General features: G+C 35.6%; 2 protein-coding genes and 1 long non-coding RNA gene across 8 annotated transcripts; 2 read left to right on the top strand and 1 right to left on the bottom strand.

The window, feature by feature from the left end:
• The first annotated feature begins 15,156 nt into the window (after window positions 1-15,156).
• Window positions 15,157-18,106, top strand: LOC114323218 (uncharacterized). The gene is made up of 2 exons (XR_014334492.1): window positions 15,157-15,546; window positions 15,738-18,106. It is a non-coding gene; the product is annotated as an uncharacterized LOC114323218 (long non-coding RNA).
• An 8,052-nt stretch (window positions 18,107-26,158) lies between these two features.
• Window positions 26,159-43,493, top strand: LOC114323384 (putative sugar phosphate/phosphate translocator At1g48230). Of its 5 annotated transcripts, XM_082877279.1 has the most exons (12): window positions 26,207-26,568; window positions 26,974-27,033; window positions 27,313-27,378; window positions 28,960-29,121; window positions 39,523-39,630; window positions 40,643-40,674; window positions 40,776-40,826; window positions 41,476-41,537; window positions 41,633-41,894; window positions 42,421-42,686; window positions 42,782-42,876; window positions 42,963-43,493. In XM_082877279.1, the coding sequence occupies exons 4-12, from the start codon at window positions 29,029-29,031 to the stop codon at window positions 43,149-43,151; spliced, it is 1,158 nt and encodes a 385-aa protein (XP_082733405.1). In that variant the 5' UTR covers window positions 26,207-26,568; window positions 26,974-27,033; window positions 27,313-27,378; window positions 28,960-29,028; the 3' UTR covers window positions 43,152-43,493. The 5 variants fall into 5 exon arrangements, with proteins under 5 accessions (XP_028126790.1, XP_082733404.1, XP_028126773.1 ...); XM_082877278.1 differs by lacking the exon at window positions 27,313-27,378 and having other exon boundaries at window positions 26,167-26,568; XM_028270979.2 differs by lacking the exon at window positions 26,974-27,033 and having other exon boundaries at window positions 26,204-26,568.
• A 220-nt stretch (window positions 43,494-43,713) lies between these two features.
• On the bottom strand, window positions 43,714-56,582 carry LOC114323397 (putative plant SNARE 13). Of its 2 annotated transcripts, none has more exons than XR_014334888.1 (10): window positions 56,027-56,565; window positions 52,500-52,592; window positions 51,653-51,746; window positions 50,237-50,274; window positions 49,594-49,691; window positions 48,692-48,771; window positions 48,560-48,616; window positions 48,382-48,474; window positions 47,957-48,298; window positions 43,714-44,549 (listed from the first exon to the last, which is right to left on the bottom strand). XR_014334888.1 is itself a non-coding variant. In XM_028271003.2 (10 exons), exons 1-10 carry the CDS (start codon window positions 56,104-56,106, stop codon window positions 44,043-44,045), a joined length of 816 nt encoding a protein of 271 aa, XP_028126804.1. In that variant the 5' UTR covers window positions 56,107-56,582; the 3' UTR covers window positions 43,714-44,042. The 2 variants fall into 2 exon arrangements, 1 of the variants encoding a protein (XP_028126804.1); XM_028271003.2 differs by having other exon boundaries at window positions 43,714-44,150; window positions 48,224-48,298; window positions 56,027-56,582.
• Window positions 56,583-72,089: the final 15,507 nt, after the last annotated feature.

The raw sequence follows: 72,089 nt of genomic DNA, 5'->3' as shown, positions 1-72,089 counted from the left end.
AGCTTAACGAGCCGAGCTTATGCGAGCTCGAGCTCAGCTCGTTTACTAAACGAGCCGAGCAGAGCCCTTAACGAGCCGAGCCGAACCGAACCGAGCCGAGCTTGTTCATGAACAGCTCGGTTCATTTGCAGCCCTACTCGCTGGCCTCGGCAACTGTTGGCTCCTCTATCTCAGCTATAGATGAAAGCACAGGTGGAACCTCGGGAGGAGCTCCGTTATGAGGAATCTGATCTGCCATCTGGAAAAAGGATGAAAAGTAGGTGAAAAGTGAAAAAAAATGGAGAAAAAAGGGTAAACTTAGAAAAAGTCAACCCTAGGAAAGAGAAAATGGGAGAAAAAGTCAAAACTCGGGAAAGTTTACGATACCTGAGAGAAACTCGAGGGGAACAAGCCTAAAGTGGTGAAAATCCAAGAAAAAGTGACGAAATCAAAATCTGATCGGTTCAAAATGTAGCGAATCAAGAGGGTTTTATGAAAAACGTTTGCGTGGGGTGTTGGAAAATGTGTACAAAGCGCAAATCTAGAGAGGGAAAGTACCTAGAGAGAGAGGGAGAGCTATTTCGGGCTTGGAGAAGTGAGAAAATGAAGTGTGTTGATCGATACTTAAAGACCCGAGCCAAAAAGATTGTTTTGCTCTGAAACTACCATGGGTGGCCGGCAGGCCACATCCGTGGACGGCAGGCCAAGATGAAGGCAGACAGGTGGCCGGCAGCTTCTCCTGGTGGCTTGCGAGTAGCCGGTGACCCTCCTCTGTGTCCTGATGCTGTTCTATGTTTCTGCTTCCTAGGTAGTGTATAGAAGGTTCTGTTTTAGGAGCCTGAAACCGCGTTCCACTGCGTGAGTGTGCCCTACTTGTCAATACGAACGAGGTGTATCCTTTTTGAGCATGTTGCAATGCCTCCGAGAGGTAAATTGGAAATTGCCACCGAATATCGTTTTTGTTTTGTCAAATTACAATTGTTACATAGAACGTGCATTTTCGTATACACTTATATCACATCCATGCCTTACATTTTTCATGATTCATATATAGAATGTGTAGTCGTATATGCTTTCAATTTTGCACAGAATATGCTTTTGTTTCTTGCATAGAACATGCCTTCAATCAACATCATACGTCGGTTGTCTATCTTGCATAGAACATGCGTTGTCACTGTATTAATTTGTAATCACGTTCACTTTGTGCATCAATCGCACACGTTCATTCCTCTTTGCATCATTTGTTATTTATCTCAGGACGCGTGAAGCGCGAGCTCGAGCGGTTTTTCTTGTATCTCAGGACTCATGAAGCGTGACCCTAGGCATGTTTTATCTCAGGACGTGTGAATCGCAAGCCCCAGCGGTTTCTCTTGTTTCTCAGGACATATGAAGTGCGACTCTGGACGTGTTTTATCTTGGGATGCATGAAGCGCAAGCCCAAGCTATTTCACTTATTTCTCAGGACGCATGAAGCGCGATTTTGGGCGTGTTTTATCTCGAGACGCATGAAACGCGACTCTGGACGTGTTTTATCTCAAGATGCATAAAGCGCGAGCTCGAGCGATTTTTTTTGTATCTCAGGACACGTGAAGCGCGGCCCTGGGTGTGTTTTATCTCGGGATGTGTGAAGCGCGAGCCCAATCAGTTTCTCTTATTTCTCAAAACGTATAAAGCGCGGCTCAGGGGGTGTTTTATCTCGGGACGCGTGAAGCGCGAGCCCGAGCAATTTCTCTTGTTTCTCAAGATGCGTGAAGCACGGCTCTAGGCGTGTTTTATCTTGAGACGCGTGAAGCGCAAGCCCGAGGGTTTTTCTTGTATCTCAAGATACGTGAAGTGCGGCCCTGGGCATGTTTTATCTCGGGATGCCTGAAGCCCGAGCTCGAGTGGTTTCTCTTATATCTCAGGACGCGTGAAGCGCGACCCTAGGCGTGTTTTATGTCAGGGTGTATGAAGCGCGAGCCCGAGTGGTTTCTCTTGTTTCTGAGGACGCGTGAAGCGCAGCTTTGGACATGTTTTATCTCAACACTCGTGAAGCGCTAGCCCAAGCGGTTTCTCTTATTTCTCAAGAAGTGTGAAGCGCAACTCTGGGTGTGTTTTATCTTAAGACACATGAAGCGCGAGCCCGAGCGATTTCTCTTATATCTCAAGACGCATGAAACGCGGTCCTGGGCATGTTTTATCTTGGGACGCATAAAACACGAGCACAAACGGTTTTTCTTGTTTCTCAAGGTGCGTGAAGCGCAGCTCTAGGCGTATTTTATCTCGGGACGCGTGAAGCGCGAGCCTGAGCGGTTTCTCTTATTTCTCAAGATGCGTAAAGCACGGCTTGGGCGTGTTTTATCACGGGACACGTGAAACGTGAGCCCAAGTGGTTTCTCTTGTTTCTCAGGACACGTGAAGCGCGGATCTGGGAGTGTTTTATCTCGGGACGCGTCCATGTGTTTTTTTTTGTTTTTCAGGACTCGTGAAGCGCGGCTCTGGGCGTGTTTTATCTCGGGATAGGTGAAACGCGAGCCCGAGCGATTTCTTTTGTATCTCAGGACGCTTAAAGCACGGCCCTGGTTGTGTTTTATCTCAAGACGCGTGAAGTACGAGCCCGAGCGATTTCTCTTGTTTCTTAGGATGCGTGAAGCATAGCTCTGGACGTGTTTTATCTCGGGGTGCATGAAGTGCTAGCCTGAGCGGTTTCTCTTGTTTCTCAGGACGCATAAAGCACAGCTCTGGGCATGTTTTATTTCGGGACGCGTGAAGCGTGAGCCCAAGCAGTTTCTTTTGTATCTCAAAATGCGTGAAGCGCGGCTCTAGGCATGTTTTTATCTCGGGACACGTGAAGTGCGAGCTCGAGAATTTCTCTTGTATCTTGGGACGCGTGAAGCGCAACCCCGAGCGATTTTTCTCTCGGGACGCGTGAAACACAACCTCGAGCAATTTTTGTGTCTTAGTTTCTCAGGATGCGTGAGACGCAACCCTGAGCTGTGTTTTCTTTCCTTGTCTTGCATTTTGGCGTGGTGAGAGTGTGTTTTAGATCTTTTTGCACGGAACCTATGTTGGTTTTAAGCTTAAAGTTGCTCATTCATATGTTGTTATCTTGTTATTGCTTATTGCATCATCTTGCATGATCATGAGTTTTCAAAAATAGCCAGCTTCGCAAAGCGTGTGAGTCCAGCTTTCAAAGTTTTTGTGCATATCATTTGCATCTTGCCCCAAAACTACATTGGTTTGATTCCTTGCAAAAGGATACGTAGGCAGCCTGCAGGCGCTGTGGACTCGCCTTTTTCCGCTCCCCTGCCTTTCAAAAAGGGTTTGAAAAGAAAGGCCTTCACAGTTCGGGCTCTATCTGTGGTTCTGAATTTAGTCTCACAAGTGCAATGTGAAACTGATAAACACCAAAAAGTCCAATTCGGCAAATCATTTTGAAAAATTGATTTTAGATCAAATAATGCCAAAACTGGACTGTCTTGCCAGATTACAAAGTCGCCACCTAAATATTTTATTTTTGAAAAATTTAGAAAACCCTGACTTGTGCCAAAGGCCACGTGTCTGTCATCACCAAAGTTGCCTCGGCTCGGGAACTTGGGTACGAAAGGGAAAGGTCATGAATTGAGCACCCCTGCTCACCCGATCAAAGGATCGGCCTCTACTAATCATGATATGTTGTTTTATAAACCTCATGTGTTCTTATTCCGGTTATTTAGCTAACTTTACTATGTGACGCACACAGGCAAGTATAGACTAAAATCGCAAGAATTGGAACGAATTCAACTCATGTTTGCTTTCGAAAATGGTTTGAATTTGTCACCCTCAAGTGGGCTTAGAAATGTGGATTTGCCATCAAACATGATGGGCTTAAAACATGATTTGCCACTTCGCAAAGTGGGCTTAAAACTTACATTCATTGAATTGTTCCAATTCAAACAACCAAGCCTTCATCCACAAGCATTCAAACAGTTTAGCAGGTAAGCACATAGCCTCATGGAAAGCATGCGAAACATGACAATATGGTAATCACACTCATGCAAGTATGCTAAAGCGTAAAACTTACCGAGTACTCCAAGCCAAAACAAAAACTAGTTAGAAATATGCATGATCCTAACTATGTTAAATGACTAATACAACACATGCAATGATGTGGCTGAATAGGCTCGGCTACTTAATCATGGCATTTGCAACAATTTGATAACATGCTTTGAAACACATATTCAAAGAAATATTAAATTGACAATGCAGTTTGAATGATGCGCCGAGCCTCGATGCATGCAAGACAAATGAATGGATACAAACATGCGAGCATAAGGTATGCTAATTGAAAAATGTCCCTAATCTAACCATCAAAAGCGATTAAATAAAAAGGAGAAAGACGTGGGGTTGGAAGACATGCACACACGCACGCACGCACACTTATTACAACATTGCACTCTGGAAAATGAGGGTCCGAATGAATAAGAGCTAAGGTAATCTAAGCTAAGCTAGGCAAACTAATCTAATTAAACTAATTAGACTAATTATTACAAATCAAATGAAATAACTAGCAAACTAATTACTAATTATTACAACACTTAACTAATTAGAAAATTAGTTAATTAAAACGAATGCGCATTAACTAATCATGCGAAGCACTAAACAGCTCCGCCTCAGGAAGTGGAAGATGCATGCGCTCGTTTTTCACCCCGAAAAGCCCTTTGGTTTGCTCTTGAGAGGCTCTATTTGCAGGGTTGACCACATTCCAGGATTTTTCTACTCTACGTTGCCAAAAACTTTCTGAGGATTGCACCAGTGGCCTGCCGGCCATAATAGGTTGCTGCCGGCCATCTGCCGACCAAAAATGTGCCTTGCCGGCCAAGAGTGAGCCACTGCCGGCCATCAGTGAGCCACTGTCGGCCACTGGTGTTCTGAGTTACCACACTACAACAGAGCATAAACAGAGAAAAATGAAGGGTTTTCCAGGGGTTTATTTGTACTGTGCCCCTCCTTATCATCTCAAAACCTCAAAGGAGTGGCACACTTGGATCCAAAACCACCAATCAAGTAATTTCATTGCATGATGGCCAAAGATCCAAGTTTGTACAATTTCAATAAATGCTCAAATATGACTCAAATGACCACCACCCTATCATGCATGATCAAGGGTGATGGAGACCAAAGAGATTGGCTTATTTCATCACTTTGAGTATGAAATGCTCCAATCTTTGTTATGTTCAATATGACGTCCGATTGAACACATGCAATGCAACAAAACATGCTTATCTTGCTCAAGTTTTATTTATCGCTTTTGTTTACTCATTTTAGTTACCGATCCATTTTTTAGTCAATTTGTCCAAGGTGAGTGTCCTCTAATGAGAGAGGTGTCAACCAAGGGATGATTTAAGGCATGAGAGAGATCATGTCGTTGGTTAGTAGAAACCCTCAAAAGAGGATTAAAACCATTAAGCACAAGTCTCGATCTCAAGCTTAAACACAACCCTTAGGCTAACCAACCCTCAAAGCAAATGAAAAAAGTGATGAAATGGGGGAGGTTGCAGATATTATATGTGCTGAAATTGCATACAAAATGATACTACAACATGTAAGCAACTCATGCAAATCATGTTTAAAAGCTAAAAACACCAAACTAGTGAAGATCATTACACCATAGGCATGCAATACAAAGCTCACAAGGTACAAACACTTAAAAATAATCCTAAAACAGCCTAAAAAGAGTCCTAAAACATGTTTGAATTAAGCTAAAAATAGCTAGAATAAGAGGCCAACACATAGTACAAACTAAACTATTAAGCACAATTGCACTACAAGCATGCAAAGCAAGCCTCAAGTGCTCCAAGCAGCCCAAAATAGAGTTGAAACATGCCAAAATAGTAGCAAAAACATTCTAAGATCAAGTCACAAAATGCTAGAAAAACATGGTCACATGTTAAGCTATCTACACATTCAAACAAGACATAAGGATGGGAGGCTAACCCCTCCCATTTTGGACCTCAAAACATGGTTTTTTTCCACTGAAATAACTTTGATTTTTAGTGGTTAAAAAGGCCAAAAAGTTTGATTTAAAAGCTTTGAAAGATGGCACAACAACTTAATAATCAAGCAACAAGAAGGGTGAACTACCCCTAACTCCAATCAAACCTCAAACCACCATTTTAGACCATGAAAATAGAGATTCTCAGAGGTCAAAACCAACCTCAAAACGGTATGTAAAGATGGAAAAACAAGTATATAAAATAAGCTTAAAACACAAGTGTTCTAGACAAGATGCAATTTAGGCACCAAAATCAAGTCAAACCAAACCAATATCCTCTCCTAAAGCTCAAAGATGGCCTCAAGTAGCCTCAACTCAATGATGATCAAGTTTGATCAAGGGTTCATATGCAAGAGTGTAGAGAATTTGGGCTTTGAGGCACAAAATATCAAGAGAGAGAGAATTCTAGAGAGAGAGAGATTTTTTTTGTTTTCAAAATTTTCTAACCCCCTCACATGCAAAAGAGGGTTTCTATATATAGAGAATATAAAATTCCCTCAAAGAGATCCAGCCATACACGTGCAAGAAGATGGCTCAATCTGTGCAAATAGCGGATACAAAATATTAAAAAATATCTACTGATGCCCTGGTGGCCGGCCAGCCATCAGTGGTGGCCGGCAGGGGCTCATTGATGGCCGGCAGGGCACATCAATGGCTGGCAGGCCAAGATCCATGGCCGACAGTGCCCAAATATGATCGGGCAGGCCACCAACAACATCATGTTGAAAGGACCTAAACATGGTCCAAAAATAAGACAGAATTGATACAGGGTTTGGAAAACTCAAACCTGTGGCATTCCGCCGCGGACTTTGAGCGCTCGACGAGCAATCAAACTCATCACTGGATATACCTACAAGAACATCCAAGTCTTGAGAACGGTAAAAAATGGGATGCCTACAGGTGCAACCATTTATTTTTGTCTTGATTGTTTGCCCAAGTCTTACGGCCTTATCAAAATAGGTCGTCTTCGGGCTTTGACATTCACTCACGTCATTTCATGACTCCGAGTTCTATCAAAGAGAGGCAACTGTAGACATCCCATTTTTTACCGCCCTTACGAGTTGGACGTCATCGTTTGCACACCCAATGATGAGTGTATATGCTTGTTAAGTGCTTAGGGTCCTCAGCGAAATGTCACAGCTTTAAGCCTTTCAAACCCTACATACCTTCTGTCTTGTTTTTGGACCAAACCCAAAGATTTTCAAGCTTGCAACCTTTTGTGGCCCGCCAGTCCCTTCTATTGGCTGCCAACCATTGTGTAACAACCCCGACCCATGATTAACATTAATCCATGTTTAATTATACCTAATGAGTAATTAAAGTGAAATTTTGCATCATATGTTACCTTATTTGTGTTTATATCTGTTTAACGTAGAAACATCTATTCATGTTTCTATTTTGGTTTGCGAAATAAAGGCCTTATCGGCATCCGATTTAGAAATTGACTTGATTTATGTGTTATTTGGGATTTATAGAATTTTGTGGTAGGTTTAATTGAAATTCGATTCGAAACAATTAAATTAGAATAAAATAATTCCAAATGATTAGTCCAAGCAAGAATTCATGAAGCTTCACTAATTAGCCTATATAAGGCCACTACCAAGCCCAAGACTCTTTTTTTTCTCACTCTTTTTTAGCTCAAACGTGTGGAAGGAGGAGAAAGAGAGAGAGAGAGAAAGATTGACACCAACATTAAAGGAGGAAGAGAATTAATAAGGAAATAGGGGAGTTTAGCTCCAACACTTCCTAACTCAAGGCTTACGGTAGGAAATTCAACTCCTTAATTATGAATTTGAATTACTTGGTGTAAGAATTCAAGAAAATTAGAAGATTAAGCATGAGAATCAAGCTAAAATTTGAGAATTGTAACTCATACCATGCATGCATGCATAATTCCTTCTATTTTGAGTCTAATGGTTAAGGATTTTCACATGCATGTACTAAGTCTACCATAGTCTTGTAATTTCATCATGTTTTCCATCAAATTACCTTAGTTGATCGTGTTTTGGAAGCTATGAGTTCAAATGAATACATGTATGTCATATTTATAGCATGTTCTTACATTTCAAATTGAATTTTTGCACAATTGACTTACTTTTGGGTCTTGATTTCATGAAATGAGCTTCAAACCATGATGTTTTACAAGTTCTTAGATATTTTTCAAAATTTTGGTCCAAGAAAATGAGTTTTGAGGTGTGGAATTTGAGTTTGGAGCTTGGGAGTGCAATATGAAAATTCTAGATTCTGCACTTCCGCTCGAGCCTGAGATTTTCCGGTCGAGTGTCCACCTTTGCTTTTGCAGCTCCACTCGAGCTACCAGAAGCTCACTCGAGCATAAAATACATGCTCTTAGAAGTTTCATGTTTTTGCTGACCGCTCGAGCATCAGGAGTTGCGCTCGAGCGGGGACATGAGTCTTAAGCTCGAGCGACCATCGAGCGTCCGTCGAGCATGAAGATCACATAACCAGTACTTTTCAAAATTTGCAGAACGCTCGAGCGTAGAAAGTTGCGCTCGAGCATCCCCTCACACATTGTATGTCCGCTCGAATGGGGGAAACTACGCTTGAGCGAGGACCCTATTTTCAGAAATTTGACCAAGTATTTTCCAATGCATTTTTGCATCCTCATTGCACGCTGGGCATTCCTAAGCCAAGATTAAGACATAGTAATGAGGGTAAAATGTAGAAACACACTAAGAACGGAACATAATGAGTTAACTATATTCCAACGTGTGTTTCAAATGTGCATTTGTTATGTGTTGATGTAGGTCACGTATCGTATACCGTTTAATTAGTCTGCTCTGTTTGTCTGCACCCGAAACCATCTGTGAGTAATAACTTAGTAAAGCTATGTTCAACTTTATTTGTTTTCTATATGATAAAATAAGATCTATTTTTTGAAATGCTATGTTTTGTACAATGAATGGTTGTCCAATTTTTGATAATGTATTCGTGGCATCCTTAGCATCATGTGATATCTGTTAGCTGTTACCCGGTATCGGAGGTTCCATTATGAAACTTATTATGTCTGCACATTGTTACCCGTACCGAAGGTTTCATCATGGAGCTTAGCATATCTGTCATCTGTTACCCGGATCTAGAGGTTCCTTTATGGAATTGGTTACTCACAACCACCATATGTTCTGCATCTGTTCCGTATCTGCTCTGTTAATGTTAATAGATGGACCACGTATGAATAAGCATGAACTCTACTTTCTGTATATGATTTGAACAAGAATACAAATCTGTTTATGAATCCGAATTATGATTTCTGAATCTAGTATGGATATCATTCATTAAAATCCCTTACTCTGTTATTATTTACTGAACTTTCGCTCACCATTTATATTATGTATGTAGGTGATCAGAGACGTGACCAGGCTCAGAGTTGAGGACTTGGCATCTTAGTTTTTGTCAGCCAACCTTTGTGCCTCCCGATGGGGTTCTGGATTAAGTCAAGTTTAGTGACTGTTTTTGTGAATGTACTAGACTTTGTTTCTTTTGAATTACGAGCAAGATTTTTGATAATATGTTCATGGAGTGATGTATAAATACTGTATCTTTTGACGTCACTCGCTAGTTTATAAAAGTTTTAAATTATCTGTCCCATGTAGGTCTTCACAACTCAATGGACTACATATATTTTGTATATTTGCTTCCACAACCCCTAACTATATGTTATTCTATTCAGAGGCCTTTGGTAATCCAAGGATTACTGGCCGGTTACGATGCTAAACCTATAGGGGCGGGTTTTGGGTCGTGACACATTACTTTTGGTTACTGGCCACCAATGTGTTTTACAAATATTTTTCTGCCAATTGTGCCAGCTGTTGGCATAGATGCATGCACCTTCCTACACATGTACGTATTGATATTTCTGAGGGAGTTACTTGGTTTTCTATATATAGGAGGCCTCCCCTACTATTTTTAAGGTTGGAATTTTTAGAGCAAAAATTATCTCTCTTTCTTTCACAATTTCTTAGCTTTTTGCAAGCTTTTGCCTATACACTCTTAACCAAACCTCTCCATCTTTGAGTTGAGGTACCTTTGAGCCTTGTTTGAGCTCTTAAGGGTGTGTTTGCCTTGTGTTATTGCCTAGAATTGGTTCTTCTCTTCAAGAAATATAAAGCTTTGCTTCTCTACTTGCTTTATTTACCTTTTTTCTTATTGTTTTCCAACTGTTTTTGGGTTGTATAAACTCTGTATTTTTGGGCTGAAACTTGTGGTTCAAAGCCAATAAGGGTTGAGGGGTGGTTCACCTTTCTTTACACCTTACTTTCAAGGCCTTTACCCTTGTGTTTCCCACCTTTACACTATCTTTTTTTTTTAGTTTTTAAACACTGATTTTTAGAGTTATTTCAGTGGCTAAAATGTTATTTTGAAGTCCAAAATTGGAAGGGTTAGCCTCCCCTCCTTATGTTTTGCTTACTAGCCTAGCATGATCTATGTTTTAGCTTGTTGTTTTAGCTATTTTTATCTTAATTCCAGCATATTTTAGGACTTATTTAGCACTGTATTAGGGCTTTTTTTAAGTGTTCATTGCATTTGAGCCTTATATTGCATGCTTGTAGTATAATTGTCCTCATAAGTTTAGTGTTTTAGGCCTTAGCCATTACCTTATTTGAGTTGATTGCATTTATTTAAGTGTTTTTCTTACTTGTTCTCACCTTAATTACCTCTGCAACCTCCATCCTTTCTTGGATTTTTCTTTACTTTGAAAGTGGTTTCAAATTATTTATTTGTTTAAACATGAGATTGAGGTGTTATGCTTAATGGTTTAATCCCTTTGGGGATTCATTACCAACGGTATGATGTCTTTTTCATACCCAAAGCAACACTTGGTTTGAGCTCTCTTTCTATTAAAGGACTTAAAATTCACTCGTGGACTTAATTGATTAAAGAATTGAAAGGTAACTAAAATGGAGTAATAAAATTGGTGAATAGAAAAGAAGGAAGATATTAATTTGGTTTGAGTTCAATCGGACATTAATTGAACTCTTGAGTCTTGAGTCGTTTCATACTCATTAGTGATGAAAACGATTCAAGATTTATTGTCAACTACTTCCCTTGATCATTCATGATAAGGAGGCGGTTTTAAGAGTCTTATTTTGTTGCATTTATTGAACTTGCACACTTTGGTTCATAGGCTATCATGCAATGAAATTGCATAGATTGATGGTTTGTAAATCAAGTTTTACTACTCCTTTAAGCTGTTCAAATGATAAGGAGGGGTAAATTGTACAAACAAACCCTTGAGAATGCCCTGTCCCTGCTTTGTTTTGCTCTTTGTTGCAACAGGACAATCCAGTCATCAGTGGTCGGCAGACCATTATTTATGGTCGGCAGGCTACCTTAAGTGACCAGCAAGCCACCATCAGTGGACGGCAAGCCATCTGCCGGCCACCTGTGCAAAATCTAGCAATGTACTTTTGAAGCAGAACATAATTGGTCTTGAGGTGGAAAATAGTGTGAGTGTTCTACTGTGCAACAGAGGCATCTAGCAGCAGAAACAGTGTCTTTTTTGGGTGGAAAGTCCGTGCATGCATGAGCATTCCTCGTTTCCCGAGGCAGAGTAATTAGAATAGCTAGCTTAGCACTCTTTTCATGTTGTATTCATGTAAATAATTAGTTAATTTATTGTAATAATTAATTAGTTAGAATAGTTAATTAATTTGTTATAATAATTAATTAAGTAGTTTAGCTAAATTATTCATTTGGGTTTGTAATAATTAATTAATTAGCTTAGCTTTAATTAGTTAACTAGTTAGTTCATTCGGACGCTCCTGCATGAGGGCGTGCAAATGTTATAATAACATGTATGTCTTCCAACCCTACATCTTTTTCCCTTTTATTCACTAGTTTGCGATGGTTAGTTTAGGTCATCATGTTCTGTTTAGCATCTTTCATGTTTATATCCACTTGTATTTCATGCACCGAGGCTCGGTTCATCATTCTAACTTGCATTGTTAGTTTAATGTTTCTTTGAATACGTATTTAGACCACATGCTATCAAATTGCTTCATATGCTATATTAGTAGTCGAGCCTAGTAATTGCATATCACGTGCGTTGCATTAGTCATATTGCATTAGTTAGGATCATGCATTGTTCTAACTCTTTTATCTATTTTTGGCTTGGAGTACTAGGTGAGCCTTTACTCGCTTTAGCATAATCGCATGCGTGTGATTGTTTGCCATGTTTAGAATGCTTGCCATAACGCTAATTGCTTAAATGATAAACTGTTTGAATGCCTGTGGATGAAGGCTAATTGTTTGAATTGGAATAATTTGAGTAATGTTCATATACAATCACTTTTTCAAGTGGTACATATTCAAAACAATTTTCCAAACAAACATGAAATCAAATGTCCCAATTTTTGCAAATTAGTCTATACTTGTGTGCGCATCACATAGTAAGTTAGCCTAATAATCGGAACAAGAGCATATAATATAAATAAGATTCACATCATGATTAGTAGAGGTCGATCTTTGATTGAGCGAGCGAGGGTGCTTAATTCATGACCTTCCCTTCTCATACCTAAGTTCCCGAGCCGAGACAATCTTGGTGATAACAGACATGTGGCCTTTGGCACGAGTCATGGATTTTCTAAATTTCTCAAAAATATTTAGGTGGCGACTTTGTATTTGGCAAAGCAGTCAATTTTTAGCAATTTGATTGAAAATTGATTTTCTAAAAGATTTACCGAATTTGGATTCTTTGGTGATTATCTATTTCACATTGCACTTGTGAGATTAGATTCAAAACCACATGAGTCATATACTGTAGGGCTTATTCGTCTTCCGAAATGGGACACGAATAGCAGAGCTACAGTGAGGTCCATGAAGGCCGTTGGAGCATTTGTGACGCCAAATAGCATAACGAGAAACTCTTGGTGCCCGTAACGGGTTCTGAAGGTAGTCTTTTCGATGCTTTCCATTTTGACTTTTAGTTGATGGTAACCAGAACACAAGTTGATTTTTGAGAATACTTGGGGGCCTTGAAGTTGATCGAACAAGTCATCGATTCATGGAAGAGGGTACCGATTCTTGATGGTGACCTTGTTCAGCTCCCAGTAATCGATACATAATCTTATCGTGCCATCATTTTTCTTCACGAACAATACTGGAGCTCCCCAGGGCGAGGTACTAGGTCGAATGAAGCCTTTGTCCAGTAGTTCCTAGAATTGAGTCTTCAATTATTTCAATGTCGTCATTGACATGTAGTAAAGGGCTTTTGATATTGGTTAGGTACCAGGTTGAGTTTCAATGGTGAATTCGATTTTTCGGTCAGCTGGGGTACCAGGTAGGTCTTTGGAAAAGACATCTGGGAATTCTCGAACCATGGGAATTGCATCAATAGTGGGGGCTTCTTTTTGTGTATCGATCACATAACAAATATAACCACAATAACCCTTTCTTAGAAGTCGTTGGGCTATCATGGAGGATATAAGACAGGGAGGGTTGGAAACTCCAGTCCCATCAAAGACAAGCTCGAGTTGGTTTGGTAACCTGAGGGAGACCCTTTTTGCCTTTACAATCAATAGAGGCATGGTTGGCAGCCAGCCAATCCATCCCTAAGATCACATCAAAGTTCCCAATGCGAAGGGAAATCAAGTCTACGTATAAGATTTTTCCTTTTAAGGATATAGTACATGATCTGTACACATCAGTACTACAAGCATAATTACTAGAAGGAAAAGACATAGACAATATATATCCTAAGGATTCGGGTGTTGATACCAGCTTGGTAGCAAAGTGTGGTGCAACAAAAGAATGAGTTGACCTAGAGTCAATGAGAACATGAGCTAAATGACCATAGACAGAAAGTATACCTGACACAACATTTTCGGTAACTTATGGTTTTCCAGGTACTAAGGCAAAAACCCTTCCTTGGCATTTTTGGTCCTTCCTCTCTCCTTCAAGTCCTGCTGGTTTCCTGATTGGACCAGAAGGCCTGACTATAAGATTGATAAGCTTTAGACAATCCCTCAGCAAGTGACCAACTTGACTGTATTTAAAACATGCTCCCGTATCTCGATGGCATTGTCCCCAATGAGCCCTTCCACACGTAGGGCAAGTTGGAATGGTGCCACCTTTGGGGTTAGTAGAACCTTGATTATCTGAGCTGGTTGTGCCCGTATTCACCCTCTTAGGAGGTGCAACACCGGATCTTCTGTTGTCTCTTTCCCAGAATCGCTTCTTTTGGCTTGGTTCCCTAGAACGGGAGGCTTTAATTCCTTTTTCTGTAATGTATGCTCAGTCTACCACTTCTACATACGTTGGTAGTTTCAAAACCTCAAGCTTATCTTTGATTTCAGCATCCAATCCTGCTTCGAATTTCCTTGTTTTTCAAGCTGCGGTGGGGATGACATATGTCTCAAATCGAGCGAGTTGTGTGAACTTGCTCTCGTATTCGGCCACCGTCATGGTTCCTTACTTTAGATGTATGAATTCCGACGCTTTTTCACTACAAGAAAATTAGTTTATAACCACGCTTTTGTTATGGCGTTTTTTCAAAAAACATCGTTTTAAAGGTTTTCAAAATATTTTTGTAAATAACTCATTTTAAAAAACACGCGTGTTTTGGTGTACGAACATATTTTCCCTTTTAAGACCCACGCGTTTTTCATTCTTCTATTCTATTTCACGCAGCAATTGATAGATCTAGGTTTTCTATCTCTTCATCACTCCTCTTTCTTATGTTGAAAGGTCACTAGATCGAGCTTCGTAGGCTCCGATTCACAATCTAGTTCTCTCCATCTTGGCTCAAAGCTCTCGATTAGTCCGATTTGAAGATTAATTTTGTGAGTCCTCTGATTTTTTGATTTTGTTTATATACAAACTCAGATCTACGATCTCAAATCTGTTTGATATATATATACTAATTTATGTCTATTGATCGCGATTGATTTTTATTCTATTAATCAAAAATCAATCAATCTCGATTGATTGATTTTTAATTTATTGATCACGATCGAACACTCTTCTCTGGATTTGATCGATTGATTGCTTTCGTTCAGATCTGTAAGTTTGAGTCCCTATGTGCATATTAACATCCTCAAACCGACTCTATTTCTGACTCGTTCGTGGTGATCTTTGTGTTTATGCTTTGTATGCAATTCTAGGGTTAGTCTATTGAGGCTAATCTCTATTGCGTTTGTATACAGAGTCACAGAACCACCATCACAACTATACTGTGTCAATCTTTGCAGCGATGTCAATCTTTGCGTTTGTGCTTGAACAGGTTTGGCTAGAACAGGTTTGTCATTGATTTATTGATTGAAAAGGAATTACATAATAAAATAGTTGATCTAGAACCTTGTTTGTCATTGTTCTTTTTCTTTAATTTAATTTATGGATAAATTATGCATACCACCTGTTTGCTAATATGCCTCTGAAAAATAGGAAACATAAAATCTGTCAGTTTCTGGTTGAATGTGAATTGTACATGTGTTAATTTCAGAACTGTGTTGCGTATAGTCACAATTGAGGCAAGGTTTTGGAGGCAGTTTCAATTTCAAGACTGCTATGTAGTTCCAAATCCCCCTCTCCTTTAGGTAAAATTCTCCTTGTTCAAACACATGTCTTTCTTTTATGTCATTTTTGTTACTAAATTCAACTCTGTTAATAGATAGTTTCAGTATTTCAAAGACAAGGTAAATGGTGATTGTCTGACTTATTTTTTATACTGAAGTAAATATTTTATCTGCAAACAAAAATGTGTTATAACTCGAAGTGTCTGTTTCAGTTTCTTGGAGGAAATCATCCTTGGGAGTGGTCAAAACTTTGTATTAGAGGTATTTATTTTAATCGTGTTAGAACTTTGTATGACTTATTGCATGAATGTTTTCAATACACGCGAGTATGATATGTCAAATAAATTATAAGGATGGGTTTTCTTTTGCTGAAGTGATCAAGAATATATATATTTTTCATTATTTGTGCATAAAGCAAATCCAATTATGGTCTTCTCCTAAGCTGAGTTATCAAAAGCTGCATGTTTACCAAATTCTGTTATTGGCTAATGATATTTTTCTTGCAGTGCTAGTTAACAATATTTTTACTTGAACTAGCCACTTGTTCTGTGCTCCTATTTTAGTAAACTAGTAGAATTTAACCATGTACAATCACATAATGACTAGTTTTCATATGGTATCTCCACTGCTTTGGCAATTAAGATTTCATTATAAAGCTGCCTTTAGTCTATACTTACATTTTTTAATGTGTTTTTTTGAACAGGTTAAGAATCATTGATTAGCAGAAACGAAAACCTGTTGAGAAATGTTAACAATCCTTTCTACTTTTGTTTTGATGTTTCAAAGATATGTTGTTGCTGAGGACACTTAAGTTTAACTGAAGTTTAATATCTTCCAATGTAATAGTTTTTATTTATTATTTTTTTATAATACTGGAAACTGGTTATTAGACCATGGTATTTATCATTAATGTGCATATCTTTGCTGGAGCTTTTTCATAATGGTAATTTCTGTAGGGTTGTAACCCTTTAGGCATTCGAGGTTGAAGTTGGTAGTAATGATAAAGTGTTCCTGTTAAAGTTTGTGAATTACTAGATGCTGTTTCTGCGTATGGTATGATCAATTTTATATAAGATCACAACTTATCATTGAATAGGATTGAAGGTTGGTGTAGTTAACAATAAAGTGTTCCTATTAAGGTTTGTGAACAACTAGATGCTGTTTCTGCCTATGGCAGAGCCAAGATTTGAACACTTCATTCTTATATTAGCTGTGACAACAAATATGGAATGGGAGCATGTAGATATCTTTGAAAATGAGGGTGATGGGTGATTCCAGTATTGAAAGCAAAATATTTATTTGCTTAAATAAGGCCCTCGCTCTCTTCGTTTTAAGGTACAAATTGGGTACTTATCTTCCAATGTCGGGAGCTCAACAGAGTTAAAGGTATTTTTGCTTTCACAACTAGTTTATACAAGAGAATTCATGAAGTTTTTTATTTTTTATTTTTGAAGTTAAAGTGATAGAATTTGCAAAAAAAAAAAATTATTACTTATTATGATTTTATTTTGGTTTGTTTTACCCTGGATATCGTATAAACATAGAACATTGGGCACAAAATACATATTTACTGACACACAGTGTATGATGCTGACTTTCTGTTTTTTGTATGCGTACAATGTTTTTCCTAATTCTACTTTTGCCAATTGTCATCAACTTTTATAGAAATGTTTTACATATCTTTTTTATCTGTCTCATTGTTTATGAATCTTTAACCCACATTGCCCACTCAGATTGCATACATGTTTCACCACTATTCTAAAGTGGTTTCAGAAAATGTTGGATATAGAATTTCCATATGATTGATGGTTGCTAGTTTTGGATTGTCCATTTATAATGTTTAAACAATATCCAATTTTGGATGTAATTTTATTGGCAACTTTAAAAACTGTTTCCACTTTCTTATGTAATTACTTAGAATTTAGTAATAAGATTGTAAAAAAAGGTTTTTAATTAATGGGATATTATTTCTTCTGACCTACGACTGGATTTAGTTCATAGAGATAGTGGCATAAGTGGTAATCAGTTAACAAGATTTGCTGTGTAAGTTAGTTTTTGATTCTTCATGAAGTTGTTATAAATGCAACTTAGCATATGAGGTGTATTTAAGTTGAAGAACTTTCAATACTAGTAACTGATATGATTGCTTGCTGGAACACCATTTCTTATTTCAGATGTTGGAAATCTCATGGTTTCATACAACATTAGTTTCCTGTGACCCTCATCAAATTTCTCGAAATTCCTTACAAATGCTAAGTATGATATTATGTAACTGATAGCAGCTTTTGAATAAAAAAAAAGGTGAAGGATGGATGAAACTCTGCTAAAAGTGTGTGAGGGGTTTGTCTTGCACTGTCAATTATAATGGTAGAGATAAAATGGAGTTCAAGGTGGACTTTAGTTTAGAGTTCAGAAATAGTTGTTTAAGAGCAAGTCTTACATAGAATTAGACAATGAGAGGATTGCTTGCTATGAAGATTAGAACCTTTTCTATTGTTAGAAGTTTTGGAGTGTTTTTTATTTTATTTTTATTTTTTATGATGGGGATTTTGGTCAGTGATTTATGAACTGTTGAATTTTACATGATTAGCTCCGACTTTCAATCTTTTGATGGAAAGATACTAAATTTTAAAAATTTGCATTTCATGATGATAAATGGGATTTGACAGTTTGCTATGTTTTTTTGTACATCTGATGAATGGGATTGGGCAGTTTGCTTGTGCAATGAGCCTTTTCTTGATGTATGAGTTTCAAAATTTCTTCATTTCATTGTCTATTCTACCAGGCAAATGTTTGGCTATCTGGGTTCATATGTTGCATTTGCATTGTAATTAATTCATGAACTGTCTAAAAGTGTTATTGTATGTTAACATGAATTATTACTCTATTATCAGTAACCACATTTTGATGGATCCTTTTGATATGCTATCTGTTGGCTTGTAAAGACCTACCATCCACTACACAGCTGCTCTATGTACAAAGCTAGAGAAGTCGGTAGTCTTTATTACCTATTAGTTACTCATTAGTGAACTTTCTTTCGAATTTTTATCCCGTGCTTGCTCCTTATTGTTTTTATCTAACAATTAATTCATCCATATTAAACTGTGATAGAGGACATCACTTATATGTGTTCCTTGAAAATTCGGAATTCGGGTCATTATCTTCTAGCTAATGCTTTCATAGTTTAACCATGTTTTGCAAGTTAGTTGCTGCTCCAGATTATCAATGTGATAATTTGAACCGCTGTTCTAAAAATATTTTTAAAAATAGAATGATTTGTGAATGAAACTTACAGAGGGCTTATGATGCAAGCATATTCATGCATATTTACCTGATTTAATTTAATACAATTTGAACATGTTATGCAGATCGAAACTCATGACTATATGGCAAAATTTTTCCATGCAATTATCCAGTTTAACATCTTAATTGATTTTGATAGGGAAATGTGGGGCTACATATCTTTAGGTTACTTCAAGCAGGTGAACTTTCTGATATATTTGTGAATATGTTGCTACTGGTTTTCCTCTACTAGAACTTATGTTTTTTCAAGTTCAAATGTCAAGCAGATAACTAAGGCTGGTGAGATTGGGTCCTCGACTATGCCTCATAAAGTAAATCCCATTGATTTTGAAAATAGTGAGGGCAATCTTGGGAAGGCTAATGGAGGTCTATCCCATTTAAGCATAAAATTACCTATTTCTCGTTGGCGGGTAGAACTCTCTCTCTGACTTCTTTGCAAAGATATATGAAAGCTCCATTTTTAGTAAACATTGATTGGTAGTTTTTAGGCACCAAAAGTGCAGAATGTAAGATTATGTCACTGGGCAATTATGATTTCCTTACCATATTGCAGATCCAAGTCTATATATGCCAAGCCCAGTAAAAGGAAGGATTTTGCTAGATGTTAATAGTTTTGGTCATCTAATTTTAGTGGTGATAGAGTGAGACATGCTAGAAAGCATACTCAGCCAAATATATTTTTTTTTTTAATATTATATATTTTATAAAATTTAAAAGCATACTCAGCCAAAGGGATTTGTTTGGGCACAAATGAAACTGCTGCCTATAGGCAAATGTTACAGGTACTTTTCTCTGTGGACTAGGTAAATGTTACAGTTACTTTTCATGGGTTGGAATCAGGTGCATGCATGTTATTTTGTAGATAATAAAAGTAAATGGTGATTTTTGCGGGGCTTAATAAAAGTAAATGGTCATTGGCTAATAAAAGAATGCTGATTAAAGTTTGAAGGATATTTTGTGGGGCTTTTTTCACTCCTGTCCAAGCCATAGAAGAGACTACCGTGTTTTTTCACTCCTGTTCATGAACTTCTTTAATTAGCTCATTGCTGAGGTCTTGAAAGTATATAACTCAATGATTTTTTCCTTGTGCTGATTACAGGACAACTTGCTCGGGAAGTTTACAAGAACATTAGGAGAGGCTTCTTGTCTGAGAATTCAGAGAGATTTTTGTATGCATCTTGCTAGGAAAGCTTATAAAGAATTGTGCTCCTCTGCTGTTTCTATTCAGGCTGGCATGCGTGGAATGGTTGCACGTGATGAGCATCGCTTCAGAAGGTAGATTGGTTTTTATGGAAAGTTTTCACTGCTGTATTCTCTTAGACTACTTGACTACATGAATTGTGGATTTGGATGTATTAGTAGGAACTCCAACAATTTCTTTTTACACTAGCTTCTGTTCAACTTAGTTCTTTAAAATTACCATACATAAGCATTTATAATAATGTTTTTCTTTTGCAGAGTAGTTTGAAAACTGTCTCAGAATCTCTGAATACTTCTTGATGGGTTTAAAATTAGCACAATTTCAAAAAAAAAATGAAAAAGGATATCACGGCGTTTTTCAAAACGCCGGTTAAATCCTAAATCTAATGGTCATCTGTTTTTAAAAAGATACGATGGCGTTTTAAAAACGTCGCTAAATATCACAGTGATGTCATGGTACTGTTATTTAGGACATTTGGTGGCGTTTTTAAAAACGCCTAAAAACGCCGCCTATACCAATATCACGACGTTTCTAAAATGCCACAAAGCTATAGCGACGGCCGCGTCCTCGGCGTTTGGTGCTAAACGTTGCAAAAGGAATTTGCGGCGTTTTTGACACTCATAGCGGCGTTTTTTAAACGCCACTAAAATTCTATTTTCCAGCAGCGTTTTTTCCTGCAATGAATCTGGGAAGTGTTTTTCATAAAATACTTCCAAGAATCTTGCCCAAGTCGCAATTTCTTCTTTCTCCAGAGTGAGAAGCCACCATTCTTACGCATTATCTTTAAAAGTGAAAGTGGCAAAAGTAACCTTCTGTCTTTCAGTGCAAGGTAGGGCGCGAAAAATCTTTTCCATGTCTTTAACCCAAGTGTCTGCTATCATTGGGTCTAGACCACTAGTAAATATGATGGGTTTCAGATTTTAGAATTGTTTTATAGTAATCGGCTCTTCTCACCGTTCTGGCATCCCATTGTTGATGTTGGCCTGCAAGGCTTGTAAAAAGCTAGTAACCGCTCTTTTCATGATTCTTTCTATCGATTTAGTGCCACTGACTAATGACTAGCCATTCTACAAAGTAATAAACGAGACATTACATCCATAACGCAGCATATATAGCGCAATATATATAAAATACCAACTTTACTATTTTTGCAAATGTAATAGTACATTCTTGTTTCAAAAATCAAAAATTGCGTTAGTGTCTCATCCCGTGGTACAAAAACAAAAAAGGGATCAGAACCGATCATGGTTAGCTCACAAAAAGAATTATTCTCTACAAGATCTAGATGGGCAGATCAAACAACCACGGAAAGTAGTGCTGCATAAAAAGCTTAAATTCCCACCCTAACTGTACCACCAAAACACATCGACATTGCCTGGACTATGTAAATGGGGACAGACTGTATGTATCCCCAAAACGCTCGATCAACAATCCAGTCGGGTGTCTCGATGTATGATAAATCATTACAAAAATCAACGTTCTGAATTTTAATAATTTCCAAAGGGTTAGAGATATTGGTGAATATGTAGTCTTCGGGTAAACATTTCCCCTTCTTCTAACAAAATCTGGGGGCAAAGGGCCAATTATGTAGTGAAAACGGTCATATTCTGGGACAAGACAGAGTACGTGGGTCCAAGATATTGTCCACGCGTGTAGGCACGGCTCTGTCTCCACAATAAGTATGCTACATCATTAGGATCAGCTTGTACATATATAGGCCAACTCATCAATTAGGCAATACCTGGATGTAGTCGCCTAACTATGTCTTCTGAGTCTCCCCATCCTTCCAGCGAAGCGAGGGTGTGGTGCTCTGCTAAGATGTCCTCCAAATTTATAGCCCCGATCACCTCCCAAAATGCTTCATTATGATTAAACTCGGGCATTCCTACATCACCAGAATAAACGTGAGATTTTATAGAAAATGACTAACGTCACAAGTACATATTTATTTCTTTGTTTATTTTATTTATTATTTCTAACTATTACTCTGTTACCACCTTTGTCACGACCCAACCCCAAGGGCTTAGGGCTGGAATCACAAATTACTAAATAATTCTAATCATAGCAAATTAAATGGCGTAGGCGGAGGCAAAATGGAAGTAAGAAAATAATTAAACAAAAAATTAACTTCATTTGACTATTTTGATAAAAGAAAGTACATCTATAGGGCTTTTATTTATTTTTTTATTCAGTGACCGACCTTCAGTAAAAAAAACAAAAGGAAGAAAAGGAAAGAAAACAAAATAACGGATCAACATCAAATTCTTGTACGGGATCCACTACATGAGGTTACGGGTCTTCCTTATATCTTGTCACTTGAAAGGATAATAGCTATAAGCACATAACAGAGTGAGAAATATTATGCCAAGAGTATAGAGAACACAAAATAACTATGGATAATTAGTTAAGCTAAAATATTTACATAACTTAATTTGAATAAGCAAATTATTCAAAGTGGCAGAAATTGAAATATGGAAATTATGTAAATAAATAACCATAACCACGGTACAGAACAAAACAGAAGAGAGGTCATAAGAGTGACAATCAGAATAGAGGTCAATAGATCCATGACAAACAGAGGACCACAAAGTAGTCAAATAGAGGCCAATGGTTATTTAAATCCCCCAAGGCATGGGACCCCCGTGGTGGTACTTACAAAACATAATTGTTTATAAAACCATTGTCAAATAATTTCTAAAAGTTAAACAAACATATCCATGGGTTTCAATTTAAGCAAATAGAGTTCAGAAAATAATTAATGTAATCAAAATATTAATATAATTTATAAAACATAGATTGCGTAAAATAATTTATGGTAACCCAAAATATATGTAAAATATATTATGATGGCTCAAGATATAATATAACTCACCAAAATATTGACCCTTAACCATTATTTTCCTAATATTGACTTCCTGTTTCTATGTATGTTGCCCTCCCCCGCATAGCACTCCACTAATCCCTCTATTTATAGTTGGTGAAAACCCCTTAATCCCTAATCAAGAGTTAACGCGTGGCAAGCTTACCACTCGACCATCTATCCAATAGGTTTCCACCTGTCCCTCCAGATTAGGTGACTCACCAATTCTTTAAAACCATTCATGCATAGTCATCAATCTACAGGCTAGGTTGGAGAACGCGTAGGGTCCCTTTTTTTTTTAATTATAATTTGGCCCAAAATTTTTGTTTTAATAATCTAATTAAATTACATTCTATCACCTACAACATAGCATTAATTATTTTATTTTACTATTACTACCACTAGTATTATTATTGTTATTATCATTATTATTATTGTGATTGGTAATGGTATTAATTAAATATTTAGGATATCACAACAAGTATTATGAGTTGAATTGAACTATAGACTCAGGTCAGACTCCATTTACTAGACTTGTGCTATGTATCGAGAACATAGGGGTTGTCATGACCACTAGATTGGTGTTTTTGCTATAGGTCCTAATTTTTGCATAGCCCAAATTGGACGCGAAGTTCTAATTCAATCAACAGTATGAGTTTCACCCTCGCACAACTACCACCATTATATAATATTTGACACAGGCACACCGAAGGATTAATGCACCAATAATAATATGTATTTTTTAAGTAAAGATAAGCCTACAAAAATAAGATGCACATAAGTGAAGTATTAGAAAGAGATGAGCCCTTAAGACTCATCCTTTCTATGAGATTTTTGGTACATTTATGCATTTAATTCCTATTGTTGTGCACTTAAAAAGGTTTTAAAAAAATTATGTAATGAGTCTTTACTTTAGCAATGAAATTTTCATTAAATTCTATTATGACTTGAATCTCCTAGTCTCTCAACATAGTCCTAATAGAATTTAATGGAAAAATACATTTAAAACATATGACTTGTGTAAAAAAAATTATGAAATGTTTGAGAAATATTTTTCATTCATTTCAAAATATTGTATAATATATTTGTTGGTATTTATTTGTGTGTGTGTGAGAGGTTTTTTATTTTTTATTTTTTTGATTCAAATGAAAGGACAATAAAGTTAAGAGTTTAATACAAGCAAATAAACAAAAGGGTACTTAGACCCCCCCTAGAGCTAGCAGCTACCATGTCTGCAACTAGGACAGATAGAAGAGCACTGGGTGGTTCATCTAAGAAGACAAAATGCTCAGTTTGGTTAACTCCAATGTTGGCAAGTGCATCGGCACATTGGTTAGCTTCTCTTGGAATATAGGAAATGTTGCAGTTGCATCTTCTCAGAAGGAAGTTGGCATCTTCAATCAATGCTCTATATGGGCAAGAGCTGTCAACTCCATCTTTGATAAGCTGCATTACTAGCTAAGAATCTATCTCAAGCTCTATGTTTGCCATTCCTTTCTGCATGATGATGGTGAGTCCTCGGTAGAGTCCCCAAAGTTTAGCTTCTAAGCTCGTGCAATTCCCCAGGTAGCCATGGTAGCCCCACAACCAAGTGCCTCCTTCATCTCTCAATAGACCACCATACCCAGATTGGCCTGGATCTCCTTTAGAGCTTCCATCAATATTCAATTTCAATTACCCTGCAAAAGGAGCAAACCAGACAGTTAGACGCGATGCTGAATAATTTGGGTGAAGTGGGTTTAAAAAAGTTTCCTGAATTTCTTGAGCTTGCTAAAGTATTTTGGCTGTGCTGATGAATGCAAGTTGAGTATGGTTTTCAAACACTTCTCTGTTCCTATCTTTCCATATATTCCAAATAGTAGACAGGAAAATAGTTGTCCATTGGATGTCAGCCATCTTGTTCTTACTTTTCATGTTGGAGCTAAGCTATTCAGGTAGAGGTATCCTATCTCCTTCCTGCCACTAGGTGAGGTTTTTCAAATTGACCCAGATTATTTTAGCTTTGGGACAGCCTCTTAGTAAGCAGTTTGACATCTGGAACAGATGTCTGAATCTGTAAGATTCCTTGTGAATCTCATCTGGTTTGTAAGTAGTCTTCTAAACATAGCCAGCCACAGGAAGCTTTTTAGTCTCTGAGGGGCCTAAATTTTCCAGACCCATTGCCAATCCAAGCCATTCTCATCCTGGTGGGAAATAGAATTGTAGGTTGCTGAAGTAGTAAAGTTGGCATTGGTGGTGCCTTGCCAGGTAGGAGTATCCATGAAAGTCACAAACCTAGGCCTGTGGATGTGTAGAGTGTTATCTTTTTCTTTGGGAGATCAGGTTTTGAATTGAGGTCAAGTCCTATTGGCTTTCATCATCCAAAATGGAGCTAATAGTTGTTGTGCAATCAATGTGAGGGCCCTGGTTATTACTACACAGTGGTGCTGTGCCACACTACTCATTAGTCCAGAATAAGATATTCTCACCGTTTCCTACATTCCATTTGATGTTATCCTTCAAAACCTCTCTGTTTTTAATTATGTTTTTCCAGGTGTGGAATGCTTTTCTCTTTATGGGCCAATTGAAAATGGAATGGTGCTTAAGGTATTTTGATTGAAGAATTGTGCACCAGAGATTATTAGCCTTACTAGTAATTTTCCATCCAAGTTTGGATATCAGAGCAGAGTTTTTGTCCCTGATTTTCCTAATGCCCAACCCATCATTTCTGTTACTTTTGCAAACTTGGTTCCAGTTAATCAAGTGAACTTTTTTAACAGAATCAATGCTACCCCAAAGGAAATTTCTATTTAAGCTGTCAATTTTATCACAGATATGCCTAGGTAATTCCATAGTTTGCATGAGATGATTAGGTATGGTAGAAGTAACAGATTTCACAAGGGTGACTCTACCTGCAAGAGACAAATTTCTGGCCTTTCAGCCAGATAACCTATTAGTCATTTTCTCAATGATGTTTTTTGTATGATTCTTGTTGATTCGGTGAGAGAGGTTATTTGTGTGTGTGAGAGAGGGGGTGAGACAACTGTTAAGAATGAGTACGAGTAAAAAGAGACTTTCAAGCACGGATTTGAAAAGATGGATTGAGATGGGTAGGGATCAAAATAGAATTTTGATTGTAATAAGGTAAAATATTATATTTAAATTATAATTATTTTTTTAAAAAAAATAATTAAAAAAATTTATTATAAATGAAATTTTTTAGTTTCAAATTAAAATAATTAAAAAATTAAAAATTAATCCACATTTCAAACGAGGTGTAAATTCGATGAAAAAGACTAGTGTTATCAAAATACGAAAGGAAAGGCAGGAAGGAAGTTGTTTGTAGCTGTCTTTTGTGGTTTCGTGCTCTCCTCCTCCTGAGATAGATAGATAGATAGCCGCTCTCTCTCTCTCAAATAACTTGTTTAAGCCAACGAGTGAGTACTAGTACTACTAGTGGTTGTTTCTATTAGGGCTCGCCCTCCCCTCCGATTGTAGCAGAATTTTCTGATCCATCGTCTCCCAGTTAGATTTCTTCTTCTTTAGACAAGTCTTTTCTCTTTCTCCCTCTCTTGATGTATTGGTTGGTGGTGGTGGTAAAAGATAAGATTGGGGATCTCTCTCACTCTGTCTTTCTCAAGCACGGCGTCGGTTGGACGCTTCATCTTCAGATTCGGACTTAGTTGTTTCCATCTTTGAGGTATTATTACTATTTCTTCATTCATATTTTGCTTACTTGTTTTAGGTCCTTTCATTTCTTTCCCCCTCTTCTTGGAATTAGATCAGCTTCTGCATTGCCATTCCTCCTCCCCTATATTTTCATTCTGTTTCAGATCACTATATTTCTTCCTAATTTACTCAACCACATCGATCCTCTATGACAAATGCTAATGTCGCTCGTATATTTTATATATATATATTCTGTACGTACAAATTCTATTGAATTATCTAATAATGTGTATATCTGTGTGTAATTGTGTACGGATGTGAAAAATACTACTAACAATTACAAATCAAAGCCGCATTCTTGGAAACAAAAAAAAAAAAACGTTATTGCTACTTGTTTCCAAGTTTTAAGTACTGATGCAGAAATGGCTACTCGCAGTTATTACCAGCAATCACTGTCAATATGAGAGGCTGATCTGATCTGATCTGATCATATCATGTGAGTTGTTGTAAGTTAAGGATAGTAACCATCTTACTTGTGGATTAGTTTTATTTTTAACATCATCCTTTCCATACAAAACATAAAAATATCATATACTATAACAACTACCTTAATTAATCACAATATAAGACTCTATTAGGCTTTATTTATTTATTTATTTATTGTTTTTTATAAATGGTTCCAATTAATCCCAAGTGGGTGAGGCTTGAATCCGACCGATGTCCCAAATTTTAATGCTTTTTTAATTTTACTTTTTATTGATCATCCCATGGCCAGGCCTGCATTATTACATCATTAGAGTCGTGATCTTCTGTACTACTCAAGGATGAGATTAGATGAAAGGTGATATATAGCAAGTTAGCTCTTCCATTTTAATGCCCTCCTTTATTCAAACTCTTGAAATATTTTATTGGAAACATTGCTACAGTCACTTTCAGCTGCAACTAGAACAATTATATGAAATCATTTAGTCTTGCCTCCCCAATGTAGCATTGCCTAGTGGGCCATCCCTGTCTTGTTCCTTGGGATCGTGGAGGAAACCAACAGAGAAGACTGGAGTGGAACTTTAGTTTTCTCTATGTAGTTCTGATGGAGGTTCCTTTGTCCCAAGTCTACTATCAAGGACTTCTGGCATTATTGAAATCAATATTCAGGGACAGACATAGACAAGAAACAAGAAAAATGAAAGCATATATTTGAGGCCATATGTGTTTTTGTGATTTCTATTTGTAACTGAAACATGGAGCAACCAAAGCATCAGTGCTGGAATTTAAGTTCATTAGCCTGTTTTGTTTTGTTTTATGTTCCCACCGCACCACCTAGATCTATTCTTGAGGACATCTGGAATCAATAGTTGAAATTTACAGTTCAAGGACATTACTTGTTTTGCTGTTTCTGTGTGTGGTAAGTTAGAAAATTTTAGAAAGGATATATCAATGTATGGTAAACATGGGCATACCCTAGGACATACAAGATATCTACTTGAAGCAACCTTCATCTATAGGAGGCTATACAAAGGGGAAAATTCCTATAAAAGACACAATTCATAAGGCTGAACCAACCTTAGCAGTAGCTTCAACCATCTGGATTGTCAAAATCTTATCAGGATTCATCAATACAGTTTGTATACCATTTTTGTATCAAGGCAGGAAAAACACCAAGATTTCAAGACTTGAATTTATCTTTCCGAACTGAGAATTAGACATCATTAACCATTTAAAATGGAAACAGTCTCAATATCCCAACAACACAAAATTCAGCAACCATCTAGAATGGCAACACCTTAGCAGAACAATGACACAAAGATAAGCAGAGATTGAAGATAACATTACCAGCAAAGGAGGACAATAGCCAAACCAATTTTCAGATCAACATTAAATGGTGTTATTCAAATCAAAAGAACTAAGCCATCCCTCTTCACTGTTAGCCAAGATCATATTAGAAAGCAATCTCAACTTGCACATTAAAAGAACCGGACAACTCCATGACAGTAACAACTATTTATTTTTTAAAAATTGTTTCAGGAACATTCTAGCTTTATTGTAGGAACCTATTCTACAATGGTTGCTTTTTTTCTTTTTCTTTAATTCTGCTTTCTTTTACTTTATAATGATCTTTTGCCTGTTCTGCACACGTTATGCTTCTGTGATCACTCAGCAACTTCTCTCCATGTTGTTTTTTATTTTTTCAATCTTTTTTTTTGGTATTTAGTTTTGTATTTTATTAGGTAAAGCTATGGATATATTGCACAATTTCTGTGGATTTTCTCGTTTATGACGATTTCAGATATCCTGAAGCCTGGCAGCAGTTGTATAAATTGATAAATATAGCACTCCTATAGATGAATTCACACTCTGAATTAAGAAAACTGTTCTGAATTTCTGGTTGGATATGCCAATAATTGTCTTATATTTTGTTTTCAAGGGAAAACTCCTTTTGCAGATTATTTGGAGCCAGGGATTGATAGGTTAGCATCATCTTGTGAAGAAAAGAATGGCAAAGATGATTGATAAATCACTTCTCTTGACCTATCTGTACTTGCTAATCTACATTATGCTTTCATCTGGAGTTATATTGTACAACAAGGTAATGCAATTATTGTTTGATTTGTATATTTCAGCATCTTCATTTGTTTTTAATTTTTTTTGGGTAAGCTTAACATCTTTACTCACAGTCCATGTATGGATTTCTATTTTATACCACTGGATGAATATACTTTGCCTTCAAAATTGCATGGAGGAGGATATGTTTGTCCACTTATTGTTGTTCTACAGCTTCTGAAATTTGAGAGTGTAGAAGCTCATATATGTGCAAAATAATGTCACTTTATTCTGGATCTTTGCTAATAACTTTCAATGCACAAAAGTTTCATAGTTTTCAACATCTTTTTCATTATTATTGTAAGTTTTCTAAAAGTTTTTTGTATATTCAATTGTGTAATAATACAAAGAATACATCTGATTATATGGTAAACTTAACCCCAAGACTAAAGGAAACATTGCCATATATATACACTTAAACACTACCATATATATAAACCTAACCTAAAGGAAACATTGTCATATATATACACCTATACAATCTCTTAGAAAAGGAAACAATGCCTAACCTAATATTCTCACACACACCCCCGCTCAAACTCATAGTGTTGTAGCAGAAAATACCGAGAGTTTGCTAAGAAGAAATAGAAACCGAGCAGTGGTGTGAGTCTTGATAAATGTCATGACCCGAAACCGCCTCTAAAAGTTTGGGTCATAACCGGTCAGTAATCCGTGGATTACCGAAGGTCTCAAACGATCATACAAAATATTTATGTTAATGGGGCCATAACGGAAGCGTATAATAAATAGGAATCCATTGAGCTGTGTCAATCATGAGCAAGATCGTAGAGATAACCATATAACACATTAATTCATGTACATGCCCATTGAAAATATGAGAACCATAGAAAAATTGTACATAGTGTTTAAAACCCAAGACCATGGAAGCAAAAACAAAATAAGGTCAAGGTGTGGTGTGAGTCAAGACAAAACTCCATCTCAGAGGCATAACTCGATTGGGTGACAAAAAGGTTCCTGAAGCTAACTTTAGGGGTGTGCTCCATGCTGCTGATCACCTATATGTGCATACATAAAATTGGGTGAGCGAAGCTTAATGAGTAATAATACAGTAAAGCAGTGTAAGTAGATGATCATAAGGTTTTCACAAAATCCATAATCATATAAATCAAGCGGCCTCAGGTCCAACATATAACAAGCGGCCTCGGACCCAATCATATATCAAGCAGCCTTGGGCCTAATCATCTAACAAGTGGCCTCGGGCCCAAATACATAACAAGCGGCCTTGGGTCCAATCATATAACAAGCGGCCTCGGGCCCAATCAGATATCAAGTGGCTTCGGGCCCAATCACATAATAAGCGGCCTCAGGCCCAATCATATAACAAGCGGCCTCGGGGTTAATCATGTAGCACATGTTATGTAATACCAATGAAGTTTCGTCATTTCCAATCTATACATAATGTTGGCACCAATCACCATTCATTGTTCAAGATACGCAACAAAGAGTTTAAGTGTACAATATTACTATTCACAGTGTGTTTGATCTCACGATGTCTCCTTGGCCACACGACCTACATAAACATTTCACACATACATTTGTTATATCCTATGAAGCACGGACACGGACACGGACACGCATACGGACACGGACACGGACACGGGACACGGCAATTTCTAAAAAATGGGGACACGGACACGGCAGGGGACACGGCAAATTTTTTAATTTTTTTATAAATATTTTTATTTTAATATTTTATTTTAATACATATTAATTATTTTATTTATTTATTATATTTTTAAATAATGTGTTGTAATTAATTATTTTATTTTACATACATGTATTTATTTTTTTATTTATTAATATGTATAAGTATATATTATCTTATAATATGTATTATCCATTATCTAATGAGTATATTTATGTTATATAATAACTATTATATAATATATAATAAAATAATAATAGTTATTAGTTATATATATTATATATAGTTATTATATAATAAAATAATAATAGGTATGAGTTATATATATTATATATGAATATATAATAATTATAATTGTTATAATATCAAGAGATGAAGACAGACGGGAGAGAACCGAGAGAGAGGGAGACCGAAGCAAGAGACGATCGCGATCAGAAGCGAGAGAGAGGGAGACGATCGCAATCGCGATCGCGATCAGGATCAGAAGCGAGGGAGAGAGAGAAGGCGAGAGAGAGAGTGAGCTCTGCGAAGGCAAAGGCGAGACAGAGAGAGAGCTCTGCGAAGGCGAAGGGGCTGGATCGTCGAAGTAGAATGGGGCTCTGGATCGTCGATCGAAGTCGAAGGGCTCTGGATCGTCGATCGACCAGGTTTGTTCTCGTTTTCCCCCTTTCAGTTACTCTTCTCGCCGTGTCCATGGCGTGTCCAGATTCGGACACGCGTGTCCCCTGCAAAAAAATAAATTAAATTAAGGGGACACGCCAGATGCCGTGTCCCGTACGTGTCTCCGGCGTGTCCCCGTGTCCCCGGCGTGTCCCCGTATCCGACACCGCCACGGCTTCCATTTTGCCGTGTCTATGCTTCATAGGTTATATCATTTGCTTCAATTGTACTCTTTTCTTTCATTATTCACTACCTTCCTTAATGAGTTTTCAAGCATCATTCCACTTCTAAAAGCATTGAAATATGGTTGGGAGTGCATTCCGGAAGTTAGGGTAACAAGACAAAGAAAACAGGATTTTTTTCCTGTTGGGCCACATGTGCAGCCGTTCCAGCCGCTCCAGCGGTCTGGCTCCGCACGTGCGGAAATGGCCGCCGCTCGAGCGCATAGGGAGGAGTCAGTTTACGCAAAAATCTTGGGCGCTCGTGCGGAGCCCGTGGCCGTACGAGCGGTCTGGGCTCACTCAGGCAGTCCGAAAATGGCTCAAAAACACAAACATTTTCATCTCAATCCCAAACCCAAATCCATGTAAAACAACTCAAAAACATGATATGTAAGCATGATACAAGTGTAATTCCTCATTAAACATATCAATCTTGCATCAACAACAATTTCATGGTCTCATTTTTTCACAATTTCATGATTTCCATACACAAGTTCAAAATACATATATTCATGAATGATTTTCTCACCAATCTTGTTTATGTGAACCATCTAGGGTTTGTTTCATGAATCAATCATAAAAATGAACTCGAAGCAAACAATGGTGTAGAGATTAAGGTCTAATTTCATGCCTTTAGCCCTAGTCACTACACAACTCAAAACCCTAGTTCAAAATTCCTAATCTCTTCATGATTTCTAGACAAAGATGAGTTAGAGACAAAGATTGTAAATAAATTTCCATACCTTAACTCAAATCTATTGTTTGCCCCTTGATTCCTTTCGAATCCCTAGCTTTCTCCTCTTTCTCTCTCTCTAACTCACACTTTGGAGCCCTCTTCCAACAAATGAAGAACAAAAGAGGCCATACATATACAAATTAACTCAAAAATCTTAATTTATTCATTACGAAACATAATTATTCAAAATCTCACCAAAGACTCTAAAAACCATGCTAAGCATTGCTATGAAGTCAGTTTTTGTTTATCGAGCTTCTATGACCTTCAATTTCAGTTCAAAGTTTCAATTGCAATAGATATTCCTACTTTCAACAGATATTTTTCCAAATTCACATATTTCTCATACTTAAATTTGCAAATTCACATCAAACATCTAATCATATGCATAATTAAGCATAGTACGGGTTGGGTTATCACAGTAAAAAAGTCAGCAAGTTGCAGAGTCAAAGAGACGAAATGAAACGAGATAGAGCCAGACTGCAGATGTTGATGGACAGAGTGACAATCAATCTTAATGTGCTTTTTCGCTCATGGAAGACGGTGTTATGGGCAATCTGAATAGTACAATGGTTATCACAATAGAAGGAGGTCGGAGAAGATTGACGGAAACCTAAGTCAGAGAGAAGACAACGAAGCCTAACTACTTCAGCAGTAGCATAAGTCATAGCACGGTACTCAGTTTCAGCAGTAGAACGAGCAACAACAATTTGTTTTTTGTTTTTTCAAGAAAATAAGGAATCGCCAAAAACATACAACAACCAGAAGTGGACTTACGATCTGTAACATCACCAGCCCAATCAGCATCAGCATAACGACTAAAGCCAATGAAGAAATAGAGGATAACAGTAATCCTTGGAAGATAGTACTATGAAGATAGTTGAACAATCCAAACTAAAGCTACCCAATCTGCAGAACGAGGAGCAGAAACGAATTGACTAACCACATGAGCAGCATAGTCAAGATCAGGACAAGTAACCGTCAGATAGACTAAGCAACCCACAAGCTCTCGATATAAAGTAGGATTAGGCAAAGGAATACCATCAGTAGTATTAAGTTTCACACTAAGCTTAATGGGCGTATCAGCAGTAGTGTCAGTAAGACTAGCACGGTGAATAACTTAATTAGCATACTTAGCCTGAGACGGAAAGTAGTCTTTAGGAGAAGAAGCCACCTCAATACCAAGAAAGTACCGCAATGGGCCCAAATCCTTCATTTTGAAGGTATGGAAGAGATGTTGCTTGACATCAGAGATAGCGGAAAAATCAAAGCCAGTAATAATCATATCTTCCACATACAATAATAAGGCAACAAACCCAGCAGAGGTGTGAAGGAGAAACAAAGCAGAGTCTTGAGCAGAAAGATGAAATCCAAGCTCAGTAACAGCAGTTTGAAAGCAATCATACCAAGCACGAGGAGATTGCTTCAGACCATACAAAGCACGCTGAAGACGACAAACCTGTCCAGAAGAATGGTGAAGGCCAAGGGGAGGACGTATGTAAACCTCCTTAGCGAGATGACCATTAAGAAAAACATTCTTAACATCCATCAGATAAAGAGGCCAATGACGAACAACAGCGACAGATATCAAAGTACGGACAGTAGTCATCTAGGCAACAGGTGCAAAGTTTTCCTCATAATCAATACCATACTTTTGGGAAAAACCCTTGGTAACCAGGCAAGCCTTGTAGCGCTCAAAAAAACTATCAAAATGAGTCTTGACTTTGTAGACCCATTTGCAACTAACTAGATTCTTACCAACAAGTAAAGGAACTAACCCTCAAGTGCTAGTTTTTTGCAAAACAGGCAACTTATCCTCCATTAAATCCAATAAGGATCCTGACAAGCCTCATTGTAAGACTGAGGTTTTGAAAAAGAGTGTATAGTAGACAAAAACGTAAGGTAAGAGCATCTCCAACGGTGCATTTCTTTTTCATCAGATCTGAGTAAAAAATGACCTATTTCACCAAATCTGATATCACTAGCTCCAACGATGCATCAAATCCCGTATCAAATGTCGGGGGTCAACCGGTTGGTCGACCAGTGGGTTGACCAGTGGGTCGACCGGCTCAAACAATAGAGAAAAACATAAATCTTTATTCCATTATGATAGATGTACCACCCACGGAAAATTTGTCAAGTGCACAAATCAGTGACTTCTTCTGAAAACGAAGATCAAGAAGGATGATTCCACTACTTTCATGGCTAATCTCAAGCTTACTGATATTTTCGAACTGATATTTTCTCAAGCTTACCTCATCTCATTGCTCTGGCTAATCTCAAAGAGCTCGTGGAACACCATACATGGGAAGAACAAGCTGTGAGATTGCAGACAGAAGCTGCTCAAATGGCTAGTCTTCAATACCTTCAATATCTCCTTCAACCTCAACCTTCCATGTCAACTTTCTCAAACAACTCAAACTCTACTGTCACAGATATGGAGACTTAAAATCTTCTGAACTTACTCTCTTTAATGAAAGATAGCTCAATCCAATTTGGAACTCCAACCCCATCTTCTCTTGGAACTACTACCACTCTTCAATCAATCCAGGACTCATTCTCATTCCTTTTCAGATGTTGACCGGTCGGTTGACCGATCGGTCCGGTAAGGCAATTTTTTTATTTATTTTTTATTTTTTTTTTTAATACCTATTTGAACCTTTTTGACCGGTTTGAACCTAAGGAAATCGGTCGACCGATTGGTCAACCGGCCGGGCAACCGGCTAGTTGACCGGTTCCTCCCTCCAACGGTCACAACCAGTGTTTTGATGAAATCTGCTTTCTGTCCTCAGTTTGATGAATTGTTTGGTGAAATTTCATTTTGATATCGATTTGGTGCAACCGTTGGAACACTAAATAGTAACTTTTTCACCAAATTTTAAATTTGATGCTGGGTTTGATAAACCGTTGGAGATGGTCTAAGAAGGAGAAAGGCATGTTTTGGCAAAACCAAATTTGACTACTTATTTATGGATGCGAAGGGGATACTTGCGACGAGAATAAACTAACAATAGAGGGGGAGAAAGAGCCAATGAGGGAGAAGGTGGAAAGGATGTAACAAACTCATGGGATACAGTGAAGAGAGACTTAGCAGGAGAGGTGAGACAAGAAGAAGATGGAACAAGCTCATGGAGAGCAGCAGAGATGTACTCATCAGGAGGGACCTCAGAAGGAAATGGATCAATATGAACCAAATCCTCTTTGGAAATTGGGGCTGTGAGAGGAGGAAGTTGAAAGTAAGGTAGACGTTCAAGAAAGGTATCATGGCAGGAAACATATAGGCGACGAGATACAAGGTCATAACAGCGATAACCTTTTTGAGTGAGACTGTAACCCAAAAAGACACACAAGACAAACCGGGCACTCAGTTTAGTTCTATCTTTACGGGGTAAAAGGACAAAACAAGTAGACCCAAACACACGAAGGAGGGAGTAATTAGGAAGTTGAGAAAACAGAGCCTCATAAGGAGACAGACCAGAGAGAAGAAAAGTAGGCATATGGTTGAGAAGAAAAGTAGTAGCAAGAATTGCCTCACCCCAAAACAGAGCCAGAATAGAGGCAGAGAGAATGAAAGACATAGCTATCTCAAGGAGATGACGGTGTTTACGTTTAGCTCGACCATTTTGGACAAGTGTATCAGTACAGGAAGTCTGATGAATGGTACTTGAATTGGCCAAACACTCACAGAACTCCGTTTTAAAATATTCCCCACCCAAGTCAAACCGTAATAATTTAATAGTAGATTCAAACTGTGTAGTGACCATAGACTGAAAAGTACAATATATCTAGTAAAAGTTAGACTTGGGAGTCTTAAGATAAACTTAAGTGTAATGAGTGCAGTCATCAACAAATAACACATAGTATGCAGAACCTTTTTTAGTGAGAATAGGAGAAGGACCCCAGACATCAGTATGATCTAAAGAAAATGATGGATTAGATATAGTACTTTTATGGAAAGGTAAGGCTGTCATTTTGGCAAGTTTACACCCTTGACACTCGTTAAATTGACTAGGAGAAACTTTACCCAATATACCTGATTGAGCTAATGACCGTAGGCTATTAGCAGACAAATGCCCTAATCGGGAATGCCACAAATAGAAATGACTTGATAGATAATCTAATTGAAAAGAGAAAAAGGCAGTCGGAGAGGTAGTTATATAGGCAGATGCAAGCTTTCCACCACATAAAGGTCTCCAATTCTACGGCTAATCCCGATCTGCCGCTTGGACATCCAATCCTGTATATAACAGATAGAAGAAGAAAAGATAACTTCAGAACCGGAGGCATCAAGCTGACTGATAAATAATAAACTAACAGATAACTGAGGAACATGTAAGACAGATGAAATAGAGACAGCAGACTAGCAGACGATAGGAGAGACCTAAGAGATATAACAAACATACCAGACCCATTAGCAGTATTGATAGTAATACAAAAGGGAGGAGGAGTACAATTTTGAAGTAAGGAGAGATGGGGAGTCATATGATGAGAAGCACCAGAGTCAAAAATCCAGACAGAGGAAGAGATACCTAAAGAAGACCCAAGTAAACCTGAATGAAGAGAGGAAACAACTGAGGCAAACGAGAAGGGCTGGTAGGTAGACAATATATGTTGAAGCTGAGTAATTGGAGTACTCAAGGAAGCCAAGTCAGGATCAAAGATCGGAATGGATGCAGTATAAGCGGTAGGAGCTTGAAAATTACTCAGAAGAGAAGGGCAAAACTGGGTCTGAGACTGCTAAGAGGATGTGGTAAGCAGACGTCCTTTCTTGGGACAGTGATACTTCCTATGGCCCTTCTAATGACAGAAAACATACTCATCTGAAGCCAGTAGCCTATTTCTAGACCTAACAATCTGATTAGCTGACATTGTAATAAACCAAAAATAAAATAAAATAAAAGAGAACTGATAGGCAAAGTATAATAAACAGAAGGATGTTGAGTCAATCTGTAATAAGCCTAAAATAGGGTGTATTAAACTAACCCGATAACCAGAATTAGAGAGAGGGAGAAGACCACTAAACACATCCGAAGTCAAAGTAGAAGTCGAGCAAATCAAAGACAAACACCTCTTCGATCACTGAAGCCTAAGTAGAGAGAGAGAGAGATGGTCCTCACGAGTTGAAGCAAGAGAGAGAACCAGAGAGGTCGATAGCAACGGAAGTGAAATCCGAAGCCCAAAGGAACTAAGAAGACCAGGTGGGTTGACGACAGAGACGAAGATGAACAAGAGAACCAACGAACCAGAGAAAGATGAACCAGAAGTCTTCGAACAAGAGAAGCAACAACAGAGAATAATCACGTCATAGAGGAGTTGACCTAGAGAGACAAAGTCCACAAATCTGGAATAGAGAAGAAGAATCCAAGAGCGAACGGCACTAGGGTTTCAAACCTAGCTCTGATACCATATAAGTTTTCTGTATATTCAATTGTGTAATAATACAAAGAATATATTTGATTATATAGTAAACCTAACCCCAAGACTAAAGGAAACATTGCATAAATATATACCTAAAACACTGCCATATATATAAACCTAACCTAAAGGAAACACTGCCATATATATATACCTACACAATCTCTTAGAAAGGAAACACTGCCTAACCTAATATTCTCACAATTATATCTACTATTGCATAATTTGCATTTAAACAAATGTCATCTTCAGGATTGTATATAGAACTTATTATGAGTTCACATTTTCTTTGAATGAAAGTTGCCTTTAATGTCAATCTCCTTATTGCATGACGAATAACATTGTACATATGTGTGTGTATATTTACATTTGTATATGTACTAAATACTGATCTGCCTTCCAAATATAAGATAATATTAAGTTTCCATATTTGATAAATTACAGGGAAAATGCTTTGGCCTCCCACCCATCCTTTTACTCCGTTTTTTTAAGGATCAAGTGCCATCTTCTCTTTGGTTAGAGCTCCAACTATTCACTGTAACATCTCAGCAACATTTTATACCCCACTTCATGGATTTGAATACACATAATCAGCTTTAGGGCAATACTTGTTGAGACCATAGAGATCAATGGCTTTTATTGCTTGTAATTGAAGTATGTTGCTCTTAAACATCTAAAAACAATGCATGGTTAGCCCTTGTTAGGCTTGCATATGAGTCAGGTCAGGTCTGATCTGGTCCAATGAAGCCTGACAGGAACCTGACATCTCAAAAAGTGCCTACGACTATGATTATCAAAATTCCTACCAGCTTTCCTACACCATGGGTTTACCTGTTCCTTTGAATGCACTGGATTTATAAATATGTAGTTGGATTCATTGAGTAGGTTTTCACACATGAAGAGGTATTAGTAGTTCCTACTTCATATGCTACTGTTCATTTTCCATGTCTTGCTGATATGTCATGGGGTATACATGTTAGATGTGTGCAATAAATGTAAAGACAATCCCTAACAATGTTGACTGCAATGGTTAAGATCCATCATAAATATAGCACAGTTAAATGTGCTTGTAAAATTTGTCAAAGAGCAGCTTGGTGCCTTGCAGTATTTTTAGACGGGATCCTATCAGGGTTTTCTATGGAGTGATAAATAAAAATGTTGGAAGTTTTTATTTCAGTTGAGATGTAAATGAGACTTATCTAACTGGCAAAACTTAAATGTTTTTTTATTTGACATTCACAATTGCCCTGCTCGAAGCTCGGTTAGGTATCACAGGCACACTTCCTGATCACCTAAGAACCAACCAACTTCATCAAGAATTGTTTGGCCACTCTTTTACCCGGATCCAAAAAAGAAGTTAAATTTTTTGGGGATTGTTATTGGAAATGAAGTAGTATGGCTAAAACCTTCAGATTGTTGTTAGGCCTTCATTATTGAAAGCTATATCTTCTTTGAAGCTACATATTTCCCTTCTTCACACACGTGTAAGACCTCTAATTCTGCTCAATAGACAGGCCTGTTGGCTCATAGGTTCAGTCCATGCTGGCTCCATCTAAAACTGTGGGGCCTTGATTTGGTGTCTTTTTCAAGTGTAGTTGTTTATATAGTTGCACTAAACCTTGAACTATACTCCCTCTATTTTTTTTAATGATAACATATATGTTGATTTGCATTTGATGAATATGTTTGCAGTGGGTTCTCTCTCCAAAGTACTTCAATTTTCCATTTCCAATAACACTTACAATGATTCATATGGGATTTTCTGGATTAGTAGCATTCCTTCTTGTTCGTGTTTTCAAGGTATGGCTTCCCACATAATTTTGGCAATTTAACTTCTGGATCTGCTTTCTTTTTTACCTAGTTGCTAATTGTTTGTTGTTAAACTACTTCTACAACTAGACAGATAGATGTATGAGCTGTCATTTATGTCTTCCAATCTTACAAAGTGAGGTGCACTTTTAAATAATTACTAGAGCCAACCAGTGTCTAGTGGTTGCTATCTGTCAATGTTGAAGGGTCAGAAAATCTTTGTTTCTGGGAGTTAATTAGACATCGCATGCCTTAGCCATGGCAGCCATGTTGCTTGTCAATATATAGATTTCTGCCTTCTGGTTCCCTGTGCCGAGTAGAATGTATTCAAAATTTCACTATGTCCTCATAATTAAAGCAACGGTATTATCTTGTTGCAATTCAAAGGTGCCGACTTGTAGCTAGTTGTACCTCTTTTTCCAAGAGCCACTGTGGACTTTTTTTTTCCCTTTTTGTTGATGTTGTTGTTGATAAGAGCACATTGGGAACCATAATTACTGATTTATGTATCATCCAACAAAGGCACGCATTCTTAGGCATGACACGTTGGAGCCTCTCTCTTTTTTTTTTTTTCTTCCCCTCATTGAAAATGAAAATTTCCCCATTAAAATCTTGATACACAAATGCTTAGAAGATCTGAAAAAAGTACTCTAGCTCAATTTTTAAATTTCTTAAATAAGAAAACAATGACAATATTTTTCTGGTAATTGATGAGGTTCTTCTGACAAACTCATTTATGTTGTAAATGTGCTCCCCTCTTGCATATAGTTTCATATCAGTTAATAAAAAACATTTCTGGCTCCTGTACAATTTATGGTGCATCCAGCCAAGCTCACATTCTTCTTGCCTTTACTTGTGAAGAAACGAAATTGGCCTTTAAAACTTTGTACTCCTTTTTTTAATTCTACATATCATTCCTTTTACTCTAAAATTATTATGTTTTTAGATGATTTTAATTCATATCTCTCTCTCTCTGTCTTTTCTTTTTTAAATGTATCTGCAGGTTGTGTCTCCTGTTAAAATGACATTTGAGATGTAAGAGATCCAGTTTCATGTTTTAAATAATTTACTTTTTTGTTTATTTTTATTTTTTAAACTTCTTTCGTTGAATTTTTTTCTCTCTTTATTATTGGCAGATATGCGACGTGTGTGATTCCAATAAGTGCCTTCTTTGCTTCTAGTCTCTGGTAAGCATTTAATTGTAGCAACACTAATTTGATGGATTGAAATATTATGGAGGCATGGGCAGTGGCGGTTCCACAGCGATTTAAAGTTGCGGTGATTTGAGCCACACCCAAAATGCATCTAGTCCATTCACTTTATTTAATGAGTACTTTTCTTGATACGTAGTAGTGTACTTTTGTACAAAGACCAAAAAAGCTATCCTCACATTAAAAAAAAGATTAATGCGAAGAACGCAGAATTGGTCACAGAAAGTGTAATAGTAGCCCGAAATTGATGCTAATGTGGACGCCTCAATTAATGGGTTTATTTTCAACCTTCTATTGCATTTTCTGTGACCATTCGGTGATACATTCTATGTTCCTAACATTTCTAGAAAAAAGAAGATAATATTCAAAAGATTTTTAATTTAAACTCTTGAATACCCTGACCAAAATTCCTGAGGCTGCCACTGGACATGAGTGGGGATATTTTGTTTCTAGCTGGTGCTCAAATATTAGAAAGGGATAAACCTTGACATGTTTAATGCTAGTTCTGGCAAATGATTTTGGTTTATATGAACAGCTATGCTTCAATTTCATTCAAGTCTATAACCACTGCCTTGCTATGTTTGGAAGAATAAGATCTGTTGTCTATTTCTGTTTCTTTTCACAGGTTTGGTAACACTGCTTACTTGCATATCTCTGTGGCCTTCATCCAGATGCTCAAAGCCCTAAGTATGTGGAAATAAATTGCAGAGCTTTTCCTCAATTTCATAGCTGTGCTGTTATATCTAAGAAAATAAGACTTATTCTAATATTCTTGATGTCAGTGCCGGTGGCGACATTTCTCGTGGCTGTTTTGTGTGGCACTGACAAATTAAGGTGGGACGTGTTCTTGAACATGGTGCTGGTCAGTGTTGGAGTTGTCATTTCCTCATACGGGGAAATTCATTTTAATGTAGTTGGGACACTTTACCAGGTCACAGGGATCTGTGCAGAAGCTCTAAGGCTGGTTTTGACTCAAGTCCTCCTGCAAAAGAAGGGCTTGACTCTAAATCCTATTACCAGTCTATATTATATAGCTCCATGCAGGTATATCAGATTTTAATGCTTTTGGACATTTTCTTTTATTTTGAAAAGATAGGGAAGCATGATTCTGTACACTTCAATGAATCTTTTAACAAAATGTTAAAATGATTAAATTTAATTTTTGACATCGTAATTTTTAGGCTGCTGGTGGAATGGCCATTGTCTCCCATGCGTGTTAATTGTTAAGTCTCCTAGAATAACGTTTGTGTTAATTATTGATTACTTGATCAATTTGTCACTCAGTATGAATTATGAATGAACTGATTTTGCATATAAAACAACATAGAGTCGCTCTTTCGTTCTGTACTTGATTCAGCTTTGTTTCTTTTTATTACTTGATTTATTGTGTCGGAGGGATGGATTTTAGCTAATGGAACAATGTGTGAGGGTTTTGCTATGTGCTTGTTTGTATCCAAACCTGTATCTATAACATACACAGTTTGTTATTAGTTACTACAGCATCTTTTAATGGGTGTTTACAGCTGCGCAATTCTTGCTTTCTCATACTTGCCATTTGGCCTGTGTGCAGTTTCGTGTTTCTATTTGTACCTTGGTATTTCCTGGAGCAACCTGGGATGGAAGTTTCGCAGATCCAGTTCAATTTCTGGATTTTTTTCTCTAATGCTATTTGTGCTTTAGCATTGAACTTCTCGATTTTCTTGGTAATCGGTAGAACTGGAGCAGTTACCATTCGAGTTGCTGGTGTTCTGAAAGATTGGATTCTGATCGCCCTTTCAACTGTTATATTCCCAGAGTCCACCATTACTGGGCTGAATATTATTGGATATGCAATTGGTATTTTTTTATTAAAATGAAGTACTGCAAAACTTTAATCACAATCACATTTTTGCACAGCTTCACATTAAACGTTAATTATCTGCTTTCTGCAGCACTATGTGGTGTTGTGATGTACAACTACTTGAAGGTTAAGGATGTTCGGGCATCTCAAGTTCCTGCTGATGGTATTCCAGAGAGAATTGCAAAGGTCAGCTTTTACCGCTTTTCTCTATAGCTTTCTGCTCTGATTCAACAATTTGGTCAAGTTTGGATTTCTTTTTTCGTTAAACACAGGACTGGAAGTTTGAGAAGAAGTCCTCTGACATACATAGACCAGATAGCAGTGATGATGACAATGGAGGAAGCAGTAGAGGGAATAATAATTCTGCCTCAGATGTAAATGCAGACGAAGAGATGCCTCTAATACCTTCATCGAGGTTGTCTCATATTGGACGTGCGCAGCTTAGCAGTCATGGCCCGTGACTATGATGAACCGAATGTAGATAAAACGTCAAGAGAAACTTTTCTTTGCAAAACCAAAAAAAAAGGCTAAAGGGAGGAAGAGAAAGCAGGAGCAACTGTATACTACACCTCTTAGATGGTGTGAAAACCCTTACCTCTTTTTTGGTCGGAAAAAGCTCATTACACAAAAGTTAGGGGCAATATTATAAGATATGCTTTATGGCCGGTAGTTTCTTGATGAACATGCCAACAAAATATATTGAGGGCTCTTCATTTTGAGACTAGATCCTGATTTTATGTTAATTAGATTTGCCTTCGGTGGAATGTTTTATTTATTTATTTCACTACAGAATTTTGAGTTAAGATTGGGTTTTTTTATAGATTGGTTATTTGCTGTTAATCAAATCCCAGAGGTACACAAGCTAGTGGTTCCAAAAATGTCTTGGACAAAGATGGAGGGATGGCAACGAGGGGATGGATTTGTAGTATTTTGCCCCTTACCCTGAATCAACTATATAAACTTGTGATATTATAAGTTTCTCAATCAATGAGATTCATTCAATCAGGACTAGTACAACATGGATTTCAAGGTAGAATTCATCGAGTATATTATTATTCCTTTCTAGCATTACAAGTAGTCTTGGAAGGTTTACAGAGAACAGTCAGCATTCCAAAAAAAATAAATGCAAGAGGGTGTAAAAACAGACCCCAATTATGATTTACATGAAAACAAAAATCACAAACATGATATGCACATCTCATCACACAAGAATCTGTTTTTATGTGGGGCGGAAGAACACACGTGACCTCAAACAGCATTTACTCTCATCTTCATCTGGTCTAGTCTTGCAACATGAATCATGACATGACAACTCAATGGAATATAACTACCTCCATTTGTGATATAAGAATTTACTTGAAACCTTCCCCATGCTTCAGATACAACAGTCTCCTCCCTGCAGGAGCCGGAGGACCCAATCCTGGTACGTCCCTAATGCTTTTGTTGTTGGGATTCACAATCTGAAAATTTACAAGGTTATATAGTTGCCTTGAAATTGAGTGCATATCAACTGCCAATCAAGTACATACACAAACAAGTATTCAACACGTCATGGTGCAATGAAATAAGTTGAAAAAATGCCTGCGAAGCTCCCAAGATAGTCAACTCACTCGCTGCAACATCATATATCTATGCCATTTGTCAGGACACACTCAATTGCACAATTGCCGAGCCACAAACTAATAAAGCATAATATCCACCACTTTTTTTTTTTTTTTTTTGGGAACTTTGTATATCCACCATTTGAACACTGAAGTATGGACCCATGGAAAGGAAGGCGTTGTGGAAACCCCCCTCTCTAATTTGTTCAAAGCTTAACAATATTCCAACAATTGGGCATACATTTTATTAATATTATCCTTCTGTTAGAATTTACCATAAACCTACCACCACTACCATCTCACCTACTCCACTAAACCTAACCCACTACACCACTACCACCTCCACTTTACCTACTCTCCACCTACTCCCAAACCTACTCTCCACCTACTCCCAAACACACTCCTATATAATAGGAATCCTTGTAATTGTAATAAATACAACACATCAATTAATCAATAAAACAATTATTTCTCTTTATACATTAAATTTCTACATGGTATCAGAGCAAGGTTAAGCAATTCGTATTTTTCGCTTCACCGGCGGGCGGCAACCTTGCCTTGGCCGCCCGCCGGACCTCAACCTAGTCTGCTAGAATTTTCTACACATACCTTGAAATTTCTTCGAGTCCACCACCTTCACGCCCAACTCCTTCGAGTCACTGTCCTTGACTCACCCAGTCAACCCATCACCACCAATTGTCTCGTCGGCAAGATTCCAAGAAGAAGACAGAAAGATGAGATCCAAACCCAGAAATTGTAAAGCCTTGCTACCAGAATCCACTGTGGTAACTTGCAATGATGCGGTCTTGAGGAGCCTCTCAATGAGTTTTCTGTCTATAAGGCTATCATCAACAGCTAAGACATGAAACTGTGCCTCTGTGGGCAATCCCATTGCTCCAATTCAAGATCCAAGAAAACAGGAAGGACATTTCCCATTTCTGATTAGCCAACACTGCGCACTTCCTCTGTTACAAAGGGAAAACACGACCCCATGGTGCTGATGCAAGAGTTAGTGACAACTTGAAGTTCAATTCAGTTGTCCGAGACTGGTGATGACCCGACTCGACACACCCTTATGCCTGCCGAGATTGCTAAATCAAAGAACCAACATTACTTCCCAAATCTGCTAGATCTCCAAGGACCCCAATGGCAGTTTTCATCACAACATCATCCATGTCTTTCTCCATGTATATGCTATCCAGGAACTGAAGAATATGAGGTGCGTAAGGGACCAACAGTTGAGTTTTAGGAGAATTTTGAAAGCCTTGAAATATTCCAGAATATGCTTCCAATATCCCATTTCTCAGAAGATTGATGTACTCAGTCATCTCATCATCAGCACCTGATGTGTGGGCAGACAACTCTGCAGCACTCTGAAGCATAGGCATGGCATACATCAAGTACTTCTCAAAATTTTCACCTATAGCCAGTGCTATGTCACCAAAGCATGAAAAGATGGGAGGCTTCACAGATCGATGCTCAGATTCTCCAACTTTCTTTTCCTTTCTTTTTCTTTTAATATTTACCTCCACTACCTTTTGTCTTTCAAATAAAGCCACCACCTTACACCACACACTACCAGCGCACATGCTTTCCAATAATATATTATTATTATTATTATTATTATTATTATTATTATTATTATTATAAAAAAAAAAAAAAAAACGATTTTATTATTCCACCACTCTTCTTTTCTTTAAACATAACACCCTCTCTCCACTCACTCCTTTTATTATTTTTTATTATGCACACACTCAGACTCCATGTGCTCTTTGACCCTTTTTATCCACCCTTACACACACCCACAAATCTATTTTGATTACCCTTCCAAACCAAACACTCTCTCTTTTTTTTTTATTTGTTCTGATATTCAACGTAACAAAAAAAAAAAACAAAAAAAAAACAAAAAAAACAAAAAAAAAAACAAAAAAAGAAGACGAACTGCACACCAAACTCATTTTATTCATGTCGGGGCTCACCCCGATCACCATTTTACACCACAAAAAAAAAAAAAAAAAAAAAAAAAAAAAAAAAAAAACAACCCACACACAACAACCTCATCCACAGGCGGGGTTTTTTTCTTCTCTACTCTGCCGTCGGTCTTTTCTTCTTGCCTCCGTCCTGGGTGGCCCTTGCCGGTGTTGCCTCCGTGTTTCCCACTCCACTGGGCATGATCACTACTCCCTGCTCCTCCACTGCAGCATATGGCGGACCTCCAAAACGGAACATCACGGTGGCCTTCCGCTTCAGTTCCTTATTTTCCGCCTTTAGCACACTTATCTCTGCTCGCGCATCCTTATACATGCGTTGGAGCAGAGCCAGCTGGGAGTTTAACTGTTGCACCTCATTTGTCCTGCTCTGCAGCCGGTGCGACAAGTTTGTGACCGCAGTCATGGTTTCCACACATGACTTCAGAGTATACTGATTTGCCTCAATATCAGTTTGCACCGCCATTTTTTGCTCCACCGACCGCATCGGAAAGTTCAAAGGAGCAAACCCAGAAGTGTTTGGTTGGGGTTCACTGGCCACCGCACCAGTTATTTCTGTTGTGGACTCGTTCAGTTCTGGAAAGAGCGTAAGCAGACCACGGGAAGAGGAGGCCATGTTCTGGGTAGCTGGACGGGAAGAAGAGGCCATGTTATGGTTACTAAGTGTTTCAGAGATGGGTTGGTTACAGATTGTTTACAGAGTATTACCAGTGTATCTCTCTCAGCCCACGAAGAGTTTTTCAGAGGTTTCAGACTGGTTTGATTTCCACATGTTCTCTCAGCCTCTGCCTTCATTTATATAGCACATGACGACGAGGCCGACACGCGCACTGTCGATCACGTGCATCGCCACGTGTCTAGCGCGCCTTTTGATGGCACGTCTTTTTATGGATTGGGCACGCCTTTTGATGGCACGCCTTTTTATGGATTGGGCACGCCTTTTGATGGCACGCCTTTTAAAAAATTGGGCACACCTTTTGAGGGTGCGACTTTTTAAGGGTCCGACAAGACTCTGTAAACTGTCCCGACATTGATTCCGGTTAGCTCCTTCATGGGTCCGACAAGACTCTGTAAACTGTCCCGACATTGATTCCGGTTAGTTTCTACAAGGGTCCAGCAAGACTCCGTAAACTGTCACAACATTGTCTGCTACAACGGTCCGACATGACCCCATAAACTGTCTTCTACATCGGTCTGACACCGCCATCCAGTGTCCTCTACACCGTTATGACACCACCATACAGTGTCCTCTACAACGTTATGACACCCCCATACAGTGTCCTCTACAACGTTATGACACCACCATCCAGTGTCTTCACCAATGGTCTGACACGACCATACAGTGTCTCCTATCCTCTTTTATTTTTTGTGTATTTTCTTGTTTTGTTCCTCTCTTCAAACTCAAGTTGGTTAGTTTCTATCCTCCTTGAGTTTGCGGGGGGCTGTTAGAATTTACCATAAACCTACCACCACTACCATCTCACCTACTCCACTAAACCTAACCCACTACACCACTACCACCTCCACTTTACCTACTCTCCACCTACTCCCAAACCTACTCTCCACCTACTCCCAAACACACTCCTATATAATAGGAATCCTTGTAATTGTAATAAATACAACACATCAATTAATCAATAAAACAATTATTTCTCTTTATACATTAAATTTCTACACCTTCCCATTAATGTCGGCATGCTATTCATTAGAAATGCGTTGTGCCTACATATTCTGTCATTTATAGGACCTACAACAAATTTCCCCAACCAAAAATTCATAACATGCATTTTAGAAAGCCTATGCAATTGGAATGAAACTTTATGGTCCACTTTCTTATATGCTTCGCTTTCATTTCTTTGGGAGCCTGGTCCATTTACTATTAACAAGGTAATTGAGTTAACAAGAGAAATTGAGGAAATAAAATGGGTGAATTGGAGAAAATACCTTCACAATGATTATAGCAATCACACCACAGACAATAAGAAATAGAAAAAGCATGATGCATTTATCTGTAGCCACCTGAAATACATCAGCCATTTAGTCTGTAAACAACAAGAATCAAATTGAATAAAGTTGAAGCTGTGGGAAAAAAACCAACCAACCTGCCTACCAATCTCCTTCACAAGCTGGGAGGCTTTCTTGATAGAGAACTGAATTGTATCAAGCTCATTCACAATTCGACCCATTTGTTCAGTCTGTAGAAAATAAGGAAAACTAAGATTAGACCCAGAATGGGATCAATGACAACAAAAATAAAAATAATTTGTGATGCATACTCACTTGACCCTTCAATGTAACAGCTGTTTGGGTCCCCACTTCAATTGTTTGTTCTACAACCTACATGTCCATCTCAAGTTCAGAGGACAATTAATGGCAACACCGAAGCAAACATGTTTTAGAGCTGACTGCTACCTGTTTTGAACGTTCGATTGCCTGATCAGTCTCATTCATCGTCTTCATCCCAGCATTAATAAGCTCCTGATTTGACATTGCTACAGGGTCACCCATGAAAATGAGAAACTGTGTTAAGTATAGCCTTTTGGGGACTTGGGACACATTCTAAGCTATATACTCAGAGAGAGAGAGAGAGAGAGAAAGCAACTTCCATAAGAAAATACCAAAATTTGGGAAAAGAATCAGATAATATTGGAGAAAATAAAAATGGATACTTAAATCCTGAGAAAAGAAATGAAACCAACACAAACAACATAAAACCAAGCAGAATCCAACTAAAGAAGTGTAACTAAAAAACTGAGTGAAAGAACACTAAAAATGAGTACAGATATTTGCAAGAAGTTTTATTCAAAGAATCAAAACGTTCTTCTTCGAAGTTTGGGGTTCTAAGCATCAACAACCGCCCTTCACTTCTTCCCAAAATGACAAACTTCCAAATATAATCCCAAAGTTCCACATTAAGGTTTGTTCAGTTGAAGGAAGCTAGCCCATTCTTAACAAGTGTAACATTTAAAAATAATAATAAATAATAATATAAAAAAAATAAGGTCACTCTCAATATTGCATACCTTCTCAAAATCAGATAATTGCTTCTAGTAGAAATATAATAGGATTCTACCACCAAGAAGTTATTAATAGCAGAAAAAATCCAAGCTGCTAATCATAGAACTTAGGGCCTAAGAATTACGAATATGCAGAAAACAAATTAACAACAAAAACAAATAAGCCACGAATCATATTGGGGGCATTCAATAACAACAAACACGAGAAGCATAAAACACATGGACAACTTTTGTTTTCAAAATAATACACCATGCTCAACAAATTGTTCAGATGCATGAAGAGGGTCCTGATCTCACCTGACGCCATTTGAACATTGTCATCTGCCGTAGGATCACTAGCACCTGCTCCCATATCAAAGAGTTCAACTCTCTTATTACCAAGGCTGCTCACATACCTGCAGACCCACCAAATAGAAAAAAATTACAACTTGAAGGTGGGAAAACACAGAAGACAGAGACATCATAGATAATCACAAGAACATAAAATCAGTCACAGAATGCATTGCCACTATCAGCATCTTAAGTAACTCAGTGCTTCAAATCTAAACACGTTTTGAGGCGATGTCTAATAACAAATAATATTATGATCCAAATGCTTGGTTTCATGATTTTGCTTTTTAATGAATACTGCATTGGTGGTTGGCTAGGAAGGAAGACGCTCATTTAACTACTGGTCTTGACAACAAATTTGAACACAAGATCTCACAAGAAAATCCATAATCTTAAAATCAGAACAGTGCCAATCAACAAATTTATGCAGGGAAATATATACAAATATATTCATATATATATATATATATATATATATCTGTCTATCATGTGGTCGAGAGCAAACAATATCCTTAAAAAATGCCAACATTTGATCTATAACCAATAACAAAAGAGATGAGGTCTATAAATTGTGACCTATAAGAAGAATAAATTAAACAAACGAGCTTACGTTTTTCTCAAGGCCACATATGAATTCAGCTCTTTGATCTGCAAAACAAAAATAGAAGAGATGCTCACATAACATAAACTCAGTACAATTTCAGACTGTGCATGTGCGTGTGTTTTGGGGGGAGGGGGGGTTTGTGGAATCCTCTGCACTGATAGACCATAGTCCAAGTGTCGCTTATTCAGGCACTTTTCTATTATGGGATCACAGGTCACTATTCTAGGGCAGCAACTCAGGCAGGCTCAACCCAAGCCCAGCCTGGCTTTTTTTAGGGCCTGGACAAATTTTTTAATCAACAAGCCAGGCTTGGGCTAAAATTTGCAAGTCCGAACCAGATTCAGGTTAGGCCTGGGCATAATTATGCGCAACTTGAGCCTGACTTGTTATATGCATATAATATATGATATACCTGGGCGGTTAAATACTAGTATCTCTCTTTTATCGGATCTCTTTCATGGGTCAAAATTATTCACCCCTTCCAAGTCGTCTCATCTATCAGATTTTGTCATTCTACCAATCTTTTTAACTAGAGTACAAACTAAGGTAAGTTCGCTACTTATTTAATGGAGAACTCACGAACTATGTTGGGCTTCCATGATTCACTTTTTTTTTTCCCACAAAAGATTAGCTTGCAATTGTATGATTGACCCTAATAGTACTACAATTGTTAAACTATTTGTATGACATAGATAACAAGTAAAAACTATGTTTTTAACAGACAATAACCTTTATGTTACATGGACTTGGGTGCGGATGCAAGTGATGGATGTGAGTGTGTATCTAGGGGTCAGATCCACCAAACCTCAAAATGAAGGATATATAGACTTGGCAAAACATATCCAAAAACTTGTTATATGCATATAATATATGATATACCTGGGCGGTTAAATACTAGTATTTCTCTTTTTTGGACTTCCAGGATTCACTTTTTTTTTTTTCACACAAAAAATTAGCTTGCAATTGTATGTATAATTAAGGAATTAAAGTATAACACGGGGTAGGGTTATCACACTAATAGTACTACAATTGTTAAACTATTTGTATAATATAGATAACAAGTAAAAACTATGTTTTTAACAGACAATAACCTTTATGTCAGGTGCGAATGCAAGTGATGGATGTGGGTGTATCTAGGGGTTAGATCCACCAAACCTCAAAATGAAGGATATGTGGACTTGGCAAAACATATCCAAAAAATAGATTTGGGTAAGTGGATAAGGTAAAAAGTATCAAAAGATTGAGAGGGGATTTGAAATTACAATGTCATGTGGGTTAAAAAAACAATAAATAAATAAAAATTGGACTGTGATTTCCAACATATTTGAGGTGTACCAGTACATTTGTGCCCACAATCCATGTGGAGTCCTGGATAATTAAATTGCATAATTTAGAAAACTAAAAGGCCTTCCACAAACTTACCATGGATTGCTTTTCATCATTGAGTTGCTTGTTAACTTCAGGAGGATTTCTGATCTCTTCATCTTTAATCTCACGATCAAACTCTTTGATTAATCTGAAAAGAATACCCGACATATATACTTCAAAGTAAATAGATCCACAAAACACGAATCTAATTAGTTGACATCCAAGAGGTAACGATTTACAAAAAAAAAATGGAAGTAAACGCATACCAATTTCTTCCTCTCCCAATTGGTAATATAAATTCATAACATAAGTCCAATAAAGATTGCAAGGCCATTCATTTCTACACTATTGAAATCTGTTAAGACTGAATTACACTAGATTATAAATGCATTATTATGGAACTCATTTGGAAAAACTTACAGCAGCTTAAAAAAAACTAGCTTTAAAAAAGTGAACTTTTCAGGTTTTTCCCTTTTTTTTTTTTTGGGGGGGGGGGGGGGGAGATTTTTTAGCTGAAAAGAAAAATAAGCTAAAAATCTAAAAAGTCTTGCCAAACAAGCTAACTTTTCAAATTACAACTATGTAACCATGGAATTTCAAACTTCAACCAAACAAAGCTGCAAATAATTTTTCCCAAATGGGCAGAAGCCCAAGTTGTCTTATTGGTACAAAAATTTAAGCTCAGAAATGATGATCAAGCAGTCACAAGAATCATTAAGAATTTTCAAAGAGGAGAGAATTTGATGGATTAATTTCCCATTACTCTGTTTTTCCCTTCTCTTGGGATCAAAATTTTTTAACTTCTGATCCAACAGGAGAACAAAATGTCCCTTATACATACTTCAAAACCAATGTATGCAAATACAAGTACAAATGAGGGAAAGGATGACACATGCCGCACCTTTTACATTCCCTCATTTTTGCCGTAAGTTCCTCCAGCTGTTTACTTTGTCTATTGGAGTCTTTAATCTTATCCAACTTCTGGAAGCCATTTCTGAATACACATGGGTAACAATCACCATCATAATTCATAATATATTTGGTCTTGTCACATGAATGGTTGTTAAATTACAAAAGACACATTGATATTAACTGGCCAAAAAGGAAAAGAATAGAGATGGAAAGAAACCCTATAAGAATGTCAATTAACTATTGGCATTTAAGTTTTTTTTTTTTTTTTTTTTTTTGATAGGCAAAATCCAACATATAAGAATTATATTCTGAATTTCTGATATATGGCAACTAAACTGTGGCAGAAAAATGAAATTTGGAAACAAATATTGTAATTTGTATACAAGTTTTGGTAAAGGCAAACACAACTGTCTATTATGGAAAACTTCTTGAGATCAAGGAAACAAGAAGTTAAAAGGTGTTTGATAATCAAATTCAGCACTTAAAAATGAGTGAAAATCAATTAAGCCTGTTTAGTGACTACAATTATTATCGCTTAAAAGTTTAAGTGACTCTTAAAATGTAGGTTAAGTTAATTGTTAAGAAAGTTTTTAGTAGCAAGAAATTTACTTAATACTGACTAAATTTATAACTACTTATGCAGAAACATCAACATGCACCATTATGACTTTACCACCGCTGCCATTACCCCCACAACACCCACCACCGCCACTAATGCCACTGCCATCATCTCCACCACCATTGCCATCGTTCCCACAGGTACCACCATCATGTTGCCACTACCACAACCCTCTACCTCAACCACCACCACCACAAGTACCACTGCCACCACATCAACTATCCCTCTACCTCCACCACCATCGTCATTGGCACTATAGCCACTGTCATTGTCGCTGCCACTGCTGCAGCCGCCACCTCTGCCTCCACCACCTCACCACCACAATACAAAAATTAAGAAAGAACATTTGAAAATAATAAATTTCATTCATCTTGTACAGATCAAACTACTTGTTTTAGTTCAATATTTAAATTTTTATCATATAATATTTCAATTTAAAAAATTCATTACTCAGTTTTCAATTTTATCAAACACCACCTTAGTCATTTAACTTGTAATCATAACATTCATCATGTTGCGAACATTGAAGGACCATCTCTATATCACTCCAGATCAATTTCGAGATTCATGACATTTGTGCTAATGATTAAACCTAATGCAGAATAATTGATAAGGTTAAAACTACAATTAAAAATATGGTTGATCTTTCCCTGCATTTTTTAGATAGCTTGAAACAGGTGAAACTGTAAACAATTGCCCATGGCACAAAATATACAATATGGTTAATCAAATATAGTTGTATCCAGAGAAGGCAGGTGAAAATATCAAAATAAAAATGGAGACACAAATAGAATCTTAAAAGTGGAGGTAAAGTCTAAAATGACAAAGTTGTTACATGAAGAATGCCTCCTTCTAAGACCATCTAAGCAGCCACCTTCTTTTGCCAATCTCTTGCATAAAAACCTTAGTTGCATGAAGTGGAAGCGGGAGCGGGAGTGGGAGCGGGGCCAAGGGCAGGAGCGGGAGTGGGAGCGGAGGCAGGGGCGGGAGCGGAGGAGCGAGGGCATCTAGAAGTTTCTTAGGTTGGGAGTGCTTATGGGAGCATGTATATATTTATTTATTAAATATATAAAAATATTCTAACAATTATTTTTTGCTACTTAGATGTAATATATGTGTTATAATATGAATAAATATTTAAAGATTCATGTCAACTACAAATTGTCTTTATTAAGAATAAATAAATATTATATAAATAAAAATTACTAGAATAAGTTTGAGTTATTTTTCTTTTGTTTCTATGAGATTTATATGTTTGAGAAGTTTCTATCTCAGTTGGGAGCGTATTTCTTTATCAATGGGAGTGGGTTTCTTACAAGTTTCTTACTTGGGAACACGGAATCGCATTTCTTAGTAAGAAACGCCACTCAAGTGGAAGGTTCCTGCTACGAAGATAAAAAGAACATTGTGGTCGGTCCTCATCGACCTAATCTCACCATTTTCTTGACCTATTATTCTGTTTTTGCCATCAATCTTCATAAAAATACCAATTGCATTGTTATGATATTTTTAGAAGTACTTCCATTGCTATAATCAAAACATATCAAAGAAGTAAATGTAGCATCTTAATATTGGTGCCAAAGCTGAAGGTCAAGCAACATTAATGAGGGAAATGGACGTGTCCCCATCTAACTTCAAGTCTTTAACATAGAACTCCACACAAATTATACCTTACTGAGTCAATGACATTCCACCACTTCCTCTTCCCTTAAATTAGTCTAGTCTAGTCCCACAGCTGCTAAAGCTTATGAATAAAAAGTTTTAAGTTTTTCCATGATAACAAGTAAAACTGCAGTCAAAGCATCATGCCTCTAAAATTTGAGTGCAAATTACTCTCTCACTTGTCCATATATTTTCTCAATTAATCATTACAAAGTGACCTCAAATAATTGATAAGTTTCCCCCCAAATGATATCCATGACAAGTTCCGAGCGAGGACATAGTTTTTTTTTTTTTTTTTCGGGGTAAGATGAACAACAATAAAAACTAATGAGGATCGTAGATAATTGGGATCCTCTCGTGCTCTAAATCCAACCTTGGAAAAGCCCCAAACGAGATCCACGCACATCCTTTTAGCCTCAAAAGAAAAGTTGTAATCCTAAATTACTAACAACCTAACAGCATCAGTTGTAACACTCCAGTAATAACATGGCAGTGAATTGTTACTTAAGATCTAGAATGCAACCCTTGTCAAGTATAAACACACTGTTAGGGAAACACTGAAATCACTTCTTCAAGGAGGTGGCTCCATCTCAGCAAACTTAATAATTTTAGAATGGTCAAATTATTCTAGGATATTAATTGAATCCAACAGAGTGCAATGCATATATGATTAGGCTCCCAAGAGAAAACCCACCACAACAACAATACACACCTCAACAATTCCATTCCAAGAATAATGTAGATGTGTCCTATACACAACTGTCCTGAGTTGACTTGTGAACAATGAAAATGAATCCAGAGCAGAGCATGAGCATAAAAGAGGTAAACATAATGCACACTTGGTTGGTTGCTGAGGAAAATGAAGAGGAGGGGGTAGAAGAAACTTTTACTAATTTGGTGTCTAAGACACAACCCAAATAAAAATAAAAAAATAAAAAAGGTCCCTTATTACAAATTCAACTCCGTCGGAAACCAAACAGGGAATTCAACCAGTTGCCTTATCTTATCAAACAAGGACAGTTTCAGATCTCCATAATAGAAATAACACAAATCAACAATTAGTTCCTTTCTGAAAGTATTATTTATCGATTGTTCTATCAGAAACATACATACATATATATATATATATAGTATATATATCGGCGTGCGTTGTTGTATATAGCAATAGCAATAGCAATAGCAATACATAACATATTATTATAGAGAATGAGAGATAGACAAGAGGAGAGACATACGCGAGAGCTCGGAAATTGTCATGAATTTCACCGTGTATCTGCTCCAACTGAGGGCCCATTTGCAACTCCATGTTCGCCATTTTCAATCCCTCTTTTTCTGTCGCCGATCACAACCCAAAAAAACCAAATATAAAAATCAAATAACTACTCCCCAAAAGCAGCCCCCCTCCCTACGCTACTACCTGAACTAACTTCACCGCATTTTCTTTTTCAAATAAAGTTTCTCAATATTCACCTCAAATCAAATCAACCCCCGTCCTTGAATATATATATATATATGGATCTTTCTAATATTGATTTCACGCATAAGGAAAGCAACATATAAAAGGTGTAAACGTAAACAGAGATTAGGGTTCTTAATACAAAAGGAAAATGGAGTGTGTGATAATGACGAAACAGCGAGAGAGAGAGAGAGAGAGAGAATTGCTGTTGGTTGATAATCAAAAACAACGATGATGACAGGCTTGCCTAAACTAATATTGAAATTCTTTATAAAAAAATGCCTATGGCAAAATTATATACGCACTAGCGGGCTGCACACACGCGATGCGTGAGTAATTTTTTTTTAAATTATAATTTTAGAATATTTATAATAAAAAATAAATAATAACATTAAAATAGATTTGATGTACATAAAGAAAATTAAAAATTACAAAATCAGTCAAAAAAAATTATTAAACAGATTTATTCATCTTATTCTTTGAAGACTCATTATGATTTGTCTAGTAATTAACTTCACCATATAAATTTACTCTAACACCTATTTATAAAAAAAGTTAAAATAAATAACTATCGAATTCTGGTCCAAATAAAAAATAATAAATAATTAAAGATAAATTATATAAATAGTCTCTATAGTTTACACGATATCTCAATTTGACCCCGATTATAACAATCACATTTTATACTATTCAAACAATACCTTTAAAAAAAAAAAATTCACAATTTTTCCAGACAGGGTAGGAGTTTGGTTTACTTAATTAACAAGGCCACTATGAGGCCCACCTAGTGCTTGAAACAACATTCGTTTATAGGGTTTATCCACAAAGTAGTTCGTATAAAATTGTTGATTAATTTGATCAAATTTATCTTAGAAAATTGAACGGATAATATAATTTTTAATATAGGTAATTTATTTATTTATTTTATAAGTTAAATGTAATCCAATTATATGTATTTCATTGTTCAATAAACTTAATTTTTGTATATGGGTACTATTTTCAGTAGATTTTACAGAATAAACTATTTGTATCATTCAATCTAGATTGTAAAATGAAAAGTTTAACCCAAACCTAATACTCTTACAATACTTATAGTAGCCAAAAAAAAAAAAAAAAGAATATTTACAATAAAAAAAGATTTGATTTACATAAAAAAAAATTACAGTTACAGTGAAATAGATTTGATATAAACTCAGAAAAGTAATAGTCTATTTTTCTCCCCAAGGAAACTAATAACAAAATGAAACTTTTTATATTGTTTTTTTAATGAAGAAAATAAAATGTATACTTAACATTGTACACACAAAACATCAAAATATAAACCCATACTCTTGGAACACATACAATAAAAAAAGATTTGATATATACAAATAAAAATAATGATAAACTATTAATATAAAAAATAAAATAATAAAAATGAAAAAAAAACTGTTTTTTTTAAATAAATTTTAATTTTAATACTATTATTTAAAAAAAAAACAACAGGTTTTAAGATTGCTGAATTGTTTTTTTAAAAACACACACATAAAATTAAGAAAAAAAAATCACAATTTTTGCTACTAAAAAAAAAAAACCAAAAAATCATAAAATAACATGTATACTTAACAGTGTACACACAAAATATCAAAATACAAACCCATACTCTTGGAACACTTTACAATAAAAAAAAAAAAAGATTTGATATATACAAATAAAAATAATGATAAACTATTAATATAAAAAATAAAATAATAAAAATGAAAAAAAAAAAACTAATTTTTTTAAAAATAAATTTTAATACTGTTATTTTAAAAAAACAACAAATTTTAAGAATGCTGAATTATTTTTTTAAAAACACACACATAAAATTAAGAAAACAAAAAACCAAAAAAAAATTCACAATTTTTGCTACTAAAAAAAAAACCAAAAAATCACAATTTTTGAACTAAAAGAAAACTCAACTATATATACAGAATATTTTTATATAATAAACGTGATGTTTTCTTAGTTGATGATTGAAATTAATATTATTTATAATATTAAGTTTGATCAAATCATATCAAAATTATATTTATCATAACCATCTATTTGCAATCCTACCACACCAGATCAAATCTCTTTTCTTTTCTTCCTCAGGAACTCCATTGCAACTGGTGTAACTGGTGCAAAGATGAAAAGATGAACCCAGAAAGTCTTTTTTTTAAAACACACACATAAAATTAAGAAAACAAAAAATCAAAAAAAAAAAATCACAATTTTTGCTACTAAAAAAAAAAACCCTCCAAAAATCACAATTTCTGAACTAAAAGAAAACTCAATTGATGCTCTGGATGTGTTGGCTCTAAGTGTTCTATTATTATGACAATATTGATGCTCTGTATTGCATTGTGCTAATATTGCCATTATCAACATTACCTAACAATTAATCTTTGAAAATGGATTAAACCTTCATACAGGGAAGAGAACTACAACAAACATACAGTTGAGATACAAAATACAATGAAGATACACATTGATGCAAAAGAGAACTTACCAAATAGAAACATACAACCAATCATATATCCACAAAATGCTTTCAGAAAAGAACTTTAGGCAAAATACAGTGAAGTTGTTAAAAAATTTTCAGTGAAATCAAAACAAAATGCAAGATGCAATGGAGATGTTGTAACTGCTTGAGGACGGGAGACGTGGGGAGTGGGAAGTGAGAAAATGGAATTGGTTATTTTAATTTACCATTTTACCCTTAATTAAATCTGATGTAAGTGTAAGAAATGAAGGTCATTTTAGGGAAAATTAGAAAAAGTTTATGAGAAGTGGCTTCATGACACCAAAATCACTGTTCTCTTTTAATAATACAATAGATAAATAAATAAAATTCAGACCCAACTGCTTTCCCACCCGAATAATGTTTTATCACCAAACTTTATCAGTTTGAATTGCCCTAATGAATATCGAGTAAAATTTAATAAATGTAGCGGTGTTGCTTCCTATCCTTTCTCCCGACTCTAATAAAATACAATTATTTAGAATTTCTCAAAAGAGTAAGATTAATAAATTTGAAAGTACAAATAAAACATCTCATAAAGTTCAAGTCGGAATAACATATCCTCACTTGATTATGATTTCGTTTGAGATGTGGATTGATTTTTTTAATTATTTTAGAAAAAAAGTTTTATCTAGGATAAATTTTTTAACTTGTTTTTACTTTTGTAAGAGAAAAAAATAAAATTATTATAATTTTTGATGTGATATTTTGTCTTATTAATTTTTTAGTCTATTTTATCTTTTTGTGACTATTTTAACCTAATAACCCTTTCAACTCACATGCCACACGAGGACTATATACTAAATGTTTTATTCTTTATATATATTCTTTTATTATTTGATGATGTAACCTAACGTTTATAATATTTTTATTCTTCTATTTAATGATTTTTTAGATGTGGCACATTTTTTATCATCTTTTATTCTACAATTTTGCTCAAATCAATGTGAAAGGATTATTTGTCATTTTCAATTATAAAATTGTATTATTAAAATTAATATTAAACATATATATTGTAAAAATTAACAAAATATAAGATAAGAGCCGAGTTATAATAAGATGGGCTTGAGTTGGGAAGAAGGGAGATGTATTGTTGGTATGGTTGAGTATGATGGTAATATTCATTGAAGAATGGTTTGGAGCATATTATCATGTACTGACTCATTAAATATGCGAGTTTTATACTGAACATCTTACAAGCTTATTAGTTTATGAGCGGCAAGACATATAGGGTAAATCTCTATTGCATCACCTGGGTTGATCCTTAGACTTAATGTACGGGATACACAATATCACTTGTGAAGCTGGACTTCTCAAGAGAATGATAAGCGCACAATCCGTAATAGTACGATGAGAATGAGATAAGATAACTCCAATTTATAACTACTATGTTACTACTATGGTAAGAATGCTAAAAGGTCAATAATTAATGTAAGTTTGATTTATTTATATTTTTAATGTTCAATTATTCTTATGATTTGTTTAATAATTTATAATAACTTTTTAATTACAAACCTAACACCTTAAACAATGCCTTTAACTTTCGTTACAAAACAACCCCAGGAGGTAGAGGTTGGAAAACACCAATGATTGAGACCTTTGTCTCCGACTGCGTTTTAGTTAAAAAATTAAAATTTTCTTTCTTTCTCTCTATATTTTTACATTTTTTTAATAAAAAATTAAAATGCCATTTTCAAATATTTCAATTTCTTTTACATTATATTTTAACTAAAAATAAAATAAAAAAATCAGTAAAAATATCCAATTTTCAAACCAACTATCAAGAAACTATCTATATATCTATCCATAACTGGGACATATTCATCGTTTCGTCCACATGGCTAGGCTTCGTTTCAAGGTATCATGTAACGAAGTGTTACAAGTCAAATGGATAAGGTTCACAATCTCGTCTGAAATAATCGGCAAAGGACATGAGTCAGAATGACTCTCAAGTTGAGGGTTGGTTTGGCAAGTGAGTTGATTTTTTAGTTTTTTTAGTTATTTTAGGCTGGGCTAAAAAGCTTAGTTTGTGAAGGATTTTTTGACTTTTTAATTTTTTTTTGTGAGAGAATAGTGTAATGATTATGGGTTAGATGTGATATTTTGTTTGTTGTGACTAAAATAACTTATTTTGTCTTTTGTGACTCTTTTAGCCACAAATTATCTTCCCAAACGGACCGTGAGTAAGTTATGAAAGTTATGTCTTAATCCAATTAGGAGAGTGAATCCTAGTGGTTACTAGTAGAGAGTAATTATTGTTCAATTTATCTTTGAGAGATTCGATTGACAAGCAACCGGGTTAGTTATTGTGTTGATTTTATTTAGTGCACGTCTCTTTGATTTTATTTTTAAAATTACAGAAAACATATTAGAGTTGGTTGTATGGTCAGATTTTAACATATATTATCTATTATTATTATTATTATTTATTTATTATTGTTGTTATATGATATGAATGAATGAATTTATGTACAGCTGCCAAGCTGAATGAGGGGCAATGCGCTGTCCAATGTGGTACTTTATCAATGATTTCCACAACGGTCATCAGAAAGAAAGGAAGACGAAATACAAATGAAAACAGGTGGATTTGATTTGAGGACGCTAAACCTATAATCTTACAATAATTAGTAAGCGAAATGGTATAGTCACCCCGTACATAAAATAATTTCCCAAATTTGAGATCATCCCTTTCTAATTTACAGGCCAACTCGAACTTTTTCGAGTCTCAAAACAGAAATTTATGAAGCTTTTTATACTTATCTATTCTGTTATTAAAAGAGAACAGTGATTTTGGTGTCATGAAACCACATCTCATAAATTTTTTCTAATTTTTCCTAAAATGACCTTCATTTCTTATACTTACATCAGATTTAATTAGGGGTAAAATGATAAATTAAAATAACCAATTCCATTTTCTCACTTCCCACTTCCCACGTCTCCCGTCCTCAAGCAGTTACAACATCTCCATTGCATCTTGCATTTTGTTTTGATTTCACTGAAAAGTTTTTAACAACTTCACTGTATTTTACCTAAAGTTTTTTTCTAAAAGCATCCTGTGGATATATGATTGGTTGTATGTTTCTATTTGGTAAGTTCTCTTTTGCATCAATGTGTATCTTCATTGTGTTTTGTATCTCAACTGTATCTTCGTTGTAGTTTTCTTCCCTGTATGAAGGTTTAATCCATTTTCAAAGATTAATTGTTAGGTAATGTTGATAATGCCAATATTAGTACAATGCAATACAGAGCATCAATATTGTCATAATAATAGAACACTTAGAGCCAACACATCCAGAGCATCAATTGAGTTTTCTTTTAGTTCAGAAATTGTGATTTTTGGAGGGTTTTTTTTTTTTAGTAGCAAAAATTGTGATTTTTTTTGTTTGGTTTTTTTGTTTTCTTAATTTTATGTGTGTGTTTTAAAAAAAAAAGACTTTCTGGGTTCATCTTTTCATCTTTGCACCAATTACACCAGTTGCAATGGAGTTCCTGAGGAAGAAAAGAAAAGAGATTTGATCTGGTGTGGTAGGATTGCAAATAGATGGTTATGATAAATATAATTTTGATATGATTTGATCAAACTTAATATTATAAATAATATTAATTTCAATCATCAACTAAGAAAACATCACGTTTATTATATAAAAATATTCTGTATATACAATTGAGTTTTCTTTTGGTTCAGAAATTGTGATTTTTTGGTTTCTTTTTTTTTAGTAGCAAAAATTGTGATTTTTTTTTTTTGGTTTTTTGTTTTCTTAATTTTATGTGTGTGTTTTTAAAAAAACAATTCAGCATTCTTAAAATCTGTTGTTTTTTTTAAAATAACAGTATTAAAATTTATTTTTAAAAAATAGTTTTTTTTTTCATTTTTATTATTTTATTTTTTATATTAATAGTTTATCGTTATTTTTATTTGTATATATCAAATCTTTTTTTTTATTGTAAAGTGTTCCAAGAGTATGAGTTTGTATTTTGATATTTTGTGTGTACACTGTTAAGTATACATTTTATTTTATGATTTTTTTGTTTTTTTTTTAGTAGCAAAAATTGTGATTTTTTTTTTCTTAATTTTATGTGTGTGTTTTTAAAAAAACAATTCAGCAATCTTAAAATCTGTTGTTTTTTTTAAAAATAATAGTATTAAAATTAAAATTTATTTTAAAAAAAACAGTTTTTTTTTCATTTTTATTATTTTATTTTTTATATTAATAGTTTATCATTATTTTTATTTGTATATATCAAATCTTTTTTTATTGTAAGTGTTCCAAGAGTATGGGTTTGTATTTTGATATTTTGTGTGTACACTGTTAAGTATACATTTTATTTTCTTCATTAAAAAAACAATATAAAAAGTTTCATTATGTTATTACTTTCCTTGGGGAGAAAAATAGACTATTACTTTTCTTAGTTTATATCAAATCTATTTCACTGTAATTGTTATTTTTTTTTATGTAAATCAAATCTTTTTTTATTGTAAATATTCTTTTTTTTTTTTTTGGCTACTATAAGTATTGTAAGAGTATTAGGTTTGGGTTAAGCTTTTCATTTTACAATCTAGATTGAATGATACAAATAGTTTATTCTGTAAAATCTACTGAAAATAGTACTCATATACAAAAATTAAGTTTATTGAACAATGAAATACATATAATTGGATTACATTTAACTTATAAAATAAATAAATAAATTACCTATATTAAAAATTATATTATCCGTTCAATTTTCTAAGATAAATTTGATCAAATTAATCAACAATTTTATACGAACTATTTTGTGGATAAACCCTACAAATGAATAGTTGTCTCAAGCACTAGGTGGGCCTCATAGTGGCCAGGTTAATTAAGTAAACCAAACTCCTGCCATGTCTGGAAAAATTGTGATTTTTTTTTTTTTTTTTAAAGTATTGTTTGAGTAGTATAAAATGTGATTGTTATAATAGGGACCAAATTGAGAAATCGTGTAAACTATAGAGACTATTTATATAATTTATCTTTAATTATTTATTATTTTTTATTTGGACCAGAATTCGATAGTTATTTATTTTAACTTTTTTTATAAATAGGTGTTGGAGTAAATTTATATGGTGAAGTTAATTACTAGACAAATCATAATGAGTCTTCAAAGAGTAAGATGAATAAATCTGTTTAATAATTCTTTGGCTATTTAATTTTGTAATTTTTAGTTTTCTTTATGTACATCAAATCTATTTTAATGTTATTGTTTATTTTTTATTATGAGTATTCTAAAATTATAATTTAAAAAAAAATTACACACGCATCGCGTGTGACCGGCCCGCTAGTAAAAATAATAATAAATGTGCCAAAACAAGTGTTCAATATGAACTAGTTATGATCCAATAATGATAGAGAGCTCTAATTTTAGAGGTATAAAGAAAGCTCTAATAATGTGACAAGAGAAAAAAACAAAAACAAAAACAAAAACAAAACAAAAATATAAACACACATATCACATCATATCATATGTTTGCCCAACTCCTTGCCACATCATAAGAGCTCTCTTTAGAGCTTCAGAATTAGAACTCTCAATCTTTATTCGTTATGATATTATCATTGATCCCACTCATTATATAAATTATAAATACTAAAAATCTCTTAAATTATGCAATATCATTCATTGACATACTAATTAATACACTAATTAATACATATAATATTATTCTTTAAAATTTTCACCAATTTGAGATCATCCTTCCCTAATTTACGGGCCAACTTTTTCGAGACTCAGAACATAATTTTAATATGAAACATTTTATACTTGTAAAAATAATAATAAATGTGCCAAAGCAGGTTCTCAATATGAACTAGTTTTTGAAATTTTTATTTTTATTTTTTTGGCTGAACCATGCTAGTCGCTAATTTAAATTTTATTTAAAAAATTTTTAAACTTCCATTTCTCAAATGTTGAAATCACGGGGACTTAGAATCAAATTTGCATTTACATTTCTCTCAAAATTACCATCATTCAAACATAATTTAAGATTCAGAATGAAAATAATCAAAACTGGGGTACCAACTATAACAATTATAGTTAAACAGTATTCTATACTAAACTCAAACATTTAGTAAATAATTATTCATTAATTTTAAATAATTCACCGTATCAATCAGTTTTTTTTTTTTTTTTTTGTTTTTTTAATATTTCTTTTTAAGGAACCTTTTTTAATAAACAAATATAATGACAAATATTTTTTCGATATATATTTTTCAATCAAATTTTGAATTTAAAGTGACCGATTCCTTAGCTTGTGTCAAAATCCAGCACTGCTAATTTATTGAGTTTTGCCAAGACTTTATAATAGTTGAGTTGTAGTAACTGATGGTAGAAATACTATGGATTCTTGGACTCATACCATGCATCCAGTTAACATTTTATAATTTTTTTTTGAAAACAAACATGTGAATTTGGGTGAATATGAAAACAAACATGTCTCTATTTGTCTACTATTTCAACGCTACCAGGTTTTCTTTCTTTTTTTTCCTTCTTTTTTTTTGTAACAGTTTCAACGCTGCCAGTTGATGCCGGTCAATTTTCCCACTACTTTTCTACTAAGCCACAGACGAGGCTGGCCTGGTGGGCAGCGATGATGGTTCATGGTGTGTGAACAAAAAAAAGAAAAAAGAAAAAAGAAAAAAGAAAGAGAGATAGAAAAAGAAAAGGAAAAAAATCAAAATAAAATAAAATAAAATAATAATTTGTACTTCACACCAATTTATTTAATGAGTAATGTAATACAACAAACCCAAAAAAATTTACTCAAAAATTATCTAAAAATATCAATATGTGGTTCAGATTCTTTCCGTACATAGACTCTACAATATACACTTTCAATCTCCACCCTACACTATATTTTTAACCTAAATTTGGGACAATAAGTCTGGGTTACCAGACTTACTATTATTTAATTAATTATATCCTTATAATCAATACAAATCAATCATTAAACCTTATGTCATATACGCTCACAAAAATAATTTTTTCACTGATTAACCCTTTATTGTTACAAATTAATAGAATTTTATAAAATAAAATAAATAAAAAATTATAACAACAAAGAAATAAGAAGATACAAAAGCAAGAAATCTTAAAACAGAATTACCAAATTACTTTTATTTATGACATTTTATTTTCTAAACAACCCTAGCTCCTTCCTCCACCACCTTTTCCCCCCTGGCTACCCCGGCCACTTCCTCACACCCACACCGGATACTCCTTTACTCTCTATTTATATTGTACTCACTTTGATCACACTCGTCACAAGTGGCATCAAAGTAACCGAATATATACAGGACTAGATATAATTTTAATACAGACAGAACTAGATATAATTTTAATACGGAAAAGGGATTCTTAAATTCATAAGAAAAATAACATTGAATTTACAAGAAAGAGAGAATATCTAAATGTTATTGATAAAAAATTATATTTTTGCAATAAAGCTTACATAGCTATTCATAACAAATTAAGCTCCCGTTTGCAAATTAACTTTTTTAATTGAATTTTTTATTTTTTTTAAAAAAATGTATAAAAACAAATAGAGAAAATAATTTAATAATTTATAGTATTTTTTTAACTAAAATCTTAAGTCTCCAAACAGGCCAAAGTCTTGGAGACTAAGCAAATTTGGATACCAACTTAAATTTAGGAAATAATAAAGTAATTTAATTCTTGAAAAAAAAAACTAAAATTTTAAAAAAATTAAATTAAATTAAACACTAAATAATTTTAGAATATTTATACTCAAGTACAACTTTTCCAACAAAATCTTACATCAAAAATATTTAAAAAGACTTAAAAATTCCTAAATCTTACCCTACACAAATATATAAATTAAACTAGGGTAAATTATATTGACACCTAATGAGATTTATATTTATTACAGTTTCTCCTTCACCTTTTGAAAATTACATCTCCCCCTAAGGTTTAAAGTTTCATTACAAATTCCCCCATCAGCAATTTAATTTTTTTTAAATACCAATTTTGCCTTCACTAGGTAAATTACATGGACACCCCTTACATTTTGAAAATTACAATCCACTTCCTAAGGTTTAAAGTAGCATTACCAATTGGCCCCTCGTTTAGTATTAGTTGCAAAAAAAATTCATTGAAAAAAAAAATTAATTGAAAAAAAAAATTGTTAGTAAAATTTTTAAATTTCTGTTTAAAAACCAACGTAAACTCATTTTTTAAATTTAAATTTTTTCCTCAAATTTACAAACTGAGACAACCATTTATGAACCAAAAAAAATTATCAAACAAATTTTTATGGCAATTTTTAAAATTTTTGTAAATATAAATTGAAAACTAAAAACGAAATGGTTACCAAACAGGTTTTCAGATGGTAAAAATGTCATAAAATTAACAAATAATTAAATAAGTTGCCAACGTAAAAAATGACTTATAAAAAAATTCTTGGGCTATGTATTGTTTGATTTTTAATTTTTTTTTAAAAAAATTAAAAATTAATTTGGTTAAGTAATAAAAAATAAAAAAATAATTATCATTTTTATATAATTTTTATCTTTCAAGTGGTTAGAAATAATTTTTTACAAATTAAATTGAAACAGTCATACGTATGTATATAACCTACCTAAAAGTTAAAAGATAATTATTTTTTTACCCTTAAATGATAATTATTTTTTATTTTTTTTATTTCTTAGCCAAATTAATTTTTAATTTTTTTTTAAAAAAATCTAAAAATCAAACCATACATAGCTTAAGAATCTTTTGATCATTTCTTACGTTGGTAACTTATTTAATTATTTGTTAATTTTACGACATTTTTATCAACTGAGACATGTTTGGTAACCATTTCGCTTTTAGTTTTCAATTTATATTTACAAAAATTTTAAAAATTGTCATAAAAACTTGTTTGATAATTTTTTAGTTTATAAATGATTGTCTTAGTTTGTAAATTTGAGGAAAAAACATAAATTCAAAAAATAAGTTCACGCTGGTTTTTAAACAAAAATTATAATATTTTACTAACAATTTTTTTTTTCAATTAATTTTTTTTCCAATTAATTTTTTTTTCAATGAATTTTTTTTCCAACTAATACTAACCGAGGGGGGCAATTGGTAATGCTACTTTAAACCTTAAGGAGGGGATTGTAATTTCTAAAATGTGAGGGGCGTCAATGTAATTTACCCAATGAGGGCAAAATTGGTATTTAAAAAAATTAAATTGCTGAGGGGGGAATCTGTAATGAAACTTTAAACCTCAGGAGGGGAGATGTAATTTTCAAAAGGTGATGAGGGAACTATAATAAATATAAATCTCAAGGGATGTCAGTGTAATTTACCCATTGAACTATTTACTGGACTTATTAGCTGCCATTTGGCAAGTGGGTTGGGTTTGGATTGGCACTAAAAAAGTATAAAAAAATAAAATATATTAAATAAATTGATAAGATAAAATGTTACATCTAAATCATAATCATTTTATTTTTTCTCTCATAAAAGATTCAAAAAATTCTTTCCAAACAAAACTAATTTAGTTAGGTTAAATTAGTCAAAAAATCAAACTAAAAATGTTCTCCCCAAACAGACGCTTAGGCTCCGTTTGGTTTAGTTTTAGAATTATGATTTGGGTGTGGAATTGTGAGTTAAGTTTTGAAAAGATAAAATTTTAGGGGTAGATGAGGGTCAGTTACGGCCACAGAACCTCTAATCTACCATCCGTCTGTCAGATTGGCAGATTGGAGAAAATTAATTCACATCTATTCGCCAATCCCGCAGATGTGGATTGAGCGGATTGGCGGATGGATGCGAATAGGTTTGGCGGTTTTAAATTTTATAAATTTTCAATATAATTCAACTTGTGCATTTCCTAAAAATGTATATATATATATATATATATATTACAGTCAATTATTTAAAAAATAGATTTTTATTGATAAATCCCATTTAGAAGTGTTTTAACCCAAGAAGTCCATGAAGGAATTTTTTAACCCATTTAATCCCATGTATGTATAGTTTTATTCCATAAAGTCATTTTTCTTAATTTACACTATTTTTTTAGACACTTATGCCCTTATATTTAATTTTGATACCCTTATAAATATTTTTTGAACGGTTAACAATTTTATGATATGAACATTCATATTTTAAAATTCACATTGGTAGGAACGTAAAATTGGCCCATGGGCTGCTCGAAACCCGCTCGCGAGCTGGGACGAGCCCGGCCTGTTGACAATGTGAATATTCACATTGACATGTTAACATTCACATTGATAGGAGTGTAAAATTGGCCCGCGTCCCATGGCGGCGCGAAACCCGCCCGCGGCCCAAGGGCGGACCTAGTCCGACCCGTTGACAATGTGAATATTCACATTGACATGTTAACATTCACATTGATAAGAGTACAAAATTGGCGCGCGGCCCATGGGCGGCCAAAAGCCCGCTCGCGGCCCAGGGCGAGCCCGGCCCAGCTCGTTGACAATGTGAATATTCACATTGACATGTTAACATTCACATTGATGGGAGTGTAAAATTAGCCCGCGCCTCGTGGTCGCCCGAAACCAACCCATGGCCCGTGGGCGGCCCAGGGCGGGCCCGGCCTGTTGACAATGTAAATATTCACATTAACATGTTCACATTCACATTGATAAGAGTATAAAATTGGCCACCGGCTCAGGGCGGGCCCAACCCGACCCGTTGACAATGTGAATATTCACATTGACATGTTAACATTCACATTGATAAGAGTGTAAAATTGACCCGCAGCCCGAGGCAAGCTTGGCCCGACCCGTGACAATGTGAATATTCACATTGACATGTTAACATTAACATTGATAGGAGTGTAAAATTTGCCCGTTGCCCGAAGGTTGCCCGCGGCCCGGGGTAGGCCCGGCCCGACCTGTTGACAATGTGAATGTTCACATTGACATGTTAACATGCACATTGATAGGAATGTAGAATTGGCCCGCGGCCCGTGGGCTGCTGTAGACACCCCATTTTTGACCGCCCTTAAGACTTGGACGCGACTGATGGTTTACTTGATGGAGAAAGGTGCGGAGGGCAAAGGTTCAGTTTCTTCGGCAAGGAGAGAGTCAAATCTCAACTTTATACCCTTTCTTGGACCGAAACAATCTTGATCAAAAGATTTTATACTTGAAACCCTCTCTTTCAAAACATTTTGAAAATAAAGTTCCTACGATGTTCCGAGGCTCGCATTTTGTCAAATGTTGTGCTTTTCGGTAAACCGAGCAAGGACAAAGTGGAAATGAATGAAAGAGAGATGAAATATTTGAAAAATATTTCAAAACACCTTGTCTAGGGGTTTGGAGTTGAAGAAAAAAGGAGAAAAGAGAGGAAAACTAGTTTGGGAGAAGTTCAGCATGAATTCGGGAGGACCAAAAACTGCGCGGCTTCACCGAAACAGGCATAACTCTTTTCACATGAGGAATTTATATGTGAGGCTATTACCATTGGAAAGGAGACTTCTAGAGCTTCATTTCACACTCAAGAATCTCCTAAAACCAAGTCCGGGTGGGGGAGATATGGTTGGTTGAAGTCCGGTTGGACCGAATCTGTGCAGCTTCACCAAAACAGGCATAACTTTTTGCACAGGAGGAATTTTAATGCAAGGTTTACGATATTGGAAAGCTAACTTCAAGGGCTTCATGGCTGACCAGCTTTAGACCTTGAACCTTTTGAATCCTGGTCGGCCGACCAAGGCAAGTGGTCGGCCGGCCACTTGAACTGGTTGGCCAGCTACCCTCTGTTTTGTCTCTCTGAGTGTGTTCCAGTTGTGCCAGCTGGGAGCCATTTGCAGCATCCTCCATACACATGTATGGAGGATCTTCAAAGTTGTTTTTAGCTTCCAAGAGAAGCTTTAGACCTCTTTGTCTATATAGGAGGTCCTCTCCCTCCTTTGGGCTGGTTAGAAAAAACCAGCTGAGATATACACCCATTTCCCCTCCATCTCTCTACTTCAAGCCTTCAAACACCCTTGTTCTTGGTCATTTTACACTACAACTCCTAGCCTACCACCTTCACCATCCATTCCAGCCCTTTGAAGCTAATTTCTAGAGGTTGAAGGTTCACTAACTTGGTCCAAAAGCTCCAGCTTTGCTGCTCTTCAAGGGTAAGTGCCTATTTCCTTTAAACTTGCATTTTTTTGCATGATTGATTAGCCTTATTTGCAAGCATTTCTGGACTTCGACCCAAACTGTAAAGTGTCTTATTTTGACCCCCTCTTCAACTTTGTTTACGGGCACTTTGCTGTTTGAGGTCATTTACTTCCCCTTATCCTCTATCTCTCTTTTAGGGCTATTTTTGCATCCTATTTTAGCCTTACTTGTGAGCATTTTCGAGATTTGCTATAAACTGGAAAAAAATCTTGTTTTGACATCCTCTTCAAGTTTTGTTAAGGTCCCATTTCCGTTTGGGGTCATCTTCCCCCTATGCATGCTTCATCCCTTCATGATTAAGGCTATGCATTAGAGCACTTGCATTGGCCATGGTTTGGCCTCTTAGCCATTGAAATACAGTGGATTTTCAGTGGTTTAGATGCATTTTTGAGGGCCAAAATTAGAGAGGGGTGACCCCCTCTCTCCTTGTCTTGTTTGGGGGTCTTTTGGGCCTTCCAAAGGGACCCTATTTTGCATGTATCAAAGTCTTGTTTCAGGCCTCATTCTGTGAGTTTTGGGGTCTGCCTTGGCTCTGTCCAAAGCCCTTTTAGCCATATTTTATGTCTACAATGCATGTGTAGAGTAATCCCGTCCAAGGCCTTTCAAAGGAGTCTTTCTTTGCATGTTTCCTAGACTGATTTCAGGGCCTATTTGGTGAGTTTTAGGGTTGTCATAATCCATTTCCAGATTTGATTTTGCCATGCTAAGTGTCTATCTTGTATGTGCTTAACAACCCCTTGCAAGGCCCTCCAAAGAAGCCCCTCATTTTTCATGCATTGGCTGCATTTCAGTGATTATTTGGGCATATTTTGGCATGCTTTATTCACTGTTTTTGGCTAGTTTGATGAGTTCTCATTTGCTTCATATACATGCCATGTAAACCATGATTGCTAGCCAATGCTGCATACTATTTTAGTCCATCATGTTAGCATCTTTTGGCCATGCTCTAAACTAGAAATGTGCATGTTCTGGGACTGTCTTGACTCTGTCTTTTGACTTCATGATTAAATAATGCTTGATTTGTATACTTGTGGTTCAATGCATGTGCCTAGTATTGAGTTTCGGGGCTTATTCCATGCATCGGGTGCCATATTTCCATGTTTCGGGACCATTTAGCATCATGTTTCAGTGCTGAAATTTACATGTTTGAATGCCATCTTGCA

This window comes from Camellia sinensis, chromosome 7, assembly GCF_055761805.1.
Source record: "Camellia sinensis isolate YWXY chromosome 7, ASM5576180v1, whole genome shotgun sequence".
Classification (NCBI taxonomy): domain Eukaryota; kingdom Viridiplantae; phylum Streptophyta; class Magnoliopsida; order Ericales; family Theaceae; genus Camellia; species Camellia sinensis.
This window is presented reverse-complemented; position numbering and strand designations above follow the sequence as displayed.

Excerpts from the sequence above, each read along its gene's own strand:
- LOC114323384 (XM_028270989.2), top strand. The coding sequence starts at position 29,029 with ATGGCAAAGATGATTGATAAATCACTTCTCTTGACCTATCTGTACTTG. Across the intron at positions 40,827-41,475 it reads TTCTTTGCTTCTAGTCTCTG|GTTTGGTAACACTGCTTACT; the intron begins GTAAGCATTTAA and ends TTCTTTTCACAG. Across the intron at positions 41,895-42,420 it reads TATTATATAGCTCCATGCAG|TTTCGTGTTTCTATTTGTAC; the intron begins GTATATCAGATT and ends GCCTGTGTGCAG.
- LOC114323397 (XM_028271003.2), bottom strand. The coding sequence starts at position 56,106 with ATGGCGAACATGGAGTTGCAAATGGGCCCTCAGTTGGAGCAGATACAC. Across the intron at positions 50,275-51,652 it reads ATGATGAAAAGCAATCCATG|ATCAAAGAGCTGAATTCATA; the intron begins GTAAGTTTGTGG and ends TTTGTTTTGCAG. Across the intron at positions 49,692-50,236 it reads TATGTGGCCTTGAGAAAAAC|GTATGTGAGCAGCCTTGGTA; the intron begins GTAAGCTCGTTT and ends GTGGGTCTGCAG.